This window comes from Elaeis guineensis, chromosome 16 (assembly GCF_000442705.2).
Source record: "Elaeis guineensis isolate ETL-2024a chromosome 16, EG11, whole genome shotgun sequence".
Taxonomy (NCBI): Eukaryota; Viridiplantae; Streptophyta; class Magnoliopsida; order Arecales; family Arecaceae; genus Elaeis; species Elaeis guineensis.
Window position 1 is genome coordinate 30,345,442 of NC_026008.2, and position 72,089 is coordinate 30,417,530.

Sequence of the window (72,089 nt, forward strand, 5' to 3'; positions counted from 1 at the left end):
CTAAATAGGAAAAATTTTAGGCTAGCTACACACCAATATATTATTTATTTCAGTTGATGGACAAATATACAACAAGCCGACAATGATATGAGTTCTATACCACTTCAAAAATTTTATTTTGTAGAAATTACAATGATATCTATTTAACAGGTACCAACTAACATAACCATAGCAAATATCGTAGATGAAAATTTATATATCAATTAGTTATTCATTTTTTTTATGGATATAATAGGATATATTACAACTATCAAAACTCTAGAACAGACAAATGTGAGACAAAAACTAATCCAAAAAAAAAAAACTTGAAAATAGAAGTCTTGGAGTAACAAATATGAACTTAAACTCTCTTAGCACCACATTCTGCACAAGTGCTTTTTTTTTTTTTGATATATTTAAGTATTGTAAAACTACCATCTATTGATAAGAATGTAGTATGCAAAAAATACCCATCATACTGTAGGGAAAATTTGCCAAAGAATTCAATGAAAATATTATTAGGACAATAGATCAGAGGTGATAATTTATTTTGACAGACATGATCGTCGAAACATATAAAGGTATGTTCTATTTTCTAAAGAATATTTTCTCTCTTAAAATTTGAATAATGATACTCGAATATTAACAACATTTTATATATGCAGATAAAATTTGTTTATCCAATTTTTTTGCATCTAAATATTTTATGGATATGCAGATTCCTAAATACAGGAATATTATAGCAAGTTAAGAAATACACTATATTATTTCATGTGCTAGAAATACTAAAATTTGTATATAATATGATTTATGGATTCATAGCTAGATGTATAAGTACAACAAAACAATAGCCATAATTACGTTATTCTCGGAACAAAAAGAAGCTGCAGCTACCGATCCTGCATATGAAGTTGTCACGAATAGAAAAATAATCAAAAAATTATTGGAGTTAGATCTGCAAAGCTTTTCTGTATGGTAAAAATTGAAATCAGCTACTGGAGAGCAAATTGATACATATTCTTCCTATGACACTTTTCTTTTTCTTTACATGGGTTGAAATTTACATGTAGAGTAAAATTGAAAGAGATTGATACCTCTGGTATGAAGCGTATTATAATTGTAGATCTATGATCAAAATATATGGTGATAATTTTTGATGCAACCAATACAATAAAAATGACCAACCTCCAGTGCTATGGTAGAACAGTAATATCTTTTCTATTATATTAATAACTTGTAAAAATTTAGATAATTTATTCCTTTCCTGAATAGGTGTATGTTCTTGATATCTAATTTTAAAGATACAAGCTGAATGCAATAGTTGAAGATGACACTGATGATACCACTTTAATTATACTTGAAAAAAATAGCTGCTCAACAATTAGTTGGCATATCGATGTTAAATCTTACTACCAATCTGAGATCAAATAGATTTTTTCTTTCAAATATTATTGAAAAAAATTCTTGATAATTTCTATACTTTTTAGATTATGTTTGGTCTATAGAATATTGGCACTGGTAGCCATGATTTTTGAGTAACAAAATTTTTTTAGGAAGACAACCTTCAAGAAGAAAGCTTGCATGAAGCTTTTGGTGTTGGATTTTCTTCATTGCAAATTCTAGAAGAAGTAATGATTACTACTTCTGAAAAATATATGTGCTTGAAAATTTTTCAGCAAACTACTCTAAAGTCATCTCCTATTACGATTAGGTATTGAACTTTCACATTGGATATTTGATAATATTTTTACTGTTCTATAAAAAAAATATATATATTTTTTAAAATTTTATAAAGAGTCGACTACACCGCCACCAAAGAAAAAACTTCATCCGAGATAATTTAACATGGACTAATTTTGTTTTACTATGGTATACCAATATTTTCTCGAAATACTAATGTAATATTTACTTTTCAATTTTCAGCATAAATGATGAAAAATATCTAAGAAAAACTGACTTCTATTTAAGTTTTTTTAATGAAAATATATATTATATGTTCTTTAATTGAAAAAAATTGAAAACATTTGATTTTTTATCTCCATATGTTAATCGAGCCCACCGCATAACGCAGATACCTTGCTACTATTTATTATAAAAATAAAACCATCAGATTTTTTTGAAATAATACCACCTTTGTTTGATAAACTCTTATTATATTAAATATGAAATTTGTGTAGACATGGAATATACCGTTGTTTTCTTTCTAATGTTACATATAATTTAGTCAATATGTCTATTTTTATTGTGGTAAGGATTGGGGAGAGAAGAATGATAGAATTTGATTTTCAATCCATTTACATTGATGATTTTATTTGTAATTGATATCTCATGTAGACTACAAGATACTGATCAGTTGGTCCTTTCAATCCTAACCTTCCAAATATATTTCATGAACAATAGAAAATATGCATACCAAAGCAAAGTCTATCTAATTGGTGGTAAACTCTAATTTAAATATATTGCATTTATTTTGACCTTGATTAAGTTTTTGTCATTTTCAAATTTGGCTCAAAATTAATCTCGAATTCCAAGCCATTGAAGGAGGGGTTTGGTTTGTATCTTTCGCACAAAAGTATGATTCATCTTTTTTTTTTTTTATGATGTGCATCAATGGATCACACAGTAGTAGCTACAGGATCTACACAGGCAGATGAAAGAGAGAGTTCAGCATGTTTTAAGATCTATAGGAGACACAATTCAATGATTGACATCGTAAAAAAAATAAAATAAAATAATCATGAAAGAAACAACCTCAACCCTTCAAGAAGAACCCCAAAGAAGTGCGAAAAAATCACTAGAAAGCTGATTAATAAGCAGCATAGGAACAAGAGAAGCAAGAAGGTGCACATCCGTGGGCAAGAGGAAGATCCTTAAGTTTTCACTTTAAAAAGAAGCACAATACCTCAAGCCCTCGGGCAAGATCCTATTTCATAAAATCCGGTCAAATGAGGTCCACACGGACCCCAATCTGACAAAATTTGGCTCTGGCCTTCAAGACTCCGACTCGAACGGACCCGACGGAGAACCAGATCCGAACCCCTTTCTTGGTTCTTGAATCCCCTCCGCCGTCGGTGCGCCCGCGGCGTCTTCTGGTGGATTTAGCAAGAAAGAAATCCATGGAGAAGTAATAATAAGCGAGAGAAGGAAGAAGAAGAAGCGAAGAGAGAAGAAGAGGGACGATAACGATAGGGGGAAGATGTTCTTCCACATAACGCTGGAGCGGAACATGCAGCTCCAGCCCCGCCACTTCGGTCCTCACCTCCGCGACAAGCTCGTTGCCAAGCTCATGAAGGACGTTGAGGGCACCTGCAGGTCTCTCGCTCTCAACCGTGACCCTAGCCCTAACCTAACCCTAACCCTAAGCGTAAGAGTGTCCTGTGTCACAGCGGCCGGCATGGCTTCGTGGTGGCGATCACCAACGTGGAGGACATCGGTAAGGGTCTCATCCGGGAGGGCACGGGCTTCGTCACCTTCCCCGTCAAGTACCAGTGCGTCGTCTTCCGCCCCTTCAAGGGCGAGATCCTCGAAGCCGTCGTCACCATGGTCAATAAGGTAGAGCCCCTTCTCCTAGAACTATGTTTTATATTTTCTTTTTCAGAACTTGGATATTTTTTTTGTTTGTTTGATCTTTTTGAATGGGTTTTGCTTGCGTCCTTGCAGATGGGATTCTTCGCGGAGGCTGGGCCGGTGCAGATCTTCGTTTCGAATCATGTGAGTAAAAGTCTTTAACAAGTTAACTGAATGCAAAATAGAAAGGTTGAATTAAACTGTATGAGTAAAAGTCTCATGGCGTTTTGCTGTTCTGACTATCTTTGTCTCCTTTTCTCTCTCTCTCTCTTTTTTTTTTTTTTTTCATATATTTTAGTTGATCCCGGATGATATGGAGTTCCAGTCTGGGGACATGCCAAACTACACGACATCCGATGGATCGGTATGCTCTGTTTTTGGTTCTAGATGGTTTTTCTGATTTCACATTTGCAAGTGAAATTAGTTATTTATTAATTTTTTCACTTTGTTGACGGAATTTGTGAGATTTATGTTTATCATTCCAAAAGAAGATGTCTAATGTGTTCGTTGTTGAAAACCAGCTCATATGGTTAATATTGGCTATCTTTCCCTGCCATCCTTCAGATATGCTGTCTAGGTGATGGTTTTGGGGCAAATTATAAAGTAATGTGCAACTAATGAAGTATGCATTGGGGCTTATATGAAAGTATGGCATACATACATATGCCAAAATAAACTAACTTCTTATGGAATATTAATATTTACCAATTTCTCTGAGTGATATATGAGTGGTTAATTGCTTATAGAAAGCAAATTTTAAGCCTTGGTTATGTCTAGTTGAGCATTGCAATCATGATCTTTATTCAACGTATGATATGAATGATCAGTTTGAGAACACAGTCCAAATTTTTCATAAGAGTAGGAGGCAAGAAGATCACAAATTCTCTTTCCAAATGCAGAGGATTTACAACTGAGGTCCTATTTGGATATTTCCTTCAGGAATATCCTGTAGGAATCGGGCCGGTTGGCCCACCCAACTTGCATCTTCTAAAGGCCTACCAAAGTCTCAGCCTAAATGTTAGCCTGTGAGCCTATTGGCTTGTAGGAAGAAAAGAAAGATCCATGAGGTTTTTTTTCATTCCCACAAGATTCAGGTTGGGATTGTTGGGTTGACATATGCATGCTAAAATGGGATGCCCAATCCATGAATCCAGCTGGAAATTGAGCCCAGTTCTGCTGGATTGCCCAAATAGGCCCTGAAAGGTGGGGAAAACCTTCTAATTTCCATATGAGGGAAGCTCATGCCCCATGTACACCTTATTGAAGTATCATCCTACACAAGTGTCCTACAAATAACCACCACTCCTATAACATCAATGAAAAGAACTGCCATGCATTGCTCTTTCATGTTTTTCTCCAGAAAATGTTTATCAACTCCCCTCAGTCAGATGCTAATGGTCTGCATATACTAATTTATTCTATAAATATATTTGGCTTGGGGTGCATTGGCAAAGAAGCACAACCCTATTTTCTCATTTCCTTCAAAATTTCAATGCATCTGATTATTTTATAAAGGCTGAAATTCATTTTCAAAAAGAGCACCCTATTTTTGAAATATGTGTGATATATAACATATCATTCATTTTACATGAAACAAGACAATTCTATTTGATTTTATCTGGATAATTGGGTCCATTCAAAAACTGACGGATCAACATTTTATCCTGGATCACAAGGTGTTGGTTCCTTGGGATCCTTGGGATTGATGTCCAAAAATACACACAGTGAGTTTTATGTAAAAGAACAAAGATGATGAAGTTTTAAAAATGCTGTGTAATTGAATAAAATGATTCTTTCGTTAGATGAGTTGAATGCAAGAGGTTTTTTCTTGTCTTGGTTTGTACCAAGTCAGTATGAGCACCCCCAATGGGTTGGAAAAGCACCTGTTAGATCTTTTTCTAATATTCTAATTAAAAAGGAATATTAAGTATTGCTATTATCATTATCGTCATTGTTATTGTTATATTTTGTTTTGACACAAGAAAGGGCACATGTCAGAGTGACCAGCCTTCTGCTGCTGGTGCTTAAATAATTTGTTCTCGGAGCTTCTATTCAATCTGAACTGCCATGTGGTTTCTGTTTTGCATGCTAGAGCATTAAACCAATCACATTATCTCATATAGAAGTAATGCATGCACGAGGCATGAGTCCTCGAGTTTACTGTCAGTTGCCAGTTGCAGGGAGTTTGAGTGCAGTAATTGATTTCAACAGGCCTTAAAATTAGTTTCATACCATCATTTCTGTATTTTCAGTTAGAAATTCTGCCTGATCTGTAATAGAGGTTGTAGATTATTACAAGTAATAGAGAATTAGATGAGGTGATATTTTAAGTTAAATTGCCATATCATGCAACTGTTATAAGTGGAGTGGCCTAGTAGAGTGCTAAACAAGGAGAAAAGAGAGGTGTGGGAAGTATCTGTATGCCTTTCTCCATCTGTATGCCTCTACTTCTCTCTCTCTCTCTCTCTCACACACACACACACACACAGTTGTGCATTATTTTCTTCTTAAAAAGGGTTTTCATGTGATGTTTCCTGAGCTTTTTAACATTGAAATGAAAAGCGTTTCTCATTGTTACACTTCTTCTCTTCTCCTTCTTCTTTTCATCTTATCCAGTGATTTCTTGTTTGAATATTTGCTCTAAATAAACTATGTTGTGCTTTCTTTTATGGTTTTCTGCATGAATATCACCTAATTTCCTCATCTAATCTGTCCCATACCAATTTCTGTGTGAGCAACAAAATATTAGCCTAGATCTAATGAGTTCTGCTCCTGAATAATAAGTCTTATCATGCTGGATATTTGAAGAGGACCCAGTTCTTTTTTTCATAAAGATCATTTGATCTTTCCAAAACACATGTAGATCCTAATAGATGAAAACTTTGCCTTAGATCCTTTAAATTGTTCCATTCATTCACTTCCAGTAAATCATGAGATTCATCAACAGCAACAATTCTGGATATATCAAAGCATGTAACTACATGTACCCTCATTATCATGATTTTGACAACTACATTTACCTGCAGGAATAGTTTGTATCAAGTTTTTAAGTAGTAACCTATATTGGCCAGTATGGGGCACACCATATTGATCTGGATGGCACAAGGAGACAATAGCTTTTGTGTCGACTTTAATAGTGTTCCTTGTTGGCATAGGGGTATATTTTGCTGTATTGACCTGCACTAGTAAGGTACTGGTATGAGGTGTGGTATTGGGGTTTCAAACCCCTCTTAGGCAGCATAAGAATATTTGGGTCTTCAATTTTTATTTTGTGCTTATGTATGTGCTTTCCTTGCATTTTGCTCTAAGCCACTGGCAAATCCCATAATTTGCCATCTATGCAGTTAATACAAAGTGAAGATATCAGTCCTCTAGGCAATCACGAAAAGTCAAAACTGTTTCCAGAACTGCAAATAGGTTTTTTAACTTCCATCCATGTTATCTTCTCCTCTCCTTGTTTTGTCCCATTATTGAAAATGAAAGCTTCTGTTACCCAATGTTCTGAAATCTTCCTTGCTTGTGGCCATGCTCTTAGTTGCCCAAATAGGTTATGTGACAGAGGACTGCCCTAAAAAAATTCGAAGCAGACTTCTGTTAGACATAAATATGGAAATTAGGAAATTTTATTTTTGTGTTGACTTTAGGATTAGAATTTTATAAGGACTCTAGTATTTATATCTATGTGAACTCTTATTAGAGTTTTGGGCTGTCTTTACAAACCCATTACTGTGTTAATTGACAAAACAATTTGCATTATTGAGATTTGAGATTAGAGGGTATTGAGTGGCCCTCTCCCTTTGCCTTCTTCTTTTCTTCTCTTTTCTCATCCTTTTCTTCTCCTTTGTTTTTCTTTTGTTCTGCATCAATTTAGTATCAGAGCATCATATTCTCCTCGCCCCAGGCTTGTCCTGTATCATTATTATTATTATCATTATTATTGATAAAGCGGAGTACTCATACAAGTCTAGTATGAATACAACCAAGAGATCAAAAAGCAAAATATCATGGAAGGGCATTAGAGCCAACCCCATCTCAGTCTATAAAACATCTCTTGAACACTCCGCAACAAAGGAGGCGAGCTAGTCAGTGGCGGTGTTTGCCTCATGATAGATATGCCTGACGTCCACAGAAGTACACCCTCTCAACAATCTCTTGATATTGCAAAGGAGCAAGCACATGGTAGTGTCCCTCGTCTGTCCTTGAATCCAGCCCACCATCATGATTGAATCCCCCTCCATGATAAGATGATCAGCTCCCAGAATCAGCCTCATGTACACGATACCTGCATAGGCTACTTGCAGCTCAGCTCCTATGATAGTGGTATCAGATATATGACTATCGCCCGCAGCCACCATCCCCAAATTTGGTCTGTGAATCACAAATCCAGCACTGCCATTGCTACCACTCACACTACCATCGCAGTTGACCTTAAAAAAAACTCGGGGGTGGGGCCTTTCAAGTAATGAAAACCACATGAGTCATTGTATAAGCAGAGAGAGAGTCCTAGGTGTGCAAGTCCAACAAGGCTGTAGCAGACGAGGATAGGTGAACAATCTCGGTGGCCTGCATGGTTTTTCTTTTCAATTTTGGACCATCAAGCTACCATCTGACCATCTATCTAATAGAAGAAAACAACTATGTTTTTCTTACACAAAATTATAACAAGGTCATGAGATTGTAATTGTTATAGCACTCCTTAATCTTGTTTCTTCAATGATACGCATTTTGAGTTATTCTCAAGAGTGTCAATTTTGATTAATGGGGGAGATGGTGAAATTGGTGAGTTAGATGGGGCATTGCGGAAGTTAAATTTTCAGATCATCCCACTTTTCTTAGTGGAGGGACAACTATGGTGGCTGATCAAAAGAGCGAAGGGCAGCATGGGAGTTACTTGTATGTTCCCTTCCTTTTCTTCTCAAGCCTGGCTAATTGTACGAGGAGGTGGTAGTTTGGTGTATTTGTGGTTCTATTAAGGAGGGGTTGTGTGCACTTATTTTTTGAAGATTGCAATGAAAAGGACAATCTTCTTTTTCTTCGGGATACACCAGTCCTACCTGTCTTCTTTCTGCCATTTGTGTTCTCCTTTCTTTTCTTATTTCATGACATCTTGTGTGAATATTAGTTGAGAAACATATTGTTTATTTACTTTTTTCTGCTGCTTTATTTGATTTGGAGCACTGGTATCTCCTAATTTTGTTCTCTATTTAGTCATGTGTTGATTTATGCATAAACAAAACAATATTAGGTTTAGATTTATATATTCCTCGACCTAATGCAGAAGCTTTTGCTTGCTGGAACTTCTGGAAGGCAACAGGTTTTGGCATAGAGATTTTCTTTCAAAGGGCCCTAGAAATCCTAGTTGATTAGACCTTTAGATTATAGCTAATTCATCAAGTCTTGGAAAATTTCCCCATTATTTCTTGCCAACGTAGTTTTGAATGCATTGTCATCAACATATGTGAACAGGTGAAGCATTAAAACATTTCAATACATTTTTTGCATTATTATTTAGCCAAGGATTCAAATCTCAAGTATTGGTGCTGTATCAGCGGCCGGTTGGTCCGACATGATTTTCAATATGGGGCTTGTATACCTCGATACAATTGAGCAAAAAGAGTGCACCAAGAAGTAAGGTTGTCCCGATGTGGCATGATGCGTGGCATGGTGCAATATGTTGTGTGCTAGGGTCCCTATACCCTAGATGGTGCTTACGGTCTTTTGATTCATGAATCTATCTGGTGCCAATTGCATTTACCTCTTTTGTCATCCTTTTGAAGTCCATATAGCAGTTCCATGTCAAACCAGTGCCTTGTTGATCAATCCAGCTGCCTTCTGCTCGAGAAAGAAAAAAATTCCAGATTGCACATAATCTTGCTATACCTATCCATATACTAATTTGGTTGCCAATCAACCATTTAGTGTTCATGGTTGACTAAAGGACCTTTCTGCCAGTAAAGACACTCCTGTTTCTTCTTAAACGATGGATGAATATACCCCACATTACTTTTTAGTCAAAGCATTCATATTTAGAAGGTTTCTTTGTTTCTTTTTACAATCCTATTATTTTGATTAGGAGAATAGAATCTGTTTTTGATGTTGTAGGCAGTCTTCATCAAGGATTCAGCTCCCAATGGAACATCCCGCGGGACACCAGGATGGGGTACCATCTCATATGTTGGGATGAGGCCGTCTCGCTAGCATCCCAGCATCTCGATCGAGACGTTTTGGGACATCCTCTATTCCAAGTGTTGGGACAGGATGGGACGGCGGCACATTCCGGTCCATTGGAAGACCGAGACAGCTCCGTCTCATGGGATTTAAAACTTTGGTCTTCACATTGCATTCTTCATTTCAATTTGAGACTAGCATGGTCTGACGTTCGTGAAGGAAAAAAGGGTAGCAGATTACTTTGATTTCAATTAATCTGTGACTGATTTTTCATAAGATAAGCTTCATGGAGAAATTTTGTTGAAAACTAGCTTTGATCGAACAGTGGTCAACACATACAAAGGCTTGAATACACAACTTAAGAGTCTTAGATCTGCTTTAAATTTTGAAATTCCTTGAAGAAGAGCGAACTCCATATTTCAGTCACAGATTGACATATGGCTGTGGGCCTGTGGCTGCCCCAACATATAATTGTACTTCAAAATGACCTGGGTTCAGTGGGTAAATTCATTGGTGGGGCTTGCATACCAATGACCTGGGTATGAGTCCTGTCTGCACTGTATTATTCAATACCACCGGTGGGGGACAAAAGCCCCTTCCTATTGTCTAAATGGAGAAAAGAAAGAAAAACATACTCTACATCTTGTTACTTGAGTTGCAGCGTAAGGTAGCTCATCAAGGATTGCTAGTGTTTTTCAAAAGCCATGTATATTTTGAAAAAAAGTCAAACTTCTATTCTAATTATGATATTGAACTTCTATCCTGCTTTTCAGGACAATAGGGTTGAGACATCTAAAACATTAAGATGTGGAGCCCAAAATCAGTCTCAACGTTAGTATAGGAATCGTGGATTAATTTTTTGTAATAATTACATGCCTCTGGAAAGGCCTTGGCATGAAATGAAAATTGAATCGTAGATCATGTTACCATCCCTAAAGACTTACAGGAACAGATGTAAAAAGAAAATGATTCCATAATCCAAAAGCTACAGATGGAGACTGATATTTCTAAGGATGAAATACAAATATACTTTAAAGTCCTCTCTTCTTCCTATGCTGCTGCTTTTTTTCTGCATAATCAACTATCTTACCACATTAATCACATGTTGAGTGATTGCTTTTTTTTTTTTTTCCTTTTATTGATAATCCTGGAAAGTATGTCCTTGTGAGTGGGACGTCTCAAACTTTTGAATTTGTTACCACCATATGAATTGCTAAGGTTCTCCTTACATTTTACCAATTTTTTGCTTTTATTTTTAGAATAGATGATCTTCATGTCTTTTTAATCTTGCTGGCCATGGACCTCTTCTACCGTTGCAATATATCATTAAGCTCTTAGTATTTTTTATTATATACCATTGATTCACAGCATTTGCTGAAAAATATAAATGGGCATAATTTATTTTGCACATTTGAAACCCAGAAACAGGATTTGCTTCATGTAAATAAGATTTGACCTATGGCAGTTGGTTAGCAACATAGTATGAAGCCTCATGATCAAATCAAGGTTTAATCACAAAATAAAAATTGCTAAATTTTGCTGATATTTCGTTTGGGTTTCACCGAAACATTGCTTTTACAAATATTTCTAATGCATGTTTTGTTATTTCATAAACCACTTCGTAAGTTTCTTTATGTTGAATGGCTTTCTGGGTCCTCTCGGGGAAAGAAAAGATCCATGCAAATCAAAACTTGTCTGAACTTTTTATATCTGACTATGCTAATTTTTGATGTTTTGCAGGTCAAAATTCAAAAAGACAGTGAGGTGCGGCTGAAGATTATTGGGACACGTGTTGATGCAACAGAAATTGTATGTTTTCTCTGCCTTTTAATTTTCTGCTGCAAATTTTTACTGCTGAGTATTGAGACTAGTTTGCAAGTAAATTTCTTTTAAGGACATCCTTATGAGATTATCTTTTACTGGCTGTCACTTTATTTTCTATCCTTAGTTTATTTTGTTACTTCATAATGCTTTGTAATTTGTATAATTGCTGATGCAATTACTTAGGGTGTTCTTGATTCACTATAAGTGGCTGAAAGTGAGAAGAAGTTGGATCATAGAAGTGATTTCAAATGTCTGATTCAGTGGATGTGGTCACTGAAGTGCTAATTTATGCAACGAAGTACGGAAATGACTTCGGCTGGGTAGTCTGAAGTCACTTTTGGTACCTTATATCCTTGACTTCAGACCACAAATGGAGGACCAAACATGCCTTTGTCGAATTCCGTCACTCTTTTGAATTCATGTTTGGTGTAGACGTGTGTTATCGTTCATGTTATCCAATTCGATCATTTTAGATATCTGGTTTTATGTGGATTTGCTTTCTCAATGAATACACAAATATCTTTTGTTGATTTTCCAGAATTCATGTAAGAAACAACATGTAATGCATTCATATTTTGATTCTTTACACGCATCAACTTTTTGTATTACTCTTAATCCTTGATTTATAAATTATTTTTTCTTCTTGGCTTTGCAGTTCTGCATCGGTACCATAAGGGATGATTTCTTGGGTGTGATCAATGATCCAGGTGCAGCTTCTTAGTTACATCATTGGGTGAAACGCGATGTTAAAAAGATGGGTGGGTGCATGTGAACTTTTGCCTTCAAGTGCAATGAAATTTTGAATTTTCAGGCGCTATTAAGATATTTGTTAGAACTTTTCACTTTCATGTGCATGATTTTCCTTGTGGTGTTGCATTAATATTAAGGGCATGTTTGGATATCCAGGCCCAAAATCCAATGGCATTCACGGATTTGGACTAGTGTAATCGGAAGAAAAGAAGTCTGGATTGGATTTATATTCCCATATCTAGGAGTGTTTATAGCGGATTGGTCTGAATCTCAAAGGGAGAAAAAAAAGATCTCAGCCTGTATAAAAGATATAGATTTAGTTGAGCTTTTAATGTAATTTTTTTTTTATGATTGTACCGGTTCAATCCATGAATAAAGTTGCAAATGGGTCGGATCGATCCGGGACTCGACGCAGCCCAATCCGTTTAGATCCAACCCAACCTATTTTAAAGGACCCGTGGGGTTGGGTTTTAAAATTTGATCCGTTTAATATTTCGGATTGGGCTTGAATTTATTAGATCCAATCCGGTCCAAATTCAATATTAAATCTAACATGTAAACTATACATAGAATAAATAAAGTGAAATTAGAATTTCAAATATTTTTATAGTGTTGTTATTTTTCATATAATTTTATTCAATTTGAATATGAGATTTTGAGAAATTATTTATAAATTAATAGATAGGATAAAGTAATGTTAATTTTTTTTCGTCATAAATTTCGCATATGTTGATTTATTATACGAATAAGGTCCGATCAGAATTTGGGTCGAATTGGATCTAAAATTTTTGAATTGAGATCGGATTATATATGGATCTGACTTGATCCAAATGATTCAATTGAGCAAATTTTTGATTATGGATCTAATTCAATCCAATCCGATTTTCAGTTGGGTTGGATCTGGATCCAACATTAAAATTCGATCAAAGGACTGAGTCGGATTGGGATCACTCATGATTCGATTCGATGTGATCCATTTGCACTCCTATTCACAAATTTCGTAGGATTTTGGTCCAACCATCCAAACAGATTTTAAAATTGATTTATCCAGTGGCATTTAGCCAAATCAAGCTGGGTGTCCCTTGCTTATGGCTCTAAAAAATGGGAAAAAATAGCAATACAACTTGTTTTGGTTGGCCTGCTTTGACCTAATTTTAGGGGATAAGCAAAGGGTTTAAAGGATATTTAGGACTTATTTGGTTCGTGAGAAGAATTTTTCTTTGCAGGAAGTTACTTTCTGAGAAATAATTTTTCAAAACGTTACTTTTTGAAAATAAAATTTTGGTATGTTTGATTGACCATAGGAAGGTGACTTATTATAAAGCAGCTTGTGTTTGGATGAGCAACTATTTTGCTAGAAAAATCGTATAAAATACCTATTATACCTTTAGTAGATATAAAATCATATATTTTTACTCATAAAGTTTATATAAATATTAATATTATATTTATATTAATATAAATATAATATTAATATATTATAATATAACATTAAACCATAATAATTTATTGTGTTAATATAATACTAATATATTAATATTATATTAATATAATATAAATATTTTAATATAATAAATTTATTAATATAGATATAAATATAATATAATATTAATATTAATATTATATTAATATTAATAAAAATATTATATTAATATAAATATTAAAATAATATTGAAATATAATAAATATTAATATTATATTTATATAAATATTAAGATAATATTAATATAATGTTATATTACTATTCAGTATTTCATCATATTGATATTTTATTAAATTTTAGTTATGGATCTTAAAGAGATATTTTAGGAAAAATAAAAGGTACTATTATTTTTCATATCACAGAAAGTGTCAAAATCCATCTTCTTATGAATTTCTATTTCTTATGAAATATAGAAAGTATTTTTTTTTTTTTTTAACTCTAACTAAACAAGAAATTTTTTTTTACTTTTCAAAAAATATCTTTTTCTCTCCTCACTTTTCATCAATCAAACGAGTCTTTAGATTTTGGACCACCAAAATCTGCTACCAACCATCCCAGCTGTCTGTTTTGGCAGCCAATCTTGGTTTGATTTCCCATCCTTGGGGGCTGTTTCGCTGATAAGTTTTACTAAAAATGAATGAGTATTACGAAGAAGGCTATTTGGTTGTCTTGCATGGCATCTGTTTTGTCAAATCTAACAAGGCAAAACCTGAAAACGGCAAGAATGCCCCTAGTTTTCGTAAAACCTATTTTACAAAGAATCATGTTTTATAATTATCTTTTGTATTAGTAGTCAAACGTTCCCTTAAGAAGCATGGGTGACTTCAAAAATTATTTAATACTAACTTAGAACCCTATATGATGCACAATATATAATTATTTTTTAAAATAATATTTTTATAAATTAAAAATTCAACATAATATAAAGGACATTATAGATGGTATCAAATATTCTTAATAAAAATATAAAATCATATTATTTAAATAATATAATAGTAAAAAGTAATATAATTATTTTTATTTTTTACTACTTGAGAAATCATTTCTCGAATCAATATTTTCAGCATCAATTATTTCAGAATCATCATCATTAAGCAGAGTACGATCATCTATTTGCATCCTACGTACATTTATTTTCTTTATAGTCATATCAATAACAGAAATTTCATTCTCACCTATTTCAATATGCAAAAAAAAATTAGTTATCAATTATTAAAATAAAATATATAAATATAATTATTCATATATAAAAGAATAAAAATACATCACTTGCAATAGATTTTTCTCTATTTCTCTTGCCTTTTGATTCGTTGCATATATCATTCGAAATTATTTTAAGAATAGTGTAGCTTAGTCTTTTCTTTTTAAGATTATAGTTATTAACAAATAATGTAAATCTGGTATAATCCTTTGCAAAAAATTGTAATCTATATTTAAAGAGCAAGAAAGAATAGAATCAAATTAAAATTTATTATAACTAATAAATAAAAAATTATAATGAACATGAGTAAGAGATATGATATTAAATATCTAATATATAAATTTTTTATAATCTAAAGTATATATTTATGTTTTATCAGTAAATTCATAGTACTAAATATGAAACAAATCTTAGTATTAGATATTTAAGCTCTATATTACATCGATCACACCAAAATTTAATCTCAGTGTATCTCATTTTTTTTGACAAACTTGACAAGCTGTATAGCATCATCCATATCTTATTTCGATATCATTAATTAAATCTAAATCTTATAATTAAAATAATATTTGATTTATTTGTCTTATGAAGATCCGATTTGAGATAGATTGAAGGGAAAAATCCAACGCTAGTGACGATGAAGAGGAAGGAGATGGTGGAAGGTGGCAGCTATGAGAGTGGGAAGGAGATGGGCGTTCGTGAAGGCTTGAAAAGGTTCGAGAGACTTATAAGTCTACATAAAATAATATTGCATTTTATCAAGTGAATGTGTTGTCGAATGGTCCAAAACCAAAAATCTTTATAATTTAGGATCTTCACTAAGAAATCATTTTTATAACAAAACACAAGTTATGACTAAATTCATCTTTTTGAATTCAATTTATATTTTTCTTCTTAAATATCATATTAAATATTATAATAATTTGCAATCCTTCGATAGTAGAACATTTTCAGCACTCATTATGACATCATATCCTATTTTTCTAAATTCTATTTTTGTAAATAATATTTTTTTGAATTCAAAAATCATATTTTAAGTTAATTCTCCAATCCTATTCCAACATTACCAATTAATTTACTGTAAAACATGATTAAAAAAAGATAAAGTTTCAGAAAAAAAGAAGATCAAGAATCCCATCATACTTATAAAATTACAGCAAAATTACTTTGAAAAAATTGAGTATTATATATTGAATTAGATATTTTAGATTATTATAATAATTTACAATCCTTCGTAGAACATTTTAAGCACTTATTATGGCACCACATCTCATTTTCTTGAATTTTATTTTTTATAAATAATATTTTTTTTTGAATTCAAAAGTCATATGTTTCTTATATATATATATATATAAACAGTTGTCGATATATAATAAAAAATTGAATTGGCCAATCATTTTTCATGGGAGGTCTAGGAGTTAATATATAATTAAAATTTCAAAGATACCTTCAAATAATTTTTTTTTCTGGTCTATCACTACACTGGCATCACGTTTCCCAAAAAAAATTTGTTTGACTTTTCTATCTCTTGAGCCCAATTCTTGCTTCCTCATCTTCTTCTTCTGGGATCCATGGATGCCACCGGCTCTCATGCTCCACTTTACCGCCGCGGCCTTCGTTCTTGACGTCATCCAATGCCTCCTTTCCTTCTAAAATGGCCTCAATTGATCCATCTACTGCATTTGATCTGACCTCCTCAAACCGTCCTCGTTCTCTGCTTTCGTGATAGGTGCTTCTGAGTCTCAATCACGTGGGAGGCGAGAAATGAACGAAGCCGAACAGAGAAGCTTAATCAATGATGTTTTCTCAATGGAGGTCCATCCACGACGCAGGCGAAACGACAGCGTCTGGGATGGAGAGGGCCACTGTGAATACTATTTGAGAGCAGGCGAGCAGAGAGGCTTAAGTGGTGTTTGAGAGTGGACGAAAAGAGATGTTTAAGCAAAGCACGCGAATAGGGGAGGTTAGGCATCCACGTGGCTCCCTCCCCTTTCTTTAAAAACCCGTGTCAAACGGAGGCCTCACTATTCATATGCCTCCGATTTAATATATATATATATATATATATATATATATATATATATATATATATATATATATATATATATATATTAGATTGTTGGGTTTTCAGTGATTCCAATCATACGTAATAAAAATTATAGTTGCAATTGGAACTATGGCAATGGAACTGCAATAAGAAAAGTTGCTTTGGTGGTATGGTAGACCAAAGCAAAGGCATTTATAGCTGTTTGGTAGTATTACATTTAAAGAGATGTGATAATCTTGCAAATAACTTGATTAGGTTATCCTCTTGGAAATAATGAATTATGTTTTTTAAATTACATTGACTGATAAATGACAAGTTATTATTTTTTAATTTTATATAATATACAATAATTAATTCATTATTTAAATATAGTGATTATATATTATATATCTATAGTAATTATATTATTATTACATTATAATAATCATGATCATCATAGTAATAAATATTAGTACCATTATACTATATTGTATTTATATATAATAGTATTTCTTAGATTATTATATTATATTATAATATGACACAATACAATTCATAATATTGTAATGCAACATACTATAGTTATAATATTATTTACAAAGCATGCTACATCATAGCACTCAAATATAGTTAAATATTTGAATTAGTATAATATGTTACTGATTTTTCAAAAAATTGATTGATATTTATTTTATGTTAAATCTTTGAAAAGATTTAATGATTTAAGTATCAATTATAGGAAATCTAAATGGAAGACACGTATCAATGAACGTATTAATTACACAATCATGCTGATATACATCATATCATGCATAAATTAAAAATCTAGTTTATTGGATATGGTCTATATATTTTTAAATGTGTAGGTTTGGATGATAAAATTATAGTAAACATTGTATCATGCTATTAGAAAAGTTTCTTGCTGCATCCACTTGATATTTAAGTTAGAGATTACCAGAATACATGAATTTTGGTTTTAGACATTTTTTGTAGTGTTTGTCGTCTTCATCATCGGTTTTGATTTTTAGTTTGGATGGTTAATTATTTAACTCTTGTGGTGAGTATTGTATAATAATAGCATTCCTATAAAAACTGTTATATCATTATCATGATAACTATTTTTTAGTGTTGTGATCATAATTATGATATTACTTATATTGTTAAAAATATATCATATATCAATGTAATGATAATTATATGACATATAATCTTATGTAATAAATATGTATTTATAATATATATTATTACAAAGTTAGGTCATATGTATTATGTTAATACAAGAGTATTAAAGTTGCAATGCAAGTTGAATGCGTGAGATGGCCAGAGAAGCACGTATGGGGAGGACAGGAATTGCAACCTAAGTTGTTGTTGGAATTGCGGGCATTTTTTAACCATAATACTAAGGATTTTGCTACACTGCTTTAGAAATATTTTAGTATTTTTATTTTTTATTTATTTTAAATCATTAGATTAAATATGAATCATTCAGATTTAAAATAGATAAATATTTCTGTGCATGGCTGGCGCAGTAATTATTGCGAAAGTTAAAGTTCATTTATGCAGCAATTTTTTTTTTTCCAAAACGGTTATCCGTTTGGGGGCGAGTGTTGCACCGGAGGTCGGGAGGGAAGAAGACCATAGAGAAGCTGTGGCCGGCGGCTGGGAGGGGAGAAGATCGTGGGCCGCCGTCGGCATGCAGGAGCGCATAGAGAAGAAACTATAGGCCAGGGTGGGGGGGAGGTTGGCGGCAGCACAAACACAGGGGGAGAAGGGGCTGCGGCAGAAAAGAAGAAAGGAGGAGGGGGCGGCGTAATCACTGAAGAAGGGTGGGGGGTGATGGCACGAGCAGGGGGGGAGACCGTCGAGGGAGAGGGGTGGCACGTGAGCCGATGGCAAAGGAGCCGTAGGTGGCCAGAGGGGCATGGGGGGTGACTGTAGATGGGGCGTGGGGGCGGATGACCCACGAGTGGCCGGAGGCAGATGAGCTGCGGGCGCCAGTGGGGTTGGCCACAGGCGGAGGACCCACGGGCACGCGGAGTTCGGGCCTACATGCAAGGGGGCATCATGGGGGGAGGGGGGGTTCGGGATTTGCGAACGGAGGGAGGAGGACCAATGATGTTGGGGCAAGAAGGTGATTACGGCGCAGAGAAGCAGAGAAGAAAGAAACAAAAAAGAAAGTTTCTACGGTGCCCTTTATAATAAAATATTATAAAAAAAATACGGTAGCATTTACCTAATACTAAATACATTTTTGGGATTTTTTTTTTTCCAAATCCATATACAAGTTCTAATTGAGTTGCAAGAATCAAACAACTACAAAAGATTTCTTGCAACTCCAGTTGCCGCAATTAGGTTTTTAACCTGTCCAGAAACCGGAAAAAAGATGACTTTAATATAAGCTCCATCAGTTGTTGATTTCCCTGTAAGTTTTATTTAATGGCAGTCTAATAGTAAAGTTCATTGATAGCTAATTGCCTCCCGCATAGAGGAGTGTTTAGGATTGCAGACAAGCCAGTGGACCCTCTAGGCTGCTTAGGCTTGGGTTGTCATGTGAAATCGTATTGAAGCTTGAATTTTGATAGCATGGTCAAGCTTGCTCTTTTCCTTATCGAGCAAGCCTATTAGTGAGCCAGGTTCAAACTCTTTGTTTTTATATCCCAATCCTTAACGCTTGATTGTTTTATGAGACTAGGTTTAAACAAGAGGCCTGAGCATGGTATGTTTCTTAATGGAATGAGCTCAAATGAGCCAGTTATTAACTCCAGTTGTTCGTAAGTAGCGTGTTTCACCTATAGCCCCAACAACAAGCGAAATCCGCTGATTTGATCGTGAACCATGCACTCGACTCTATTGCGATGAATTCTAGCAAATTTATGCAACACTCGTATAGGTTTGATCCATATTTTGTGATAGTCATATGCACTAACATCTAAGTTTTGCCTTTTTGTATGTATTGAATAGAAAACAAGAAACAACCTATAATTTTTCTTTTATGGATTACCATGCATAAAGTTGAAAATGAATAGGATATCGGTATATTCATATTTGTATCTATATTTTTTAACAAATATAAATACAAATATGAGTATTAAATATATACAAAAATTAATGTATGAGAAGAGTAGTCTCTTTTGACTCACAATCAATAGAACTAAGGGTGCCTTCTTTTCTTATTATCACCACAGACCCTCTAGTCAAGAGAGAGCCTATGTACAACCTCTCAAACAAAGAGAAGTCTATATATAGGAAGGTATATCATAGTTGCAGATTTGGGACCTGTAAGGGCCACCCAATGTTACGACCAAGAGCTCATAGTTTGATATGCAAGGTATTATCCGCTCTAGCCCATGAGCTTCACGATTTTGCTTTTCTAGATTCCAATTCAAAAAGTGTCTCATGTGAAAACGATGATCCTTTCCTATATAAGTTAGAGCCTTAACTCACAAGTCTTATACAGGATGATCCCTTCCTATATAAGTTAGGATGATGTCCCCCCCCTCAAGGAAAAGTCTGATCAAAGGCTTGTGGCTGGGATGGATCGCTCCACTTTTACGTATATGAGGTATTATTTGTTTCGATCTCTGGTTGTTATGGTATGGGGCCTCAGTTTTGTCCTTCAAAAAATATCTCATGAGAGAGAGAATGTCTGAGCCCATATAAGCTAAAGTTCTTAACTCAAATGTGAGACTAATGATGTTCTCTCTCTTGTACCATAATAATATATATATTTGTTCCAAATAGATACAAATATGCATGAGATATTAAGCATATCCATACTTATAAGTAGAAACGGATGCATATGTATGCATGTACGCGCAGAGAGAGAGAGAGAGAGAGAGAGAGAGAGAGAGAGAGAGCAAGGAGGTTGGGAATTGGGTCAAGATTTTGTATCCAATAGTGGCCCAACTCATCCACATATTGGTCCAATCTGTTTAACTTAGGGGCAGTTACTGAGTGGATCATCGGTTGTCCTGGATATGCATCATTCCCTGGTTCCAGTGGGCCTTCTAGATCCAACACATACCTGACTTGCTTTGTACCTAACCAATGCCTGAGGTATCAGAACCATGAATTGGATATTATTCCAAAACCAAGCATGCTCAAACCATTCGGTCATATGTGCATCTTGCAAGGCAAACATAGACCCAACCTTTTATCCAAATGAATCCTCTTAAATACAGCACAGTCAGTCAAAGATTCAGGAACAGCACCCTCTAGGAATTGGCACGAAGACACCTAGAGAATGGGTTGGATTCTGGGTTAATCCAAAGCAGGTGGTCGCACCAAATTGTTGATCTGAGAGAGAGAGAGAGAGACATGGGAGAAAGGTGAAAGGGCAGCAGATCTCAGGAACCAAGTCATCCGTTGGAAGGAAAACATGTGAATCCAAGTGCTCGTGAAAGCTAAAAATGTTTGTGAGGTGGATCTTAAAATCTTTTCAAAGCTGTCTCCCCTACTCTCAGGTCTCAAGTACGTACATACACATGCTCTCTCTCTCTCTCTCTCTCTCTCTCTCTCTCTCTGCATTACAAGTATCACATGCCGAAGGAATTAGTTAGCTACAGGGCCAAGATAACATAATAGCCTTGTCCCTTAAAAATACCCTTTGCTCACGTGCACGTAAGTTGGTTGATGACAAGGCATTCGCATGAGGTGTTCTCATGCATGCACGAGAGCCTACCACCGTGCTCCGGGTTAACCTAACAGTTTCTTGGTTACCCAGTTAGCAACCAACCTAGTTTTGCTCATTTGAGTCAGGTCAGGACCCAAAGGGTTGGTGCAGGCCATCTGGTACTTTGGAACAGGGGTAATTATAAGTGTCAGCTCGGTTCATTGCGAATACACTGTTGCTCAGCATGATTCGTGTGTATGGTCTGACAAAATATATTCAAGCATGGTCGGTCCATTTAAGATTAATTAGCCTCCAGGCTCATGCAGTTTAAAAGAAAGATGATAATAAAAGAATCTTACAGCAGAGAAGGGAGAGAACATCAAGAAAAGAAAAAATTCTTCGTGCACCGATCACCTACGACGGTGCAACAAAGATAACGTGGACTGCATCGTGGCAGCCGATTGGCCCACGTAGCACGGAGAAAATATACCTTTTAGCCGTCAACTCGGCCATATGATATCGTATTTGATAAAATAAGATGTACCGGGGGTGAACGTCATAGAAAGTTAATACATATCATTTCATTTTTTGCACAAAGAATTTATCGAAGATCAAGTTAGAAATGACCTTTCCTTTCTTTTTATTTCGTTTTACATTTGATTCTGATTATACATTACTAAAAAAGAAGGGAGTGTAGTTGTGTAGGGCTTCTTCTTATTTGTGACTTGGAAGTTGCACAAATTCTTATTTGCTAACAAACAAGATGCACAAGTAGGGTTCATTCAAAATTAGATAAACCAAATATTAGCTCAATTGGTCACCTACAAATTGGTTATACTAAATTATCAACAACAAACTTGTTTGCTCAAAAGGAAAAAGGAAATTTAGAAGTTGATAGTAATGAGATTATTTTCTTGGGAAAAGTTACATGATAATTCTTTATTTTCTACGAGACGTATGCTCTTTCTTAATTAGAAAATTTTCATATTATGACATAAATAAAATTATTCCTTTGGGTAAATGCCACTATCATTTTCTGGTTGATAATTTTTTATACCTATTCCTAAAATATTTCAAACAATATTTACCTAGTGAAATAAAAATTTTAAAGATATATTCTCGCATTAGATAGATAATGACACAATTGCTTGCTGCTGCAAAATGATATTAACTGTTTCCAAAAGACAATCATTTGCTTTTCATAAGAACTTATTTTATAAACGTAGTGATTAGATCATTTCATTAAAACATTTAGTCAATTTCTTAAGAAAATTAGTTTTGTTGATTAATGGTACTCCTCTTTTCTCTCAAGTAGATCTTATGGGATCTTGTATTGAACATAACACATGCAATTGTGGCTCGGCATTTTCCTCTCAATGGTTTTTAATCTTACCTATAAAGCTCAATGCAACCAACAAGCCCATAAACATATTCGCACATCCATTAGCATGAGTCTAGCATGCACACTAGATAGACTCAAACTATGCTAACCAATTGTGCTAAAAATTATTGGCGTATTCTTCGTCCTCTTTAACTAGAAAAAGGATTCGACCCAAAGTTGGAAAACACAACTTTACTAATACAAAAACAGATGTTGCATACAAGTTTATCATTAATTAATGAAACCAAACAAGGTTGAAAAATCTTGCTATGAGATTTTTTTTTTTAGGGGTTTGTTTAGATAATCCTGTGTGGTCGAACAGAATTTACGATAACACAAGCCAAGCAATGCCCATATTCATAACTCAAACTCCATAGAGAAAAGAAATGCCTTCATCAGGTCTTTTTTTTCTCCATCTTATAGGAATGAATTAGAAGAGATTTAGGGGGCATTTGGTTTGTAACTGAAATCAGAATGCAAATGAAAATCGGAATGGTTTGAAATTGAAATCGAAATGACCAAATCCTCTAAAGCATTTGGTTCGTGATCGGAATCGAAATCGAAATTAGAATGAAAAATTGAATCTATAGAGAAGAGTAGGGATTAAGTTCTATATGAATTGATCCATTCCCATTCTACCTCGAAATCGGAATCGGAATGGAACTCCTTCCAACCAAACGGTTGGAATGGGAGTCACCCATTCTGATTTCGATTCCAGCTTCCACTTCCTCCAACCAAACATCCCTTTAGTTAATATCGATTGGGCTAAGCCTTATATTATATAATGTTAAGATATAATCTCTGCACGTAGTTTAAAAGATATATGCTGAATGCGCTCAATCTAATTTTCATCCTATAGGAATATCCACACATATTTTTATTATTTTTGATGAAAAATCTAAATTCCGTGTATCAAAGGAATTGCTCCTTCCTTTTTGATTAATTAGAACTTGAGAGATTGAATCTTACAATCGTGACCGCTCGTATCATATGAAGCCTATATTGTATGGCCCTATGTGGTGTCATGTTGTCACATGTGCTTTGGAGTGCAACAAGATCAGCTGTTTGTCTAAATCCAAAATAGATGGTTCAGTTCCGACCACGCAAAAAACAATTTTTTTTTTTAAAAAAAAACCTCACATTATCTAGCCTCTTGTGCAAGTGTTGTTTCTCAAAGTAAAATTCCTACATAGAGATGCCTAACGGTCACATGCCTTCAAAGAAGGCCAATCCCCAACCGTGACGGCATTTAAACCGAACCCCCCTTCTCCCACTTCTTATCCCGCGCCCTCCTCCCCACTCTCCCCCCCACCTCACTCTCTCCTCCACTCCACTCTCCTCCCCCCACCCCCAAACCCCACGATGGACAACGCTAGAAAATTCCCCCCTCTTCGGCCATGGAAGAAAGGCCCCACCAGAGGGAAGGGCGGCCCCCAGAACGCCTCCTGCGAGTACCGGGGGGTGCGGCAGCGGACGTGGGGCAAGTGGGTGGCCGAGATCAGGGAGCCCAAGAAGCGCACCAGGCTCTGGCTCGGCTCCTTCGCCACCGCCGAGGAGGCCGCCATGGCCTACGACGAGGCCGCCCGCCGCCTCTATGGCCCGGATGCCTACCTCAACCTCCCCCACCTCCGTTCCACCACCCTCAACTCTTCCACCACCATCGGCGGCAAGTCCCCACACCGCTTCAAATGGTTCCCTTCCAACAACTTCACCTCCATGATCCCCTCCTGCGGCCTTCTTAACCTCAACGCTCAACACAACGTCCATGCCATCCACCAAAAGCTCCAGGAGTTCAAGAACTCCAGACCACCTCCTTCCTCTTCCTTGTCTTCCTCCTCCTCTTCTTCATGTCCTGGTTCTTTTCGGAGTTTGGAGCCACCGCCCACGGTGGAAACGCACTTGGAGAGCTCCATTAACGTGGCAGTGGAAGGAGCGAGTTCCATGGCGATTGAGAAGGCGCCGGTCGGTGGAGCCGAGAAGCCTCAGATTGATCTCAAGGAGTTCCTTCAGCAACTGGGTGTGATCAAAGAAGAGGAGAGTAAACCGGAGGGCGATGAGGGTGCCGAGAGCTCGGTCGTGGCCGAGCCTACGCAAGACAGCGGTGGGGTGGCTTCGGAGATGGTTGGTTTCGGGGAGGGTGACTTTAACTGGGACACTTTGGTGGAGATGAGAGCTTTGGAGGATCACTCGGTGGTTGGGGATGGTGGGTTGCAGGTCGACGATTTGCATGAAGAGCTAAGCTTGCCGATCTCTCTATGGGATCTCTGAAACATTTGTCAGGTTAATTTGGTGATAATAAACTTGAGCTAGATTTGGTAGAAGCAATGTTAGATGCTTCTATGTTTTCTTCCCTCTTTCGGTTAGATTCCTGGAACTAAGAATCTTGTTTGGCATTTAGGAGGATACTGGTTGATCTTGTGTTACCTTTTAGCCTTTTGAGACCGTAATACATTTTTTTGCTTAGGCTATAGGCAAAATGTCTGCCATATATCTCCTTCTGGAGTGGTGATAGCTGAAAGTTTTGCTATGGGAACACTGTCCAATCTCCAATCTAATTTTAGTTTAGATCATGTCTGGCTGGGATAACTCAAATGGGTCATGGATCCGATCCGACCCGACCGGATTAGCAAATGAGGTGGTGTAGGTCTAAAATCATGCCTTGCAAATAAAATAGGTTGGGTCGAACTAATGCTTGCCTGGTCTCAGCCCAGTGGCAGTACTGCTTATATTGTTGCATGTTTTCATTTTTTCTTTTTTTTTCTTGGCAACGAGGAGATGCGGCCATTCAAAAGGCACGTATGATGGGACAAGCTAGGGGAGGATTTTTGGTTGAAGCAAAGAGATAGGGTACGGACTCAATATTTTACACAACATGCGAGTTGCGCTAGTTTAGTAACCAAGTTTAATTTTTCCCTTTTTTTTTTTAAAAATTTTGTAATGGAGGTTCAAGGATATCTTCATTATATTTTGTGCTAGTAATATGCATATGGTATTATCGATATAGGAGATCAACAGCTATATTACTGGAAGAGATGAAAATGCATTTGGAAAAGTTGTACCAAATGACAGAAAAAATTATAAAGCCAGTCACGGTAAATGCTTTAGTCATTGTTGGCTATAATTACAATCCGAGTTATGCTCTTCCCAAACAATTGCAGCGAAAATGATTGTATGTTCTCATTTGGCAAGTACCATACAAGGAGCTTACATGAAAAGTTTTCCTTATTTAGAAGATATGCAAGCTATTAAGGAACTACCACATATACGTGATATTATTTAAGTCTGCGTTAGAATCAAAAAGAGAGTTTTTTGAATGAGAATCAAAAAGGGATGTTTATTTTCAATTAGAACACTTTTGATTCCCTTGACTCTGTTATTGTGCTTTAGAGGCATACCGTACTCGGCAAATTCCTTTTTTTGACGAACTCAATATATGTTTTCATAGAGTTTGATTCTGGCCTCTTTATGGACATGTTGAGACATAAAAGTTAGGGTGAGATTTTACATAAAAGTTAGGGTGGGATTTTAGATAACATTAACTAGTCATTAACAATAAATCTACCTTCTTTTCCTACCTCAAATCAGAACAAACATGAAGTTTCTGATTTTGCATAAGCAATACTATTTGAGTTACAAGTAAAACTAACATAGCAAAGGGTTTCAATTAAGCAATGTAATAACCGGTACCACTTTGAAGCTGGGGTAAGAGGAACTAGAACGAGGCGATGAACCACTGTTTAATACGCTGTTTTGATGCTTAACTTTGTTCGCACCCAAGGATGCTATTGGGTTGAGGTCTGCTAAACCCAGATCCTGACCTCTTGGAGTTCTGCATATAAATTTTGTTTGACACCTGGTTGTTCAAAGGTTCAGACTTGGTCTTGGTTCAAAAAACTGGAAATATCATAAATTTCATTGGATTTTCAGGTCGGGTTGGGACCTTTGGGTACATTAAGACAATCGCCTTCCTGTGTATTGGATTTGGATTGGTGTGAATGAGGTCCGAGTTATCGTCCAGTATAAATGGGCGATAAGAAAAACCCACATCTTCTGCATTTTCCTTCAAAAAATAATCTGCAATGTTAAAAAAATGTACAGAATAGAATTTATGGTGCAGGAGACAATTCAGGAAAAAAAGGTTATCATTTACATAATATACGCAAATGTACATAATTACATTTTTCACTATTCAAACATAAAAAAGGAACTTGCTAACATATCAATTTTCATAGAGCAGAACCTTTCCACATGAGATGGTCACCAGCCAACCTTGGTGAGGAAAGAAATCTATCGGTCCGTCCAAAGCACACAGATCTTTCAGCTATATCAAAGATATGATATGAATATTTATTTGCAGTACTACATCTACTCTTGCAAATCTTTGCATCTTCAATTTGAACCAAATTGCTTATTCCACTCCTCAAGCTCTTCCCACTTGCTCTTCTGTAAGCTTGGTCTGATGACAACCATTGCCTTCCGAAAATCATCATATCTTAATGGCCGTACCTGAAAAAGGAGGGTCAACTTCTACCCTTCTTAGGTATAATATGAGTGCAATATTAACAACATAAGTATTTAACTATTTTCCTTTCTAAAGAGAATTTAAATAGAATTATCATATGCCAGACTTCCTTCAAAATTGCAAAGCTAATATGATGGAAAAAGGTTCATGAAATTATTCTTCTAAAGCAATACAACACATTCAATTTCAAATGCTTCTTTTCATTTCCTCAAAATGGAAATGCGCCATCGCATGGCTGCCACAAACCATTAAGAAGACAACAGCAGCCAAACTACAGGTAGCTCAGTTTTATTCTAGTTTACAATTTATCCGAGGCATCATCACTACAGGCAGATAAGCATTGGCCGCTTGTGAATGCACATGATGCTTTTGATTCTAGTTTATGAATTCTTCAGATTAGGTCTACGCTAGATTTTGACTCTCCAACAGAGAGAGAGAGAAAGCAAGTCAATGCACGTGTCTTAATCAAAGCTACCTGATTCATTGGTTTGCTTGGCTCATGTTTGGATTTGTAACTCGAAATTTTCTACCTATCAATGAATTTGACTTGCTGAAAGTAAGATTATAAATATGTTACTATTAGAAAGTCCATAAGCTTTGATTAGATATGGTGGTTAGTAAAATTATATGTTGGCAAATCCAAATGAGAATATATATCCCATGAACATAGATTAAAGTTTTATGATATATGTCAAGGCTTTTAATTTTGAGACTTTAGTTTTATATATCAGTCAGTTTTATATATGACTCACATGGTCTAGGCTTTTAAATCATCAAGTTCTTTAAGGAGTCTATTTTTTATACTCTTCCCACAATGTATAAGAATTTAACCGAACCATCCTCTCCTTTCCAACAAACTGGATAGCTGGACTTTTGAACCCTTAGATTTGAGATTCCATGGACTAGAAACTGGAAAGTGCTCCTTAAGTATATGGTTTATGATGATCATATTACAAAGCGGTACATTTCATGCTGGTTTGCAATACATATGGGTCACACCCAAATAAGAAATTCTTGTCTTAGCTATCAGTTTTAACTACCACAAAGGAGAGGAGCAAAACCGGAACTGAAAAGAGAGAATGATCCCCTAACAGTTGTAGAGTCGAAGAAATGCTGAGAGAGAGCAGAAGAGCAAAACTGGAAGTGAAAAGACAGAATGATCCCCTAACAGTTGTAGAGCCGAAGGAATGCAGAGGGAGATAGTACAGATATTGATTGCCACCTGATTCGCTTCTATTTTAAGAATGTTTTGTGGACCAAGTTCTCTGATTGGCATCATTGCAGCTTCTTCGCACAAGGCTTGCAAATCACTTCCTGAATAACCTAAGCAGAAACAATTACATATGCAAGCATTAGATTGATGCTGCAAACTTCATACAGATATTGTATAGTAACATCAAAGATTTTCTACCTTCAGTCTCCTGGACAAGTCTTTCCAGATCACCACCTGTACAACAACAAACAGTTCTGATGAATCTAGTGCAACACTGCTTAAAGAAGTTTCTTAACAGAGGCCACAAGGATTTGAATCAAGTATACAAACCCATATTTGAATTCGAAACTAAGGCATCAATGTTGCATGGAATTCAATATATATTTCACTGTCACATTTAGTAATGATAATCATAAGCTTGTGAACAGGTTGGAATTATATGTTACCACAAAAAAACAGGTAGGATATCCATTTATCTATGGTCAGCTTTCTAAATACTGCCCAACATTTACCTATATCCATGATCATATCCATAGACCTAGTTGGATATCTAACCATTGCACTTCAGGTTTATATGGTCACCTGTCTTTCCAGATCTCCACATCCAAGTTCGTATTGTAGGATAGCATAGATATAATTACTTGAACAACAAAGGAAAATGGGGAAAAAAGGTTCAGCATTGTTCCAATTTCCAGACGGCAGTTCAGTTTCAAAATTCTGGTTCAAGTGAGGAGTCAGCAGAACAAACAAATTTCCCAAAATCCATTAAGCGCTGCTCTAGTACATACAGTAAATGCAGGTCCATCTGTTCTTCCCCCTAAAAAGACATTAATCATGCAACACTCGGAAGAAATTTCTAGACGGACCATCTATAAAATCTTCTTAAACATGTCACTAAATGCCAAAGAGAAACTCTTTTTCAAAAAGAAGTGTTATGATTATGGTAACCATTCTTTATTCATCCCTTGGTCACAAGAATTTGGATTAAGCTACTAACCGGTAAATAGCTCGAATACAAATTTGGAAAGGCTTGATCATTATGGTCATAGTTTCTTGACCATCAAACAACAATAACATGAGAAGCTAATCTTTGAAACACTTACGGTGGGACAACGAATTTTCTTCAGATGGCAATGACATTTAATATAAAAGGTGTAAATCAAAACAAGTGCACTTACCAGGCAATGAAAATTCTTGACCTTTAAGCTGATTTTTCAGAAGGAGCCTCCTAACATTTCCATCTGGTAACGGGATATAAATTCTTTTCACCTGGTTCAAGGTTTCATGAAATGTAAAATATAATCAACAACATTTACTAACAAATCGATGCCAGATCCACTGATGTCTGAGAAAAGAAACAAGAACGGTGTTAATGCAGCTCATAAATCCCCAGACTGATGTGGTGCTTCCTATTACCCTATTTCGAACTAACATTATACAGGCTGCCAGAAAGGCAAAAGAAAATTCAACATATATTAAGTAATTTACTTGAGTGATATTTCTGAGTCAGTAAACGAACCTGGAGGAACAATTTTATTGATAGCCAAAAAAAAAAAAATTACATATACAATTGGATAGAGCACAAAACAAAAGGCAAACCTTAATGCACTACATCAAAGAAACAAGATAACCCTTTAGATTTAAAGATATAAGAATGTAAGATTTAGACATGCAAAATTCCTTCTATACTCTAGTGCATACATTTCTAGTATTTACTTTTTTTTTTTAAAGATTACATGACTTTGTGCATGATATTGCCAAGAATAATTTGTGAAAAGATATAATAATTTGTAAAATTGAACTATGCTGGGTCTTCATGTACATCATACATAATATGGTGTCTTTCTCACCGGTCACTACCTTATTTTTTAGCTATTTATTTATATTACATCCTGTTGAGAGAGCTGGTACTTCTTAAACTTCACACTTAATGCTTAAGTCACACTTAATGCTTGAGTTTGACTGTATTGAATCCAGGTTGATGACCTTCGAAAATTGCAAAAGCAGCAAAGCCTTATTTTAGGTGACTTAATGTAGAAGAGCCCCGCCATTGGACTTAAATTGCTGCAACTCACTGAATATCATCATACTCTGACTAGCAAAAGCTTATAAACTATTGTCAAAGTGCTAGGACATGGTGATGAACTAGTGTCAAGTTCCAAAAATACCAAAGTATGAAGTTAGTTTTCACTAGGAATTCATATGTAAGGTTGTGTTTGACTTGCTGCTATAAATATCAACAGTCAAATACAATGGGTGCTAACAATGTGCTTTCAGTCATAGCTTCCTTTCTTTGCCAGCTATAATGGCTTCCAAAACCTACAAATTGTACTGAGGTTTCATCCAAACCTTCTCCTCCTCTCCTTATAGTGCTCAAGCACTTTGAAGTCACATATAACAGTATACACAAAGTAACTCATCCATTCAACAATCCTATAGCCACCTAATTTTACATGACCACTTAGCTTGGATAATTTAAGTTCCATTGCTCCAATTATCATTTGTCATCACAAAGCGTACTCAAATATTTCCTTATAGCGCATCAACTTTTTGACCTTAGTTTCCATTTTTTCCATTCTTGCCCTCCTTTGGCTGGATTCCTGTTCATGAACAGTGACTGCTGCATGAAAAAAGAATAACATCCTTCAGTTATGCAAGACCCACCTGTGGCCATAGTACCCTACACTTTTTTGATCACATATAACAACACACATTGGCAACATTCAAGTGTTGACAACTTGACATAGAGTTATGACCAACAAAAAAAAAAAAAAGAAAAGGTGGCCACCATCTTATGGTCACCATATGCAAATGGCAACCATCCAAATAAATCAGTTAAAACTATTTGCAGCTGTGACCAACTTAAGGGCGGGGAGGGGAAGGAACTTGAGTCTCAGTTCTCTCTTAATTACCATAGAAGTGAAGTTCCCTAAAATATTCCTCTGGATCATTGATATCTTATACCTTTTCAGACATCTGAGGCTAGCAACAATAACACCTAATGTGAATGGTGAAGGGTTAAGGTTATCCAATCGCAATCATTCCTATGTTGCAATTCAGTCTTCCTTGTACATCACTAAATACAATTTTTACTTCTTGGTCACACATCTTTCTTATGACAAACTCCTGGCATATTATTACCATAGCAACCTAGTTAATTCAATACATGGATAATATTTATTTCTTATTTATGGTGTGATATATATGTATATATCCATGTCTATATGTATATTCATGCATCCCTACTATGTCTTGCAGTTCTGATGCCATTTGAGAGACAAGGGTAAATGATAATAATTTTATCAAACTTATTGACACTGTACCAGCACAGGGTCCAGTACCAACACTGCGAACCACGGTTGACAATCTTGTAAAATGCGACCTAGTCATGATAGTTTTGTTTCGATTTGTTTGTCCTAAAATAAGGGGGGAAAGAATCTTAAGATGGCCTAGTTGTTGGAGTTGATTTGCAGGATAGCATTAGGTTTTTGGATTCATATAGCCTTTAGTTAAAATTTGAGATAAGAAATAAAGTATGTCATAATTGTGGCAACATATTTGAATTAAACTAATAACAGAAAAATCAGATGATAAAAGACTGTCATAAATGTATAGGACTAGGTTATTAATCAAAGTTATTTCTATACTGCTTCTTGTATTTCAACTATTTTTACCAATAAGAAATGGTTTCTTTTAATTTTCTAAGTCTTATTTTAACTTCGGGCTTTTCAATTCCTAAACTTAAAATAAAAATACAATCATACAAAATTAATTTTTTTAAGAATCTAGTGCATATTGTACAAAAAAATCAGCCCTTCGGTGGACACAAACTTCTATATATTGGAAGTATTGGTTCTGGAGGTTTCATGCCATTCCTGGAGTCACTTGGGACATGGTTGGTGTTGCTTATACTTTAAAAGGTTCTTCTTATGGAAGAAAAGCTACAATCTAGGTTTCTTAGCTTTTCCTAAAAGCACTTACTTGCTTTTTCTTCTTGCAGAAGAACTTCTCAGATAACAAAATCAAACACTTTCTTTGGAAAGTACTTTTTTACTTTACAAGTTACAATAGTACTTTTCTTAAGCAACACCAAGCACATCCTTGATATGTTACCTCCAAACAGAATATCGTAAGTATGCAAAATGTGAAACTCACCAATCTCCGTAGAACAGCATCATCCAATTCTTGTGGCTTATTAGTTGCACCTGGAACAACATTTAATATGAAATAACATTTTACCAGTGGCAAAACCAAACAAAAACATTTACCTCAAGTGCAAAAAGGTGTTATCTTGACAAGCTATAGAGCAGCTCAAGAAAAAGAACCAGACTTACATAAGCACCAAATTTTCATAAGACATCACTACCAATGTTGTCACATGTTATGTATGCATGTACCTCTTTGGGGTTCTTCTATCAAAATAATAAGTTGCTTTCTGAAAACATCAAGGTTTGTAGATTTAAATGCTTAGGTATTACGGCTAGCACAGTGACATTCTGATGAGATACATCAGCAGGCTTAGAATAATTATCGATCATGCTTAGGTTATCTTATACATTATGGAGGCTAGCAGTAATAACCACTCATGGTGAGAAATCTCCTTGATTAGCAAGGCATCATGCCTTAAAAGACCAAAAAGTGGTGAAATTTACCTCAAAGAATTTTAAAATACAACGATAAACTTTTATTATATATTCATTTGCTAAACTTATTATGGTTTTTGATAAGGGATGCCATTTCAGCACCGGGCCCCATATTGGTGCTACCCTACCTTGCTGGTACACCCGGCCAAGTTCGGCATACTAAATATTGGTACGCTCTCCGTACCACATACCAATACTGAACTGGTATGGTACAATATGCCATGTGCCACCCAGTTCAGTACTATATGGCGTACCTTGGTTTTGACCTAAGACTCTCACCTCTAGTATACGTCAAAGTAGAAGTAAGACAAATTACTAGGAGAGCTTATGTTCTCTCTTTCTAGCACACTGATGGATCGACACATGGCATTTTAGTTTAAGCCATGGATGAATCAACACATGGCATCATAATATGTGTTTGTAGGTGGGTGGGTAAGGAGGGGAGGGGTTTTTTTGTATGAGCAAGAGGGGGCATATTGCAATTTATTATTACCTTGCTTGGAGAGAATGTTGCGTATATGAAAACAAGGATATGTGGTGGTTTAATTTTATGCCACATGCAATGGAAGTTGTATATGAGAAAGTGAAACATTCCACATGTTATTAAACCTTGTGCAAGAAGTGACATATTGAAACAAAAGGTTTAGTATCATTGTTTACTTTATGACACATGGCCAAGGAATTTCAACCACATGGCATCAGAGAATTTTACCTCACATGGCAAGATGACTTTGACATGTATGGAATTTGGTTTCCTTATGGATTGACAGGCTTGAATAAATGTTGTAACCCACATGTAACAGAGCCCGTTCAGAAAAACGCAAATATGAGACGAACAATATTTTATGGTTTCGTAAAGGAAAGTTTATTATCAAACCCATCGACCTACCCAAACCAGGCAGTTCGATCCATATTGAACCAAACCAATGACAAATAGGAATGGTTCAATGGATCAGATCAGTTCAGTTATAAAACCCCTCCCCCACCTCCTCATTCGCTTATAAAGCCACCCCCCAATTCACTTATTAAACCACCCCCGCTTCATTTATTAATACCTCCCCTCCCTAGCCCCCCTCATCATGGCTCGAGTCACCCCTCCCGCTCGCAAGTCACCATGCTTCGAGAAAGTGCCTCCCCCCTCCTCTCTCTCTCTCTCTCTCTCTCTCTCTTAGGATTAGGGTTACAATTTAGCCCTAGGCCCTCCTCCTTCCTCCTCTCTCTCTCCCTATCCCTCTCCTGCGCTCTTCCTCTCTACTTTTCTCCCTCTCCTCCTTCCCTCTCTCTATTTTCAATACATCCAAAACAGCATGATATGGACCCGTACCTTATCGAACCAGTCACTGGCCAGTACAACCTCCAATACCAGTTTAGCAAACCCCGAATCCCATATTATATCTCCTCAATAATGTGCCTTCTAAGTAATGAATCAAACTTGAACTTCTTTTAGCCTCTATCAATAACAACTCCAAGCAGCTTAGGATTGGTTTTAATGCTTGATCTATAATGTTTGCAAACACAACTAGCATCTAGAAAGACTAATTATAGCATTCCTAAATAACCCCAATCTATCCATAAAATGCATTATTTAGGTAAACTAGGATTACTTAACCATAAAATGTTATTAGTAGGGTATTGACGGAAATCTTACCTTAGCCAAATTTAGAGGTGCGTAGTTCAAAGGGGTGGGATCATCGAAGGAATTGGGAAGCAACGAGGGTCTAAACAGCAAGGGACTGGGCAATGCACAAGTGCTAGGGCATGGATAAGGGTGTGATGTAGGATAGTCAAGGGAAGGGGATCTAGAAAAGTTTGTGATAGGATTGAAACCCATGAAGTGCTGGAATTTCAATAACAGATTTGACTTTTAAATAAATTTGAACTATAAAAGTTGAATTTGACTACAAAATTGATGATGGATGTGGACCATGTGGCAATGAACCTAGAGATTATGAAACTATTTACTATGGTTTAACTAGTGGGCAGAAATCTAAATAAGGAACAAAAATATTTAAAGGGTTATTGAATGATGGATCTTGAGTAGTGAGGTTTATAGATGGACTGTAGGATACTAGGATATTCAGGTATTAACAGAAACAATTAGTAAGCAATACAAGGAAAAAAAGAATGGGAAAAATTGATGCAAAAGAAAGAAACAAAAAGTAAAGCAAAACACAGATATTACTAAAAGAAAGAAAGGAAATACAAAGGATAATACCAGACTTGCTCTAGGACCTAGGACCACATCTAGCGTTTGAAGGTCCCACACCTCCTTTGCAGAATCATACCATAAGAGTAAAGAAAACCAAAGACTCTATTATTTCATTCATAATCTGCATAGTCTGATTACATCAAACCCTAAGAGTCCCTTTCCATAACAAACAGAAGCCCTAATTCAACTCTATTTTAAAATCCCAAAATTGTCTCTAATAAGGCATGGTTACTGTAGCAAGAACAGAGTTGTAAACAGTATTGTGCTACAGCAATTAGGTTCCTAGATAAGCATTGAGATCTTTACAACCTCAGCCCTAGAATCCAAAATAGCCCTAAAACTGAAATATCCAGAAAGTAAAAGAAAAAGACAGAAAAATGATAACCAAATTAAATTTAATAAGATCTCTAAGCTGCAGCCTTATGATGCGACATGGCACAAACATGGACCTCCAGGATGTGTTGATATAGGAAGAAGATATTTGTGCATGTATATACACTTGTATTATTACACATGTATATCTATGCAAAATAAAAGAAAGCTGTTCCGACTCAACAAGTGAAGAAAAAAACCACCTTTATTTAAGAGGATAAACATCAGTATTAGAGCATGTAGGAAGCTTACCGATAACAATTACTAAATCATTGTGATTTGACATCACCCCATCAAACTGGACTAGGAATTCTGACTTCAATCTTCGACTTGCATCATTCTCATTAGCTAACCTTGTAGACATGATGCTATCGATCTGCAGAACAACAAAAAATCATTTTCAGCATAGGTAATAATTGCATAAATACCATCCAACTAGATAAATCAAATAACTTAATTCAAACATGACATGAATATGAATAATACTGAATACACTTCCCATGATAAATTTGAAGCAAAGAAAATAAAATCCAGCTCTTCATATAATTAAAGTTATAGCTTCTCTAGAGTGATTGAAGCACTGTTTTCTATCTTCCACTATAGGTGAAAATTTATGTTCTTTTACAGTAAATATAATACTCTAAATATAGAGTGAAGTGATAGAAATTCAAAGTTTCCCTACCAATTATCCACAAAGTCATCTTTGATATGTTCTAGTTATTCAATCTTTTAACTACAAGCACAAAAATTTCCATTCCATTTTTTCAAGATCATATGATCCAGGATCCAAATCGAATGATTTGGAACAAAATGATCCTAATGATACAAATTTCATCCTTTGATTGGGATGAGAGAGTATTATAAAATCTAGATGCATGACATAGATCAAATAATCCCTGGATCATAAAATGCCGCTTGATCATGCTACTCATATATTAGATCATACGGAAACTCCACCTTTTTTAGATTCATTTAACTTTCGGAAATTTAGAATAACTTGTTATCACCGATAACTGGTAGCACATAAGATTAATAATTCCATCAGGGGTTTTAACTTCCAACAATAAAGAGTAAAGAGATTAAAAAAGTAGTGATTAATATACTGTGTCATTGTACACACAACATTCCTAAAATTTTAACAGAATAGAGAAGGAAATGAAAAAAGAAGAGAAAAGAGTGACTGACTTCATCCATGAAGATTACAGATGGTTGTCTAGCAACAGCAACCATGAAAAGAGTCCGAACGAGCTTTTCAGCTTCTCCCACCTATTGCATTGAAAGTAAAGAATATTTCATATATAAACTGAAAGCAGAAAGAGACAAACCACCATCTAGCAATATATGTAGCTCTATACTAAGAATTACCCATTTCGATGTTAAAGATGAGGCGGAAATACTAAAAAAGGTTGCCTCTGATTCTGATGCAACAGCTTTGGCAAGCATTGTTTTCCCATTACCAGGAGGTCCAAAAAGGAGCAAGCCTGGGCGAAATGACAAATTTTAAATCCAAATATTAGGATCATACGATATTGCAATTTTGAAATAAAGACAAATGCATTTCAGAAAATATACCTCTAGCTGGCTTCCTAAGGCCAGTAAATAAGTCTCTTCTCTTAGTTGGTAGGATTACCATTTCCATAAGAGCTTGCTTTGCCTTTTCAAGGCCAGCTGCACACGAAATAAGACAGGTATCACACACTGAACAGCTTTGCATAAAAAGGAATATGATCTTGTAAGTTCTTACCAACATCATCCCACTTAACAGCAGGACTCCTGTCTACTATGACTGTGTTTATCATATCAACTAGTCGGGCATCATAACCACTCAAAGCATCATGAGCAGGTTTTGCAGCTCCATTAACATTTCTCTGATTCCCTGTTGCTAGACTATTCTTTAAACGGGACAAGTCCCGTGGTATAGGTTTCTTTGCACCAGACGTTGTCGATGAGACTGTTCTCACTAGAGTATGGCTTGGGGCAGCCTACATAGAAATAAACGCACATGTAGTATGGACTATGGAGGAAAATCAACCAACTTGCTACTGATCAAGTAAGAGCTATTAAAAACAAAGACACCCAAAATGGCATAGAGCTGCCACAGTAAAAGTGTGTCAGGATGGAACTACTATCACGGCTTCAAGTGCCAACTGTGCTGGCTGACACTACCATGCTAGGCCAACATCACGACCATCCATGCCTGGTGGTACATACCACATATTAAATCCACTTTCTAATAATTTAAGCACAGAATGGCACATGTGCCGGCATTGCACTTGTCATGCTGGCAGGTGACTGCACAGGTACAGGAATCAATAAGCAAATCCTTGATGACCACAAGCAATGATAGTTGCTAAATGACCATAAGTTTCTGAACTAAATTCAAAATGCAACAACACAAATGGCTGTAGCTAGGGACATAATCAAACTCACAAAATTAACAATTGAAGAATGTATGCAATGTCAAAAACACAAAAACTCATAATTCATAAAAGATATGCTAGACACACATCTGAAACATATGGCCAAGCAGTTGGAAGCCATTAGGAAACCATTTCCTATCAGCACTTGAAATTTTGTTGCATCTCCAAATCAACTGTACAAGTTATAACCAAGCAAGCATGGTTGATCAAGTCTAAGGAGCGTTTTCAGTGTAACAAACATCATAGAAGAAAGAACATAAAAACAAACCTCAAATAATAGTAAGGCTGCTAAAAAAGCTGACCCATAAAGAAGTTGCTAGAAATCGCTTCAAATTAAAGGTAAGGATCAAAATATCAATATCAATAATGATGCAATCAACATGAAGGACTATAATAACACAAAAACAGTTCCGTTAGAAAAGAATGTCTCTGATAGTTCTCGGTAAACTGCACCACAGGGACAGATGACAGGAATGCTCCAAGCATGAAGAAATAGGTTGTCATGCATATGGTGTGAAGGGAGTGACTAACAATTTACTTGTCTGATCTAACATAATGTCTGGACCTACTCAATCATGTGAAATGTTGTGTAAACAATTTATCTGGCAGCGAAGAAATTATTCTTTGTTGGATAAGCAAGGAACAACATGGGGAAGTTTTGAAAAGATCGTATGAGGCAAAAAAAAGTTAGCCTCCTCAAAAAAGATTACCAAAGACAAAAAAAAAACAAAAAAACAAACAAAAAATCATACATTCAACCATTGTAAGGAACTTGTAACCACAAACTCTAGTAATAAAATTCCAAATTGTCATCTTTGCACCAAGAAAAAGTCCATGCATTAGTCAACGATATAGTTCAGTATGCAATTTGTCAGTGCATAGCACTTTCTGAAGTCATCAAAATGCATCTGAATTCTTTTGACCTCCTTATAGTTGATTAAAATCAGATTACATGAAGATAGACTACAATCATCCAGCACTAAAATTTAGACAAGTGAATATATGCTATAACAGACAAGCAAGAGAAAGCCTTTCAAGCAATATCTACAAAATCAATACCCAAAGTCGAATCAGTATACCAGTTCAGTGTGATACATTGATATGGTACTTTACACTATCCATACCGGGACGTGGTCCCAAAAGTTTTTTTGCACTCCCAGCCATAGTATCACCCAGTCCATACTTGGCAGCATGGGGCAATTCTGCCCAGTTTGGACCCTTATAGACTAGTTCGGCTCCTATACCAAACTAAACCTCAGTATTGTACCAATACCTTATCAACATGGTACAGTACGGTAGTTACAAGGCAGTTTGGGGTGGTATGCTCTCAAGATGCAAATCATTTACTTAGGAACTTGCTTGAGAATTGTCACTCAAATTTGAAGAATGTGCAAAACTTAGTTGGCTTATGCAAAGATTTTAAACCTAGCATGAACTAGGAACCTATAATGGGTAAGATTCATGTTGGTGAGTCTAAAAATACTAGGTTTAGGTCCCCCTCTTTGCAAAATTGCAAAGCCCCAATAGATTTCCATCAATGCCACAACTGAATAGAATGTAAGAGCTGGATAATGGCAGGAGGAATCGAGGTCTGCAAGTATGACCTAATCTCACAATCTTATTGTAAGCATCTTTTTGACAATCATGGCAACATGATTAACATGTGGTATAAGAGACACAGCTTGTTCATGATTATGCATGGGGATGAAGAAAATTATATTCAGATTGCAAGATTCTGAACTGAATTAAGTAAAGATTATTTAGTTATCTTCCAATAAACTAAAATTTAATCTTTGTGATTGTCAAACCCTTATTCTGTTGAATCCATAACTGCATGGAATAATGGGGTTTTCTCTTGATAGGGAATGAAGCAATGTTTCCATCAAATATTATTCTTCTATCACCAAAAATTGATTGCTAAATTAGTATTTCCACTAATAAAAAATGAAAAGGGACCATACCAGCAATCGTACAATCACTAAAAACCAGCCATTACCTATGTCTAAACCAGAAGCACCACTCCAACCACCCAATCTTGATCAAGATGGGAAGAAGATGATTATAGGATATAAGAAGGTCAGGTTCTGGATTTGACAAGCCCCAAATGAGACTTAAAGTTGAAGAGAAAGAAGAAGCACAAGGACAAGAAAGATAGGAGTAAAAGAACTACCCCATTAGATTGTTGTTAATTAAGATACAAAGCAAACATAGGTTGCCCAACACAGCGAGCCCTTACCACAAAGATAAATCACCTTGAAAAAGGGATCAATAATCTACACAAAACAGGAATTAGTCACCAACCACAGCTGCCCTGAACTCTTTCAACCACCCAGGCAGTAACATATTCTCACAAGAGAGCTCCTACCAGAAGATCTTAACAAACCAATAGGATCTTCAGCCATCCAAATACACCCCGAGGAGCTCAATTATACCTACAAACCATGATTCCTCTTGTTGCTAATCGTGGATTCGATGGGGAGTTCTTTAGGATTTTGTAATTGTGAGAATTTGGAAAATCTAACCTGATGTTTATAGACTCCTTTCGAATCCTATCCATGATGGTGTGCTTCTTTATACTAGTCTTAAAAAATCTACAAAACCAACAAAACTTATCAGCATTAGTGAGACCATCTTCCTCATGGACCTAATCTTAATTTAACATATGACTGGGAGGTAAAACCCAGATTTTATAGAATATGGGATGTTGCTAGACCACACAAGTTCCATCATCAAACTGTTAATAACTCTCCAGTAACAGGAAATCATACAGTGAACTAACAACGTCAGTAAATTTATATTAAATTCAATATGCAAAGACAAAAAACACCCAAAATGGCAAAATTGGAGTAGTTTAAAAATTTTGTTACGTCGGCAAAGAATTTTGCATCAGATATGCAAAAGAAAAGAAATGCAGCTCTATAAATTGTTAGTTTAATTGATTATAAAATTACCCAGAGCACGCCTTAAAGACAATCTATCCTAAGTCTTTTTAAGTCATACAAAAAGCTGCATTGAGCATATAATGAAACAATCAATAACTGGGATATCTTATATAAAAATTTGAAAGACGGCCAAAGGAAAAAAAATATACACGTAATACACTTACAGTTTAATCGGATTAATTCATACCTTGTTTGTTGCCATGCCTGTCAACCACAACAATGAAGCACATAGTTCAGTTCTTTTTCTTCTTCTTCAATTTTTTTTTTTTTTTAAAGCAAAAAGAAAACCCAGTTACAACACAGAAACCAAACCACATCTAAATTTTATGATAAATTTCTTTAAAAAACGAATGGAAAAATATACCTGTTCTCTGACCTAGCACCAGCAGTCTCTCTGCAACTTTCTCCTGCCATTTTGAGATCTTTTGCTGATAAACCTTCACCTGATTATTCTCACTGCCAACGAAGCCAATAAGGAACCCTTTTCCCTTGATTGCTCTTAGCCTGCAACAAATATAGATATATTGCTGCCAGAAAATCACCTGGATGAGAGAGCAGTAGGGACTCTTGCAGCCTTCGCTTCGAGCATCACCCGCTGCGCATTCCTATAGTGGGCGACGGCATCCTCAGTAAGGCCCCACTCCTCGGCCCGCACCGCCTTGTCGATCTCCTCCTTCGCCAACTCAAAGTAACCCTTCAGCTTCAGCACAACCCTCTCGCTGACGACCGAAGGCCCCGCGTCCGAGCCTTCCATTGTCCGATCAAACGCAGCGGCAGGAGATGGAGAGGGATCAGAAGAAGCGGAGGGGCGCGCGTCGGAGAAGAACTTGGAGAAGGAATCGACGAGGCCCTTGAGATAGCTCATTCATGGGAGGAATCGAAGGAGAATAAGAGAGAGATAGATGGGGGTTAAAGAGGGGCAAACACGAGGGTTTCTTGAAGGGAGGGTGGATTCTTGATGCTTGATCGATCACCTGTGAAGAATTGGAGGGCGAGGAGATGTTACCGAAGAAATCGTGTTATAAATTCTACCAAATGAGGAGATTAAGAATGGCGAAGGGAAGGAGGTTGGGAATTTTTGGATTCCAAAAGAATAGAATTGCTTCTGAAACGAAAGAAGATCGTTTTCCACCGGTTAACCGAGAAGGGAAATGAACAAAGACTCGAAGACACGAAACTGGAAGACAACCGGAAGAGGAGTCCACTGTTGGCGAAGCGACGGGAGCAACCAAGCCCACGCGATCAAGGTTCGATAAATTACTTAGATGTTTTATTTTGTTTTTATCAAAAATAATTTATTTTGTTTAAAATTGGCCTGTTTAGAGAGAGAGAGAGAGAGAAAATAATTCAAAATAACAAAAAATTATAATGATGTTCATGAAATTCAAACTAAATCTGGCTCACTAAATTAGAATATATCTCTCAAAAGTACCGCAACAACAAAATAAATACATCAATTTAAGTTTTCTTATACTTAAAGCAACTAACTATTACACATACATGGCCGACACATATTTCTTGTCCTACCCTTTTATTAGGCTCACGATAACTTGTATGCTTCGCTTATACTATGTCTCATTCTTTGCCGATTCCATTATTACTTGTTCTACACTAGTAATATAATTAGTTGCCGGTGTCATACCATGTAGGATCCTTGAATTATGCTCTCTTTGGCTCTTGGTGCTATGCTAACTCCTATGTCTAAGCTTCACTTCCTTTTGATTAGTTTTTCTGAGATGCATCTGTGACCCCTAGCCCTTTTTGACTCATAAATACCTTATCTTTAGCAACAATTGCTCCTTTATGAAAGGCAACTCTTTCTCTTGCTCTATAGATATTCATTCAATTATTTATCTAATCATTGCTCCTTCTACTTGCATACTTATAATTTTTCTTTCAACTCCTGTCCCAACTCCAGAATCCACATTGATTTGCCACTACAAGTAATTATCTCTCTACCCAAAACTCACTATATACCCCTTGATTATGATCATGTCAATTTATCTAGGGCATGCAATGAAATGAGCAAAAGGACATCCGAAAGAGCCTTCAAGCTAATGTACCTACAAGTGAATCAATCTATAAAAAAATTTGGAATGAGAAATGTATGAGCAAGAATAAGGTCTATCAAAGACCACCCCCAATTGCCACCAAAAATCTACGATTTTGTCCTTCAGGTGAGGAAAATGATAGTGGAGGTGAGCATTTGGAAAATCATCTCTAGGTTTGCTAAGCGTTGACTTGAAAGAGCTTTCCAAGTGGCAAATAGAATGAGATTATGGGGAGCCAAAGGCTTAAGAATAATTGAACCGATCAATCAATAAGAAAAGATCATCTTTATAGATAAGGAGCTACGGCTAACTGGTAAAGGACCGATCACACCAAGACATTGCACATAACATCCATAGGATACAATTTGTGTTAGTCAAGAATAGCTTAGGACTAAATATTTGCCCACTAAGAATGACTATTAAGCTGGGACGCAGCTCTCTTTTATTCTCTGTTTGGTATGAAGGATGGATTGAAGATATGATGGATGAGAAGAAGAAAGATGATGAAAGAGAGGATGAATGATGGATGGAAGATATGTTGATCCATCCATCCTCTCATATGTGTGGTAAAACATAAATGGATAGATGAAAATGATTTACTTCTCTATTTGGTATAGAAGGAATGAAAAGGATGATGGATGATATTTGTAAGATATTTTTACTAAATTATTTTTTAATAAAAAATATTATTATTATCAATTTATAATACTTATGTATATTAAAAAATAAAATAATATATAAACTTAATATTTATAATTTATAATAGGACAGACTTGGATAAGATTGATTGGATTTAGACTCAAATTTGATTAGATCAAAATTGGACAATAAAAATTCTACATCAATAATTCAAATTATTGAATATGATCTACTATCTTAAAACTACTTATATACAAAAAATCATATGATTTGAAGATCTTTAGTCTGTGCATCAAGTGATTAAAAAATATATCTAATTTAATTTTATTTAGACTGATCATTTTTTGACTATTTAATTGTGATGGCCCGGCCCGATAACAAATTTCAGCCCACCAAAGCTCAAAACAAAACAAAAAAAAAAAGGAAAGAAAATAGAGGAGAAGAACTCCTGAAGGGAGTCTTCTTCCTCCGTTCACCGGCTCCTAATCAGAGTCGGAAACAAGTTCCCTCCGGCCCTATTTAAGGAGAAGATTCCTCCTCTCTCCTCTCATCGAGAAATTCTGGGGTAAAACGGTGGCAATCGTCGGAAATTTCTCACGAAGACCCGTCACTGTGCCGTCCAATTTCTCGCCGGAAAAGCTTTGCCGGCGATGGAGATAAGCCTCCTCCCCTTCCTCTCTTCTCCCCCTTTCTTCCCGTGCCGATGTGCATGCTTGCTGGCGATCGGAGTCGCCGAATTTTATTGCGGAAGTAACTTTCATTTTTGACCATTTTCCCTTTGATTACCGGCGTCGGTGGTCACCGCCGACCACCGATTTGGCTCTCTTCTTATCGACGAGTCACCCCCCTCCTGCCGACGGCCGCCCCATGCCGGCTGCGCCGCCGGCCGGCCAGCCAATGAGGGGACCTCACGGTCCCCTGTTTCGGCCCAAAGGAAACCCACGGGAGAAAAAGAAAAGAAGAAGAAGAAGGAAAAGAAAAAGAAAAAAAGAAAAGAAGAGAAGAAAAAAAAAAGAGAGAGAAAAGAAAAGAAAAGAAAAGAAAAGAAAAAGAAGAAAAGAAGGAAAATAATAATAATAATAATAATTAAATATATATATATACTTTTATATATATATAAATAAATGAATAAATAAAAAAATAAAAAAATAAAAAAAAATGAGAGAGAGAGTTTCTCTCTCTCCTCTCTCTTTTTTCAGTCTGAACCCTTATTTTCTCTCTCCAGAATTAAACTTTCTCTCTCTACTTTCTCTCTCTAGAATTTTCTCTCTCTAGATTATTTCTCTCTCTTGATGGATTTCTCTCTCTCTAAAGTTATTCCTCTAGGATTAGCGTGGTGGAAGGCTTCATTTGATGATTTTGATCAAGTTTAGAGAAGAGTTTGATTTTAAGTGAGGTTTTGATTTGGGACTTGTTTAGATTTAATTTTGAATTAAAATTAATGTAAAAATATAATTTTGGATAATAGGCATGGAAGAATCTCCTAGAAGTTAGTCGATCTGTTCATTCAAGTGCTCCGTGAAAAGTAAGTAATGAACCATCTTCTCGAGATATTTCATATTTATTCTGAAAATAAATAATTATTCTCTGAAATTATGCATGATTTATGAAATTATGTTTTGAAAGAAAAGTACTTTTGAAATATTATGATACGTCGATTATGCACCTGTTCAGTGAAAAAATTTATGATATAAAGTGTCTGATACAGAATCGGATTTATGCTCTCAGCCTAACTATGTTTCAGTGGGCCCCGCCAATGGGGATTATACATTGGTACTCAGTGGACCCTGCCAGTGGAGGTTGTGTGCTGGTGTTTGTGGACCCTGCCAGTGGAGGTTGTGCGCTGGTATTCTGTAGACCCCACCAATGGGGGTTAAACGTTGGTCAGAGTCGAGGCTGTTGAGTTACGAGTGTTTTGAATCGAATCAGATTTATGATTATATTATATGTGAATATTTGAAAATATTAGATTTGCATTAAATCAGCATGAAATATATTTTTATGTTTATTTGCAATATTATTCTTGAAAATTAGATAATATCTGAAATATCTAGTTGAGATATTTGTTACTTACTGGGCTGTCTAGCTCATTACCTTTCTTTCTATTTTTCAGATTCAGATAATTAATTTCGAGCGTGGGAAGAAATATTGGGACAGAGCTTTTAGAGGCGAGATTTAGCATTATCAACTTCATTGAACTTAGATATATTGTTTTATCTTTAGCAAAAAATTTTATTGGATGTAAGATATTTATTTTAATTACTTGAATTAAAGTTGAATAATAATTTATTTAAATTTATTCCGCTGTGATGTATTGATATCGTGATGAGATGCCTTGCATGCTTATGGAGAGAGTTCTTCATAAGTATGCGGTGGTTGCCATGACCTCCTGCTCGTGATCTTAGGCTGGGGGCGTGACAATTAATATGGTATCAGAGCATAAGTGGATAAATTATGACACATAGAATTAGACATAGTATGAGTGTAGGTGGGTAAACATTAGAAATATTGGGATGATAAAGTATGAGCATCATAATAAACCCATCCTAACAAATAGATAAATGAATCTAATAAGGTTTTTGAATTTTGAAAGTATGAATAAGAAGAAATATTTTTGAATTTTGATTAATTGGGATGTCATCATATGATTCATAGAAGTATGTTTTTTCTATCTTATGATGGGTTGGAATTAAGAGTGGTTAATATTTTGAAATAAATAAAAAAATAAATGAATGATGATGAACGAAGTTCTTATGCAAGAATAGAGACATTGACCTTCTTCTATTCACAAGAGATAGATTTGACTTGAGTCATGAGATATTGAACATTATTTTACAGAAAATGAGATCATAATTTTAAAATTTTGAAATATTGAAAATTTTTGAGATGTTGATCTTGATAAATAAGAAAATGAATGGTTTTATTTCAGATCGAAATTAATGTATTGACTTTTTTTTTATGAAATGATTTAAGAATGAATTTATATCAAGAATTAGAATATTGAAATATTTGTGGATGAGATTCAAGTAAGAAACTATGAAGACTCAGGCAAGAAAAATTTCGAGGATAAAATTTCTTTTAGAGTGGAAGAATATGATGGCCCGGCCCGATAACAAATCTCAGCCCACCAAAGCCCAAAATAAAACAAAAAAAAAAGGAAGGAAAACAGAGGAGAAGAACTCCCGAAGGGAGTCTTCTTCCTCTGTTCACCGGCTCCTAATTGGAGTCAGAAACAAGTTCCCTCCGGTCCTATTTAAGGAGGAGATTCCTCCTCTCTCCTCTCATCGAGAAATTTCGGGGCAAAATGGCGGCAATCGTCGGAAATTTCTCACGGAGACCCGTCACTGTGCCATCCAATTTCTCACCGAAAAAGCTTCGCCGGCGATGGAGATAAGCCTCCTCCCCTTCCTCTCTTCTTCCCCTTCCTTCCCGTGCCGATGTGCATGCTCGCCGGCGACTGGAGTCGTCGAATTTTGTTGCAGAAGTAACTTTCATTTTTGACCGTTTTCCCTTTGATTATCGGCGCCGGTGGTCACCGCCGACCACCGGTTTGGCTCTCTTCTTATCGGCGAGTCACCCTCCTCCTACCGACGGCCGCCCCATGCCGGCTGCGCCGCCGGCCGGCCAGCCAATGAGGGGACCTCACGGTCCCCTGTTTCGGCCCAAAGGAAACCCACGAGAGAAAAAGAAAAGAAGAAGAAGAAGAAGGAAAAGAAAAAGAAAAAAAGAAAAGAAGAAAAAAAAAGAGAGAAAAGAAAAGAAAAGAAAAGAAAAGAAAAAGAAGAAAAAGAAGAAAAAAAAAGAGAAAAGAAAAGAAAAAAAATAATAATAATAATAAAATATATATATATATACACTTATATATATATATATAAATAAATGAATAAATAAATAAATAAAAATAAAAAAAAATGAGAGAGCGAGTTTCTCTCTCTCCTCTCTCTTCTTTCAGTCTGAACCCTTATTTTCTCTCTCCAAAATTGGATTTTCTCTCTCTAGATTATTTCTCTCTCTTGATGGATTTCTCTCTCTCTAAAGTTATTCCTCTAGGATTAGCATGGTGGAAGGCTTCATTTGATGATTTTGATCGAGTTTAGGAAAGAATTTGATTTTAAGTGAGGTTTTGATTTGGAACTTGTTTAGATTTAATTTTGAATTAAAATTAATGTAAAAATATAATTTTGGATAATAGGCACGGAAGAATCTCCTAGAAGTTAGTCGATCTGTTCATTCAAGTACTCCGTGAAAGGTAAGTAATAAACCATCTTCTCGAGATATTTCATATTTATTCTGAAAATAAATAATTATTCTATGAAATTATGCATGATTTATAAAATTATGTTTTGAAAGAAAAGTACTTTTGAAATATTATGGTAGGTCGATTATGCACATGTTCAGTGAAAAAATTTATGATATAAAGTGTTTGATACAGAATCGAATTTATGCTCTCAGCCTAACTATGTTTCAGTGGGCCCCGCCAATGGAGATTATACGTTGGTACTCAATGGACCCTGTCAGTGAGGGTTGTGCGCTGGTGTTTGTGGACCCTGCCAATGGGGGTTGTGCACTAATATTCTGTGGACCCCGCCAATGGGGGTTAAACGTTGGTCATAGTCGAGGCTGTTGAGTTACGAGTGTTTTGAATCGAATCGGATTTATGATTATATTATATGTGAATATTTGAAAATATTGGATTTGCATTAAATCAGTATGAAATATATTTTTATGTTTATTTATAATATTATTCTTGGAAATTAGATAATATCTGAAATATCTAGTTGAGATATTTGTTACTTACTGGGCTGTCTAGCTCATTACCTTTCTTTCTATTTTTCAGATTCAGATAATTAATTTCGAGCGTGGAAAGAAATATTGGGACAGAACTTTTAGAGGCGAGATTTAGCATTATCAACTTCATTGAACTTAGATCTATTATTTTATTGTTAGTAAAATTTTTGTTGGATGTAAGATATTTATTTTAATTACTTGAATTAAAGTTAAATAATAATTTATTTGAATTTATTCCGCTGTGATGTATTGATATCATGATGAGATGCCTTGCATGCTTATAGAGAGAGTTCTTTATAAGTATGCGGCGGTTGCCACGACCTCCTGCTCGTGATCTTGGGCTGGGGGCGTGACATTAATATATAGGCTTGGGGCTTCCAAATCATATAATCTTTTACATATAATTAGTTTTAAAATAGTAAATCATATTCAATGAGTTGGATCATCGATGTAGGACCCCTATTATAGAGTTTTGACTTGATCAAATCTGAATCCAAATATAATCGATCATATTTTAGTCTGACTCATTTATAATTATATAAAAAATTATATAAATATTTAGTTTTAACTTAATTTAATTAAATAAATAATTTTATAAATTAATTATATATGAATTAATTTAGTTATATATTAATTATATAAATAATAAAATAATTTATAATTTAATTTAAATAGTTAATTAATTTATACAAATAGATAACTAAAAATAGTAAATATATAAATAAAAAATAGAAGAAATTATAATTATTTATTTATCATAATAAAAATTATGTATTAAACTTAAAATAATTAGTAATAAAATTTGATAGTATAAGATTAATAATATAAATAAAATAAAAATATATATAAATAAAATAAATTAAAAAATTAAAAATATATTATAATTATGTCAAAAAATTAATGAGGGATAATATTGTTAATACAAAAAATCTATCCTTCACATGCTCCATTCATCCTTCTCTACATCCTTCCAATTTAGGAGGTAAATTGATGGACTCAGATGGATAGGCAATTTCTTTTTTCACCCATCCTCCTTAAAATTTTTTGAACCAAATAAGGGATGAAGATCATCTCCCTTTTAACCCCATCTATCCTCCCTCTCATGGCCCCAATCAAAGATAGGGTTAAGGAGTTAGCTCTTATGATAATATGAATGTGGTTGGTGAGATTGACTATGATGTAATGGTTAAAGACCTTGTCTTCACCATAACATTTCAGATTTTTGACATCGATTCTTTTATAGCCTTCTCTTAGATCATTTTTGGATCCACTCTATTAACCCACACCCTCTTCAATCTTCCCTATACCAATGCATAAAATTTAAAAATAATTGTTAAACGCTAGCTATAGGGGCAAAGCAAGAAATAACTACATTTGCTGAAGCATTCGAAGACTATGCTCTAATAATAGACATCCAATACACCCTATCGATATTCAACATCATAACTTCCAATTTGTAGAATCTAAGATAGGAGATAACTTGCAGTGTCCTCAAATTCTGAACCAATACTGGAACTTGTTATATTTGAGCTAACCATATTGCAGAATCTATTAGTATGTAACCTTCAGAGCTATCACAAAATATACCTAAATGCCTCATCTTTCTGTTGGCAAACAGCTTGAACCCTGGCCTTGCACATATCCATTCACTCCAAAAAAAATAATTAATCTAAACCAAATGATTACCACTTTGAGTCAAAAATTGGAACTAAAGATCAAGGCAATGTCTGGAAGTAAGAAATTAGAGGAAGAAGTAAAGAAGAATTGAAAGTTAGGGGTTAGGTTATAGGCCATCCCTCTTAGACCTATAGATATTGACCATAAGAGAACAATAGAAAAGGCAAGATATGTTCAATGGCAAAGTAACCTAACCAAGAGAAGAAAAGATCAATATATCCAAGCCTTTCTATGAGATATTAATTTCAATCTAAGAATGTGAAAAAAAAGATGCCTATTGAATATGACGAATTAAAGAGATGATGGCTAGGCTATTTGTCAACGAAGAAGAAGTTGACACAAAGCATAATCCAAAAGAAAATGAAGAACCTTCAGTATCACATATTTATTGAACCTCTTTCTTCATAACTTCCTGATGTATTGGACTTGTAGCCATAAAATGATGTCTTCTAAGGTTGATGTTACTATATTTGTTGGGTATTCAGTTGGAACTGAATGAATGGCGCCCATATGCGGGCTCGATTCACTGAGTTTAAATTCCAAACTAATCCAATGAAGTTTGAATTTAAAACTAACCGATAAAATAAGATAAGAGATGCCTTTATCCTTATCTCTTTGTGGAGGAATTTGCTCTATATAAAGGGACTGATCCCTAGGATAAATTGTATCACAGAAAATAAAAATCCCACATAGAGCGGTAAAGAGAAAAAATTCCTACACCTCTATTGTTATCTTTGAGATCTGGAGGTTTTTGTATTGTGGGATATATATTTGGTTCATTTGTAACCTTACCTACCACGAGTATGAAGATCTAAAACTATTACTACGAAAGAAAAGATGTGTGAATCAACTGACTTCGAGCCGGGACCGATCATACAAGTCACAATGTATCTTTGCCAAAAAAGATCGGATATATTTTTTCGCTGCCCAACAATGATTAAATGTGATTATTCAATAATTTTTGAGGATGCTCCTTAAGATTTAATTATTGCTTCTACTAAACCTCTTCAGTAGTCCATTCTCAGCAATTTGATCCTCTTCTCTCCCTCCTATAAATTCTCAATGATCCATTAACCCTCTACTTGATCAATCCAAATAAAGAAGAAATGAGCCTATCCTATTCTTCTACCTACCATCCCTCTCTATCATTAGTTTAAATCCTCTCTCTAATTCTATCCCTTTTCTCTATCTTTTTATGTCATCTATATGTCTAAAGAAACATACATTAGAAAATAGAACCTCTTCTAATGCTAGCCATACATCACCATGATCCTCCCTTCTCCCTTTCTAGCTATTAAGATCTTGCTACTTCAAATTAATCATGGTCACTAGATTTAAAGAGCTCTCACCCTCATCTTTAAAGCCCTCTTCTCCACTCCTACAAATCCTAACCATTGAATTCTAAAGAAACACAAGAAGCATAAGTTGTCTAGATCTTAACCCATAAACCAAGCTACCTCACAATCCTTTCTGCAATCCCAAGCCAGTAAATATTAGCCATTCAGCAACTTATGACAACTCTTACATATAAAACTATGATATCCTCTGATCAATCTCAAATCTTAAACCACTCATCTTCTTGTATAATATTACCTTATTCTCTCCAAAATTTGAGGTAGAAAGTAGGAAGAAAAAAGAAACTCTAGAAGAGACTACCAAAATTTTCTCCCATAAATTCTATTCTTAATCCTTACTCCATGCTTTCTTCTACCTTCATCTAGCCTCCATAATCTTTAACCCATATATCTTCTTAATCTCTTGTTTTGGAAAAAATTTCTTATGTGGGCTTATATTAATTGATTTATTTATTTTATAAAAAAAAGATTGATGGATAGTCCATTGAGTTGTTAGCCTAATTTATTTGTAATCCTGTGAGATTGGACTATAGCATCTTTTCTATAAAAATCTAGTTGGGCTATTAAGTGTAGGCTTGGATTTTATTGAAGCTCATGATGGGAGGGCTCAGTAAGACATCTATTTATATGCATGCTAGATTCCCTCTCTAACCTAAACTGAGTTATTTTTCTCATTAAGAGCCGCCATTGAGATTCTAGGTTATAGAGAGAAAGATCAAGCAGTCACACGGCCAACAACAGTCTCGCATCAACTATAGCTCAAACAAGTACATGTATCTGTCTCTTTTTCATAATACTTGATATTCTATTTAATATATACGATCCCGTATTCCTTGATTGTTCGCAAAATTATGGTCACATATGGTATCAGAGCCGATATACATATATTTTTTTAGAACCCATGATTTATGTAATCTATCTCTACGCATTATTGGATCAAATTGAAGTATTATTTTAAGGTTACAACACATATTGAACTGGAGATATTAGCAGACATTCCATCAAATACTGTTGAGTGAGTAAATAAAAAACTATGCATTTATAGGTAGCGGTTGCTATGGCTAAATCCTATTTGCTCATAGTGGTAATGACGGCGATGGCTGACTCTCTGCCTGTGACGGTGCTCTACCGCCACTGGATCTGCCATGGCAAAATCCTCACTGTCATATGCTCCGAGCAGCACCACCCTCACTCTTTCTGCTGGTGCCTTCTCTTGATTTCATATTTTTTTATATATTAAAATTTAAATACCTATATTTTATTTTTGTGTGATTGAAAACTCTTGATTATATGTATTTTATAATAGACATTTTGAGTTGTAGTAATTATTGTTGTTCTGTTTATACAACTATTAGTAATCATTAGAAGTACATGTTGTAAAGTGCTTTATTTTGTTTGATCACATGCATATATGTTGTTTAATATACATGATAATAAATTGGGCAATATTATTTATTTTTCTTAATTGAGGAACATTAATTACAAATTATTGAGGTTTTCATCACCAAAGTGGTTTAACCATCAAAATTTATATTGCCATTGAGTTCCTCCTGTTGATGAAAAATTTTCCAAATTAATGTGCATAATCATCTGCCCAAAGGGGGTTACTATATATATTAATTTGAAAGTTTCATGAAGTATAATGGTTGAGAGAAATGATCTAAAAAATATGTCTGCCCAAAGGAGATAGATTTTAAAGATTATTTATTTTGGTAGAGATATATGGCTTGGAGGATCTATCTGCCCAAAGGGGATGGATTTTTCAATGGTTACATATTCTCTTCATTTTATTCAACTTCATGTGTAGAGTCTAATTATATATTATATTCTCTGTCCAAAGGGGAGTTTATAATAACACAATTGGTTCTCTTGTGAAATCACTTACTATAAGCAACTGTTTGTTTATTGCCCATGATTGATCTTGTTGCATTATGTGTAAACAGACTCTTTTGCTGTGAACAACAACAATGTCACAATTGAAGTCCTGATTGATTCGAATTATAAGAGGTGGAGGCAAGACATTAAGTTTGCTTTGGGTATAGTAGATATGGTTTTGGCTCTGTGTGAGTATGAACCATCGAAACCCACTAAATAGAGTACTAATGATGAGAAAAACCACCATGCCAGATGAAAAAATCCAACTACCTAAGTCTCATAGCAATGAAAAGATCGATAGCGAAGCACCTTCTTAGTGGTTTACCAGAAACCAATAGCGCCAAAAAGTTTCTTATTACTGTGGGAGAGAGATATCAGATATCAGACAAGGTAGAGGCGGATAGTTGATGAGTGAGCTGAGTAGCATGAAATATGATAGGACCAAGGGTGTCAGAGAATTCATATTAAAAATGGTGCATATTCAGTCTAAACTCAAGGCCCATAATATTCTTCTCGATGATTTTGTTGTTCATCATGCCCTTCATTCTCTGTCGTTTGACTTCAGCAAACCAAGACAGCCTATAATACTCACAATCAGTCTTGGAATGTGAATAATCTGGTTTCAAAATATGTGACTGAGGAAGAGAAATTGATAAAGGAGAAGAGTGAATTAGCCTATTTTATTTTCCGTGGCAAGCCATTTTTCGTTAAAGAAAAAGGAAGTTTTAAGACTTCAAACTATCATGCTCTTAAGAAAGATCAGCAATTCAAGAAGAAGGGTGAGGGTTAGAAACATGTTAATGAATCAAAGGATAAGGATTTCAGATGTTTTCATTGCAAGAAAAAGGGTCACAGAAGAACTGACTATTATAAGTTTAAGGCCTGGATAGAAAAGAAAAATAAGGAACAAGGTAAGTCTTTTGCTTATATTTGTTTTGAATTGAATTTAGTTGATGTTCCTTTAGATTCATGGTGGCTTGATAGTGGTGCTACTGTCCATGTTGCAACTACTTTACAAGGGTTAAGAAACCTGAGGAAGCAAAGTCAGAGGGAGTCAAAGCTTAAAGTTGGAAGTGACATCAGAGTTAAAGTCCAATGTGTGGGAATAGTTCTTTTGCAATTAAACTCTAGTTTTTAGCTTATTTTGAATAATACCTTTTATGTATCTTCTTTTAGAAGAAATTTAGTTTCTCTTTCTTTGCTCGACAAAGCTGGATATTGTTTTAGTTTTGGAAATAAAAAGGTTGACTTGATTTATAACTTCAAAATTATTGGTAGTAGTAATTTATCTGATGGGCTATATAAATTATTTTTATCTCCTAATGGTTTTAATTCTTCTTTCAATATTGAAAAAAATGTGACTAAAAGATCTTTGATCAAGGAAAAATCTTAGTTGTTATGGCATAAGCATTTGGGGCATATCTCTAAAAAATGAGTTAAGAGATTAGTTAAAGCAGAAATTCTACCTTATTTTGGTTTAGATGATTTGGGAATCTGTGTTGATTGTGTGTGAGAGAAATTAATAAAGATCAAAAAGAAAGGAACCACTTGTACTCAGAATCTATTGGAAATAATACATACACATGTCAATAGGTCTTACTCGACTTCTTTGTGTGGAAATAGATATTTTATTATCTTTATTGATAATTTTTTTTTATATTGTTATGTTTATTTGATTAAAGAAAAGGCTGATGCTTTTGATATGTTCAAAGTATTTCGAGCTGAGGTTAAAAAGTATTTAGAAAAAGTGATCAAGATTATGAGATCTGATCTTGGTGATGAGTATTATGAGAAATACACTAAAACTAGACAACAATTAAGATCTTTTGCTAAATATTTACAGGAGTGCAGGATTATCACCTAATACACAATGCCCGAGAGCCCTGAACATAATGGGGTTACAGAAGGCACAATCATACACTTATGAAAATGAAAAGGAGTATGATGACCAAATCTAACTTACCTGAGATTTATGGGGTGAAGCCATTAAAACAATAGCTTATATCTTGAATCGTGTGCCCAGTAAATCAGTGCCTAAAACATCTTTTGAATTATGAACAGGCAGAAAACTTAGTGTGAATCATTTCTGCATATGGGGGTGTCCTGTTGAGGTAAAAATTTATGATTCTTCTCAAAAAAAGATAAAATCTAGGACCACTCACTGCTATTTTATTAGGTACTCTAGTTACTTGAAAGGATATAGATTTTATTGTTCTACTCATGGCACTAGAGTTGTTGAATCTCAGACAGCTAAATTTTTACTGAAGAAAGTTGTTCTCAGTCCTTTGAAAGGAATGAGCCAAATAATCTTATTTCTATACTCATGTTTGTTTTGAATGACAACTTTATGAAGCAAGTGATAGACAGAAAAGTCAGTAGAAAATAAAACCTAGCAACTTGCTAATTACTAATAGAGTCCCTATTGTAAATGAGATTCCTCCAATAAATGAGCCAATTACAAAAATATCCTTGAGAATATCTCCAAGGGAAAGGAGATCAGTGATTTTCAATGATTATTATGTCTATCTTGGAGAAGAAAAATATAATATTGGTCATGCTGTAGATGCAGCAACTTATAATGAAGCCTTTAGTAGTCATCTAGCAGATAAATGGTTAGAGGCAATGAAAGATGAGATAAAGTTCATGTTAAATAATGAAGTTTGGGACCTTGTTGATCTACCTGATGGGTGCAAACCAATTGGCTATAAATGGATACTCAAAACTAAGAAATATAGCAATGGAAATATAGAGAGATTCAAGACTAGATTGGTTGCTAAGGCCTACACACAGAGAGAAGGTATTGACTTTACAGAGACCTTCTCACCAATTTCTATAAAAGATTTTTTTAGAGTAATCATAACATTGGTGGCTCATTTTGATTTAGAGCTTCATCAAATAGATATTAAAACAATTTTCCTAAATAGAGATTTTAGTGAGGAAGGTTATATGATGTAGCTTGAGAGATTTAAAGAAAGTGGCAAGGAGCATATAGTATGCAGATTAAGGAGGTCCATCTATGATTTTGAAATGAACAAGTTTGATCAGTGCATCTACATGAAGGTTCAGTGAGAGCAAATTTATTATTTTGGTACTTTATATAGATGATATTTTAATTACGAGTAGCAACATATACCTTCTTCATAACACTAAATATTTTTTTCTGTGAAATTTGATACGAAAAATCTCGGGGAAGCCTTTTTTATTTTGGGCATCCAGATTTGTTGAGATAAATCTTAGAATGTCCTAGGGCTTTCTCAAAAGACTTATATAGATCGTATGCTTAAAAGATTCAATATACAAACCTGTAAGCCCAGTGAAGTTCCTGCTGTGAAAAGGGATAAATTGAGCAACAAGTAGTGTCCAAAAAATGATTTTGAAAAGGAGGCAATGAAGAATGTGCCGTATGCTAGTGTAGTTGATACTTGATGTATGTGTTAGATGCATGTATTCCTAGAAACCAATATGGCTGACATATTGTGATAAATCTAGGATATAATTTTATACTTAATATATAGATTTGATCAATAAAAAGATAAATTTATTTTTTATTCAAGTATGATGTATCCTTGAATTATTTATAAAATTAGTTTTCAATATATATTCTCAAAGAGTTGAAAATTAGAGATATATATTTAATTCCTAAATACTCTTGATCATAGAATTATTATGAGGATGGTGATTGATCCGGATAGACCAGCATACAGATCACTTTTTTTGGAATAAATGGATATCTAGTCTACAGTATAGAGACACTGGACGACGAGTGTGCATAGTTGTTAGAGAATAACTAGTACTAAGCATATCCATACGAGAGATCACTTGAATTTCTATTCGATCTTCAGTGATCATCTCGATACTATAGTTGTGTAACTGATCTTTTGACCTGAGATGGCACTGCTGCTCCCAATGTAGCTGCTGAAGTTTGATTGACATATAAACATGGATCTCAATGAGCTTTTGTAGTAGATATTGACTACAGTTGGTCCACTATAGGAGCAGAGTATGCATCAAGATAGGATCTATCGATCTTGATAGAAAGGAGTAGTCCTATGAGATTTGAGAGGTTAAATCTGAGAATCTGTGATCACAGTAGTGTGATTAATGAAAAAGAATTTCTATAGAAATCACATTTGGACTTGAGCTGATCGAATCTATCATATGACTGATGTTGAGGTTTGACGATTTATCTATGACCTGCCATCAAGTCGGAACTCATGATAGAGGGACAAAATCATACGTCAACTATACCTAGAGATTTATTTCGATTCTACTGGGTTGCCACTATATACTGCTAGGTGTCACTGATGGATTGTGAGAGCTCACTAAGGTTGTTCAAGATCAACAATCCTTGATGAGTTAAAGTAAAATTGTTCTGACCTATTGAAAAAAATTTCAATGATATTTTGATAGAGATCATTGTATATCTCACTACCAGATAGAATTAAATCTATAGGATCACATAATAAAAAAATTAGGTCTGAAATTAGTAATTGAGCTTATGAAGTGTTAATTGAGTTTAGAAAAATCTGATTGGGTTCAAGATAATCTTGCTAGCACATGGTTAGATCTAATTTTCTCTTTACATTTGGATTTCTTATTTGATAAAATAATTCAAATATAATTACTTGCTAATAACCTAAATAAATTAGATTCATTGAACTTCAATTATTGGGTGTCTAAGATTTTGGATCATATGAATTAAGGGTGCAAGACCCTAATTAATTTCTTTGATAGTTATTCTTAGGCACCACCTTGATTTGATCAAGTTGGGCGTGTCCCATGATTAGAGGGCTTATGGATCTCATATGGGGCATCCATTGGATATACTTTGGGATGTGTTTATGTAGGTGCAAGGGCTCCAAGAGTTGGCACCTAAAAGGATTCCTAATGGAAGTTGAACAACTTAAGTTATTAAGAAATCCAATGCAAGTAGGATTCTTATTATGTGATTGAATAGGATTCAATCTTTATGCCTATTTAAAGGGACCTCCCCTAAGGTCCCTAGATAATCCAAACCAGCACCCCATGCCTCTCTTAGAACCCCCCACGCCCTTTCTTCCTCTCTTCCTCTCTTCTCCTTGGGATGTCCCACACGTCCTCCCTTATTGGGCGTCCCAGTTCTCCTCCATGCCAAGGCTGTTGGGCGACTTCTTTGCTATTGGTTCCTAGTGTTTGGTAGCAGCACAAAGCAAGAGAAAAAGATAAGAGTTGAAGAGAAGAAGAAGATCAAGAAAAGAGATCAAGAGTTGATCGCGATCCAGATTTTGTTCAGATTCAGCAGGCTGAATTTTCTTAAAGAAAAAAATTTAACTTAAAGAGGACTGTTCTAGACTGATCCTGAATGGATATCCATAGAGGTCAGATATTTATACAGCTAAAAAAAATCTCTTCTCTTTCAGATCCAGATTTGAAGAAAAAAATTGTGAAACAGGTATGCGATTTGATCACAATCTGAATTTCAGCATATGTATAATTTCAGCATATGTATAATTTCAGCATATGAACTAGATCTTTATGGTTGTATATTTTTATGCATGCATGATTCAGATTAAAAATATTTTAATCTTATATTTTGCTATGATATTTAAAAAATAAAATTTTAAAATATACATGCATGTCTGAGACCTCAAATTTCAACAGTGGTATTAGAGCCACAAGTTTCATATTGCTAAAATTGTTATATATATTTTGAAAAAAAATTTAAAATCTAATTTTTTCTTAATATATGAGATGTATAGATGAATCTTTGAATTTAAAATTTAATTTTAAATTTAATTTTAAATTTAATTTTAGAACTTATAGTTGATATGTGAAAGAATGCATAGATCTAAATTTTGATCTAGAACGATTTCTAGTTCATATTCACATGATATGTAGATGCATGTATAAACCTAAAATTTTATATGATCTTATTCATGATCCATGTATGAGATATATGATTGCATATTTAGATCATAAAATTACTTTTAATATGATATGTGATTAGTATATGAGATATATGATATCATATTGTAGATCTGAATTTTATTTAGATCTAAATTTTATATGCATATATATGATATATGTTTGTATGTTAAATCTAAAAATTATTTTTATGATTTAAAATTTAGTTTTATACAAAAAATTTAGATCTAAAATTTGATTTTAGAATTTAAAATTTATATTTATGTATGACAATTTTGATCATAAAAAAATCAAAATTAGGTCATATAATAGGATTGCATCTAAGATTTTTGATTTGAGTGATTTGATTAAGTAATTGATCGAATCGAGTCAAGTGTTGATTAGAATTAGATCAATTAAGTTAAATGATCATACAATTATTGTTGATCGAACTGATTGAGTCTCGTATGTAAAATCAATTAACCTAAAGACCTAATTTAGCTCAATGATTTGAGCCTGATTCGTTTGAGTTCATTTGTTTGGACCAATTGACTTATTGATGTCTAAGATAAGTAATTGAGACGTGATTATTTAATTGATTCCATTCACTTACCTGGCTAATTTATTGGTGTCTAAGAAAAGTAATAGGGGGACTCCCACCGATCTCCACTTACCGGATCAATTTGGAAGATTGGGTCTTGAATAAGATTGCTTAGCAGTTTAGTTTAGTCCATGCTAATTAGATCGATCATATGATGACTGATTAGATGAGATCTAAATTTAAATCTCTTCATAAATATTAAGTCCATAGGTCTTCCACCATTGTAGATGTGCGGGCATGCTACTGGCGTTGATTGTTCTCAGCTAGTCACAGTGGTTCAGTTGCATCAAAAATATGCAACCACTCTATTAGCAAAGAATTGCTCTACGGTAAGGATGGGGTTGGACCGAATCACTGTTAGGTGAGAGACTCAATGATGGCCTTGCACCTGCTTGTAAATGGTAGGTCGGACTTAACTAAAAAGTGTGGGCAATCATTGTTAGGTGAGCCCATATGACTTAGAGACCAAGCTACTGCAACATCTTAGAGAAGCATCTGGACAAAGAGTTGTCTACGTATCAGTGTGCATATTATCAATAACTATTAGATAAGGTGCATGTCATCGATGGGACTGCAGCACCCACTAAGAATCTTTTATCGCGTTAGAATTTTTGTTTCCTTCTCAGAGAGTGGAGGGATTTGAAAAATTAATGAGAGTCATCGTTTGCATCTTAAAATCCCTAAAAGTAAATTTAACATTACGTACAAAAGTTTAACTTGAATCTCTACTCTCACAGTTAAACCATGTCAGCCTCAAACCCTCTAGTCCGCATCTTTGAAACCAATCATTTGACTGGTACAAATTACAAAGACTGACTCAAAAATCTCAATATTGTCTTGACCTCAAAAAAATTAGATCATGTACTCGATCAAAAATCCATAGCGTTGCCAAACTGTCCTACTGCTGAGCAAAAGATTGCTTTTGAAAAGTGGACGGATGAAGACAGTCAAATTAAGTGCTATATACTGACTTCTATATTAACAAGTTGCAAAGCCAGCATGAGCATATGCCTACTGCCAGGGCTATAATCACTCATCTGTAAGAGTTGTATGGTGAGCAGAGCTGTACAGCGTGCTTCGTCGTGTCCAAAAGACTCTTCAACTTGAAGATGTGCGAAGGATAGTCGGTCCATGAGCACTATATGATAGTGATTAAGGATATTGAGAAGCTTGAAAAGCTCAGGCTAGAAATACAAAAGAAATTACAGATGGATCTGATCCTTCAATCCTTTATAAGTTTATATAGTCAATTTATTATGAATTTTCATATGAACAAGCTTGATTGCACTATACCCAAATTGATCAACATGTTGGTCACTACGGAAGGAACCTTGAAGAGTTCAAGAGGTACTGTTCTCGCTGTGGAGTGAACTTCTTTCAAGAGAGAATTTACTGGGAAGACAAAAATAAAATCTGCTAAGAAACAAAAAAAGGAGAGTAGGCCAAAGAAGAAAGTTCCTAAGAAGGCTGAAGCAAAGAAAAAATATTTTCACTGTCTTGCTGAAGGCCACTGGAGGAGGAACTGTCCGCTCTATCTGGAGAGCCTAAAGATCAAAAAGAGAGATAAACCTTTCGAAGGTATACTCGTAATTGAATCTAACCTTTCGGTTTCTTCGACTTCTAGTTGGGTATTGGGCTCTAGCTTGAGTGCTCATATATATACCTCAATGCAGGGTCTAATAAAAAGTAGGAGGTTGAGAAAATGTGACATGATCTTTTAGATCGGCAACAGAGCAAAAGTTGCTACAGAGATTGTTGGTACTTATCTTCTTCGATTACCATCTGATTTTAGATTAGATTTAAAGGACTGTTATTATATTTCTATAGCTAGTCGAAATTTGATTTTTGTGTCTATGCTAGCATAGAAAGGTTTTAAAATTAGTTCAATAAAGATTTTTATTTTATTTATTTATGAAATAAATTGATTGCACAAGATCTTTTAATTGACAGTTTTTATCACTTGCATATTAATGTGAATGTGAACTTAAATGAGTAAATAGTGAGTGCTGTAGGCCAAAAGAGATCCAGAGATAATATTAACCAGAAGTACTTATAGCACCATAGACTAGACCATATTGGAGAGGATAGGATAAATAAACTGAAAAAAGATGAAATCCTTGGCTCTCTTAATCCAGAGTCATATCCAGCTTGTGAATCTTGTCTTCAAAAAAAAATGACCAAGTTATCTTTTGTAGGACATGGGAAAAGGGCCACTGAGTTACTTACCCTGGTACACACTGATGTGTGTGGACCATTTGATGTGCAGGTTAGAGGTGGTTATGCCTACTTCATTATCTTTATTGATGATCTATCTAGGTATGGGTATGTGTATCTGATGAAACATAAATCTGAAGTCTTTGAAAAGTTCAAGAAATTCAGATATGAAGTAGAAAAGCAAACAGGCAGACCCATTAAGATTCTTCAATCTGATCGAGGAGGTGAATTTTTGGTCAAAAATTTTTAAAATATCTTAAAGACAATAGTATAGTCTCTCAATGGATGCCTCACGGAACACCTCAGCTCAATGGAGTATCTGAAAGGAGAAGTAGGATCCTATTAGATATGGTCAGGTCCATGATGAGCTTCATTGATCTATCCTTATATCTTTAGGGACATGCTTTGTTAACCGCCATTCACTTGTTGAATCAAATTCCATCAAAGTCTATTCCTACCACATCGTATGAGATATGGTACGGTAAGAAGCCGAATCTAGATTATCTTAAGACTTGGAGATGTTCGACCTATGTCAAGAGACAGATGGTGGATAAGTTAAAGGATAGATCTATTATAGCTCATTTTATCGGGTATCCAAAAGAATCTATGGGATACTACTACTACTTTTCACAAGATCACAATGTGATTGTGAGTCAAAATATCATAGTTTTAAAAAAATAATTTATCCAAGATGGTGGTAGTGGGAGATTAGTTGAGCTCGAAGAGAAGATCTCTGAAGAGCAAAGAGCTATAGATCCTCAGAAATCTGTTATCCATGAGTCAGTAGTCGACGTTCTTCTACCACCTCATAATCTAGCAGGATCTTCCGACCTCCTGAAAGGTACATAGATATGCTTACGGAGGAAATAAAGGAAATATTTCTTATAGGAGATAGGGGTTGTTGGTGCAGAATTCTACCGAAGTCAGAGTCGCTGGAGTCGAGATGACCGTGGCCGCCGCCGGAACCTGTAAGGAAAGTCTAAATCAAAATTGGGGGTGCTTCGGCAAGACCCTCCGACGCTCAAGTCAGTACTCTGCTTCAACAGAAATGGAGTGCTCGAGTGAGAATTTTAGCAGAGTTTCGAGATAGAGTTTAGAGCTTAGAGAAGAACGTATCTGGGAGTTCTATTTTATAGATGAAGAGCATAACTAATTGACAACGATGTCTATAACCGCCTGTAGTGGGCTGTTCAGAGTCGCACGGAGTTTGTTACGGAGAGTAGTGGCATCAGGGGTCGTTCAGGGCCTCGTGGAGTTTGTTACGGAAAGTGGAGTGGTGTCCGTTGTTGTGACTCACCAGAGAGTGGTGGAGCCACGCGAAATCCATTGCAGAGAGTGGAGTAGGGTAGTGGCCGTTGTCGTGACTTGCCGGAGAGTTCGGATCTGTCGGTTGGAGCTCGGCTGGGATGTCTGATGGAGTGGAATGGCTCTCTATCCCATCAATCTAGGAGAAGTCCGAATATTTTTGAGGTTGCTGATGAGTCTACTGTTGTCGGATGCCTCAGGCGCTGATGCTACAGGTGAGAGTCATCTGCTGTAGAAGCTCGGATGGAGACTTTCTGTTGGTGAAGTCTGACAAGAGTTCGATTGCTAGGGAAGTCCATCTGAGATTTGCCTGATGTGGAAGCTCGTCTGAAGATTATTCGTTTGAGAAGTCCGATTTCATGAAGAATCTGGTGGAGGGTCGATCGACGGTGGACCTCGGATGGTGTTGGAGAGGTTCGACAGACACCGGAGGCGATCGACCGTTGTAGAAATCCAACTGCTGGAGTCCGTCCGTTGTAGAAGCTCGTCCGATATCCATCCGCTATGAAAGTTCGGACGGAGTCTGGTTCTTGTAGAAGGCTGAAAGGAGATCGCTTATTGTAGAAGCTCGATCGAAGATCGATTGTCATGGGAGCTCGGAGTAGTGACCTGACCGATGGATCCTATCCCATCGTAGAAGCTCGTCTGGGATCCGTCCACTATAGGAGCTTGGCTGAAGTCTACCTGTAATAGAAGTTCGAAAGAAATATGTTTACAGTAGAGGCTCGAATGGAATTGACTTACAGTAAATATCCAAGGTAGATCGTCCGCTGTAGGAGTTCGAAGTAGACCACTCGTAGTAAAAGTTCGGTTCTTGCAGGAGCTCGGTTGGAATCCTGAAGGCGATCGACCGCCGTAGAAACTTGGATGAAGTCTGATTACTGTAGAAATCTCGTTGTCGGAAAAACTCGGATATTGACGAAGTCCGAAAGAAGTTAGGAAAATAGTTGATCGCTGTAGAAGGTCGGCTGATAGTGAGGCCCAGAGAGCTTTTGGAGCGGCCCAGTAGATGGATGGAGAAGTTCATTGTCGAAGAAGTCCGGATGGTATTATGGAAGCTCGGACGGTCGAGAGGGTTCAGAGAGACGCTACACAAAATCGGAAGCCGAAAAAATCCTGGAAGGATCGGTCTTCTACAAACTTCGGTTGGAGGGTATTTTATACCCAACACCAGTCCCCCTACTTTCGAGTTCGGATTTTGAATGAAGAAAGTACAGAAAAATTCTCACGACTGAAGTTGCCCCTCTCGATTTTCACACTCGATGGTTGTCAGATATTTTGACATTCGACACGCTGGTACTGGAGCATCTTCTGAAATTTTTTTTTTTTGAAATTCTCGCTGGAGCGCTGCCCCAGGTATGGTGCAATAATAATTTTACCAACTGTCGGCCACCTCCAGCCGCTTGCCACAGTGAATGGGCCACGCGGCGGTTATAGACTATCCAGAGGAGTCCTGCAGTCATTATTGCACCAGACCCCGTCGCCTATTTAAACCCGCCTCCCTCCTTCGGGGATCTCACTTTGCACGGGAGTTCCTTCGGTCCCTCCTTCGTTGTCGATATGGATGCGGATGCGGCTTGGATGTCAGCCAAGAGTCTCAAAGCCCACAAGAGGGAAGGCGCTGCAGCTTCCAGGTTAAAGAAGAAGGCGAGGGTAGAAGAGACAGATCCGACCGTATTTCGCCTTGATCGTCCAGAGCCCGTGCTTGTGGCACATCCTCGAGCGCGAGTACTTCTCGATCCTACGGAGGGGGGAAGCCAAAGGGGGACTGGAAGAAGAAGTCAGAAAGAAGGAGAAACTCGATCTCAGGAAGAAGGTCATGCCTGCCGTCATTGTGAGGCAGCGGAAGCCATGGCGTAAAAAGGACAGCATCTACATGTACTTCAAAGATAATGCTAGAGTAATTGTTAATCCAAAGGGGGGTTGGAAGAAGAAGTCAGGTACTTAAAGCAATCCTCGACGATGGCTGAAATCGAGAGTTCGAAGTCTGATGGTACCGAGCTTCCTTGGAACTCTTTCGCCTTGTATTCTTTTCCTTTCTTGTTGTTTCTCTCTTTGGCCTTCAAGGCTTTGTAATGTACACTTCACTAATGAAATGAAAAGAAAATTTTTCATTACCTTGTCCATTCTTGTATTAAATTATTGTTTGCTGAACTTCTTTTATTTTCCGTCTTGTTTGGCGTCGGTGTTGTTCGTGATTCCTCGTCTATTCTTGCTTTGAGTCGTTGTTTACCGAACTTCTTTTATCTTTTGTCTTGTTCGATGCCGACGTTGTTTGAAGGTTTCCAATCGTCGTCGCGTTGATTTGTCTTTTTTGTTCATGACCATAGGTCTTTTCGAGGCCATTTGAGTTTGATGCTTCCTCTTGGTGCTCGAGCTTGGAGATCTGAACTTCTCGTTACTTTGAGGAAGTCAATTTCTCCTCGGCCTGTGCCGAGTTCCCTTTTAGTAGCTGAGGGTTTTTTGATAAGAGTATCCTTCCTTGTTGAGACGAGGTCCCTCGGGTCTTCGATGTAGTTTGTTTTTCATTTATCGCTGGTGTAGTAAGTCTCTTTCCCTTTTCATCTCCTCTTTTTTTTTTTGTGTTCGAGTGAGAGTTTTCCCTCTGCTCTTAACGGGATCGTGAGAGCGTAGAGGAGCTATTGAGAAGGCTTTTCTCTTCGTTCGATCTTGATCGACTGGGTCTTTGTTTGCGTCAGGACGAAGTTCTCCTCTCATTCCCGACAGTCAATTTTAGCTCATGTTAGGATGAGGTTCTCCTCCTATTCCTGACAGGGTTGTAGGGGCATGTAAGGGCCGCTGCAAGGGCCTCTCCCCCCATCTGGTCTTTAAGTAACCGGGCTTTCGACTTTGCTCATGTTAGGATGAGGTTCTCCCCCTATTCCTAATAAGGCTGTGGGGGCATATAAGGGCCATTGCGAGGGCCTCTCCCCCTATCCGGTCTTTAAGTAACTGGACCTTCGACTTTGCTCATGTTAGAACGAGGTTCTCCTCCTGTTCCTAACAAGACTATGGGGGCACATAAGGGCCATTGCGAGGGCCTCTCCCCTAATCCGATCTTTAAGTAATCGGGCCTTCGACTTTACTCATGTTAGGATGAGGTTCTCCTCCTGTTCCGAACAAGGCTATGGGAGCACATAAGGGCCGTTGCGAGGGCCTCTCCCCCCATCCGGTCTTTAAATAATCAGACCTTCGACTTTGCTCATGTTAGGATGAGGTTCTCCTTCTGTTCCTAACAAGGCTGTGGGGGCACATAAGGGTCGTTCCGAGGGCCTCTCCCCCCATCCGATCTTTAAGTAATTGGGCCTTCGACTTTGCTTATGTTAGGATGAGATTCTCCTCCTGTTCCCAACAAGGCTGTGGAGGCACATAAGGGCCATTGCGAGGGCCTCTCCCCCCATCCGATCTTAAGTAACCGGACCTTCGACTTTGCTCATGTTAGGATGAGGTTCTCCTCCTGTTCCCAACACACTTAATTTCGACTGAATGAGGGAGTTACTTCCTGTCGTTATAAGCTCATGCTAAAAGGATAAATATACAAATATAAAATTTTTATTGAAGGCAAAGTTATTGGTAATACATCCATAGATTTTTCGAATTCCATGGTCGTGGAAGCTCCACTCCTCCAAGCTCTTTTAGATAGTATGTTCCGAGCCGAACTACCTCCTTAACTTCATACGGACCTTCCCAGTTCGGGGCAAGTTTTTCTTGATTTTGAGGTTGTAAAACAGCGGCTCGCCGAAGTACCAAGTCTCCCACTCTGAAAGCTTTGCTTTTGACCCAAAAATTGTAGTAGCGAGCTACTTTCTACTTGTAAGCTGCCATCCGAACTTGAGCTGTCTCCCGCTTTTCTTCTAACAAGTTGAGGTTGGCCTTGAGATCCTATGGGTTGCACTGCTCGTCGAATGCCACGACTCACACCGATGGGAGCTTGAGTTCAATCAGAATCACGGCCTCTGTCTCGAAGGTCAAGGCAAAGGGGGTCTCCCCCGTGGGCAATCTCTGGGTAGTTCGGTATGCCCACAGCATATGATAAAGCTCATCTGCCCAAGTTTCCTTTGCTTTTTCAAGTCTCACCTTGATTCCTTGCAACAGAGTCCTATTAGGCACCTCGACCTCGCCGTTTGCCTACGGATGGACTACCGAAGTGAAGTTATGGGAGATATTTAGGTTCTCACAAAATTCAGCAAATCCTACTTCAGTAAATTGCCGCCCATTATCAGTAATGAGGGTTCTGGGTAAGCCGAACCTATAGACAATTGACTTCCAGATGAAGTCTTGCACTTTAACTTCTGTGATTTTTGCCAAAAGCTTAGCTTCGACCCACTTGGTGAAATAGTCTATTGCCATCAGGAGGAACTTCCGCTACCCGGATGCCATGGGAAAAAATCCAAAGATATCCATCCCCCATTGCGCAAACGGCCATGGGGCACTCAATGGTGTAAGCTCAGAGGCAGGTTGCCTCTGGATATTTGCATATCTCTAACACCGATAACACCTTCTGACATATTTCACAGAGTCGTGGTACATGGTAGGCCAGTAATAGCCTTGTCGGAGCAGTTTGTGGGATAAAGATCTGGCCCCCAGGTGACTTCCACAGACTCCCTCATGTACCTCCCTCAAGGCGAAGTTGGCTTCAGAAGGTCGGAGGTATTTCAGGAGGGGCAAAGAGTACGACCTCTTGTATAGCTTGCCTTCGTAAAGGATATATCGGGAGGTCTGGTTCCTAAGCTTTCGAGCTTCTTTTGCATCAGGAGGAAGAACTCCGTCCTTGAGGTATGCAACCAGTGGGTCGATCCAACTGGGTTCATGGCTGATCTCCATCACAAGCTATGATTCTTCCGTACTTGGGCACTTCAGAACTTTGAAGAAGACTTTCCTAGGCAGTTCGGCCGGGGCCAGTGTAGCCAACTTGGAGAGAAGGTCGGTCCTGATATTTTCTGCTCTTGGGATCTGCCTGATATTAAAGCTGTCGAAGGTAGGGATGATCTCCCTTACCTTTTTTAGATACTTGGCCATACTGTCCTCCCGAGCTTCATAATTTTTGCTGACCTATCCCACTACTAATTGGGAGTCACTGTAGGCTTGAAGCCGATCTACTTCTAACTCTTTGGCGATCCTTAGTCCCGCAATCAGAGCTTCGTATTCTGCTCCGTTATTTGTCACAGAAAATTTGAAGCACAGCGCATACTCCGCGATAATTCCATCTGGATTGACCAAGACCAGGCCCGCGCATGCGCCTGACATGTTGGAAGAACCGTCCACGTAGAGGGCCCAAAAACCATCAGAGAGATCTGTTCTTTCTTCAGGGGAGTTCGGCTGGAGCCCTGGGTTGTCGGCTTCATCTCGTCCAAGTTCGGCCTCTTCCGGGATAGTGCATTCCACCACGAAGTCTGCTAATATCTGAGTTCTTATTGCCGACCGAGGTCGATAGTCGATGTCGAACTCCGTGAGCTCGACTGCCCACTTCGCTATCCTCCCAGAGGCATCCGCTCGATGCAAAACCGTCTTGATCGGCTGGTCGGTGAGCAGTATTATGGTGTGTCCCTGAAAGTAAGGTCGGAGCCTCCGAGCTGCAACCAACAAGGCGTAAGTTAGTTTCTCTAACTTAGTATACCTGGTTTCAGCGCTCTCAATACTCGGCTTATGTAGTAGATCGGCTGTTGAATTTTTGCTTCTTCCTTAATCAGAACTGCTGCAAGGGCCACAGGGGAGACTGTCAGGTACAGGAACAACTCCTCTCTAGGCTCGGGCTTTGCCAATAGTGGAGATGAGCCGAGGTAGTTCTTCAACTCTTCGAATGCTTGCTGGCATCCAGAGGTCCAACAAAAGTTCTTCGACTGCTTGAGAGTCTGAAAGAAAGGCAGGCACCGCTCGGCCGATCTTGAGACAAGTGATTTAGGGCCGCTACTCTTCCAGTAAGGTGCTGAACTTCCTTTATTGACTTCGGGGCGGTCATTTCTTGGATGGTACGAATTTTTTTCGGATTTGCTTCGATCTCGCACCCCGATACCATAAAGCCCAAAAATTTTTCTGCGCACTTGGCTGGGTTCAGCTTCATCTTGTATTTTCAGAGGGCGCTGAAGGTCTCCTCAAGGTCGGCGATGTGGTTCATCAAAAATTTATTTTTTACGAGCATATCGTCCACATAGACCTCCATGTTGCGACCGATCTGCTCTCTGAAGATCTTGTTTACCAACTGTTGATAGATTGCCCCTGTATTTTTAAGACCAAAAGGTATGATCCTGTAACAATAAAGGCCACGGTTAGTAATAAAAGCAATTTTTTCTTCATCCTCTGGTGCCATCCGAATTTGATTATAGTCGAAGAATGCATCCATGAAAATGAGAAGCTCGTGGCCCAAGGCTGCATCCACCAATTGGTCGATTCTGGACAGAGGGTAACTATCCTTCAGACAGGCTTTATTCAGCTTTTTGAAGTCTATGCACATCTTTCATTTATCATTCGCCTTCTTAACCAGGACCACATTGGAAACCCAGCTCGGATAGTTGACCTCTCTGTTGAATCCGGCTTTCAGGAGTTTATCAACATCCTTAGCTATTGTCATCTGCCTTTCCGGCGCATGACTTCAAACTTTTTCCTTCGTTGGCCGGTATTCGGGATCAACAGCCAGACGGTGTTCCATAACTTCAGCATCGATCCCTGGCATGTCCGTCGAAGTCCAAGCGAAAATGTCCGCATTCTTTTGTAAAAAGTTGATAAGCTGTGTCCGCACCTCTTCCCCCAAGTTGGAGCCGATCTTCACCACGTGCTCTTCATTCCCATCGTTCAAAGGAATTGAGACAAGATCTTCAATTGGCTCACCCCTTTCTTCAGTAAGATCGTCGTGAGTGTCCAATCCATCAACCGGACAGGGGTCGGACTATCTCTTTCTCTGAAGGGCTATGTTGTAGCAATATCTTGTTAGGGCTTGATCTCCTCTGACTTCTCCGACCCCCTGGCTAGTAGAAAATTTTAACTTCAAATGGTAGGTCGATACTACAGCTCGAAGGGTGTTGAGGCCAGATCGGTCGAGGATTGCGTTGTAGGCAAATGGTGTCCTCACTACTAGGAAATCCACCAGCACTCTAGATTATTTTGGATACCGACCTGCAACTACAGTCAAGGTTACTACTCCTTCCACTGGCACTGCATCGCCAGTAAACTCTACCAACGGAGAGCTAATCGGCCCTAACCGACCGTCAGGGATGGACATTTTTGAGAATGCATCGTAAAATAAAATATCGGCCGAGCTTCCACTATCAACAAGAATACGACATACATCATAATCAACAATATTTAAAGAAACTACAACCGCATCATTATGGAAGAATTGGACCTCCCGAGCATTTTCTTCAGTAAAGATTATAGATCCTTTAGTTCTTTACCGCTTCAGCGGTCCGATCGATCCACCGGCCGCTCCCTTCCGAGGCCATCCAGAGATGGTGTTGATGATCATTTGATAGAAAGGAGGGTCAGTACAGATGTCCTTACAATAATCAGGGAGAGCGTAGCGGAGCTCTTCGATCAGTCGGTTCATCTCCTGGAGCCTTCGATCCAGGAGGTCCTCTCGACTGCAAGTCCCTAGGGTCTTCCGGTAGAGTGGAGGTAGGGATCCTCCGGGAGTGAAATCGTGATCAGACTGAGGGCTCTCCACCCTCGGATTCCCCTTTCCGGGGAAGACAGGACGACTGGCCCAGGTGGCCCGTCCTACTATCGGATCTTGGAACTCCGACGATGCTCTTCCAACCGCAGTGATGCCTGCGGCTGTTGCTGCTGCTGCTGCATGGCCTGTACTGCTTCGGTGAGGCCTCTGACCTGCTGAACCAGCAGGTCGGACTGCTTCATATCGATCACCATTGTCGGAGGAGGAGGAGGAGCCCAAGAAACTGGAGGTGAGGTCGGAGCCTGAGATCTGGCTATGGAGGCCGTGGATCGCCTGATGGATGCCTTTCGGAGAGGCATCAGGTAGAGATCTAATAGGAGAAGGAGAAGAGGATGTCGGAGAAGATGACCGAAGATAGTCTCGTTGAGCACTCCTTCAAGAACAAGGGTACTGCAAAGACACAGGGACCCTTCCTCTAGTGCCAATTCTGTTGGTGCAGAATTTCATCGAAGTCGGAGTCGCTGGAGTCGAGATGATCGCGGCCGCCACCGAAACCTGCAAGAAAAGTTAAATCAAAGTTGGGGGTGCTCCGGCAAGATCCTCTGACGCTCAAGTCAGTACTCTGCTTCCATAGAAATAGAGTGCTCGAGTGAGAATTTTAGCAGAGTTTCGAGATAGAGTTTAGAGCTTAAAGAAAAACATATCTGGGGATCTCTTTTTATAGACGGAGAGCGTAACTGATTGACAGCGACGTCTGTAACCGTCTGGTAGTATGCTGTTCAG

General features: G+C 36.7%; 3 protein-coding genes across 6 annotated transcripts; 2 read left to right on the forward strand and 1 right to left on the reverse strand.

The window, feature by feature from the left end:
* The first annotated feature begins 2,890 nt into the window (after window positions 1-2,890).
* On the forward strand, window positions 2,891-12,355 carry LOC105059347 (DNA-directed RNA polymerase II subunit RPB7). Of its 4 annotated transcripts, XR_002166196.3 has the most exons (7): window positions 2,895-3,291; window positions 3,366-3,531; window positions 3,640-3,690; window positions 3,845-3,910; window positions 9,649-9,942; window positions 11,455-11,523; window positions 12,194-12,355. XR_002166196.3 is itself a non-coding variant. In XM_010942613.4 (6 exons), the coding sequence occupies exons 1-6, from the start codon at window positions 3,176-3,178 to the stop codon at window positions 12,257-12,259; spliced, it is 534 nt and encodes a 177-aa protein (XP_010940915.1). In that variant the 5' UTR covers window positions 2,895-3,175; the 3' UTR covers window positions 12,260-12,355. The 4 variants fall into 4 exon arrangements, 1 of the variants encoding a protein (XP_010940915.1); XR_012137492.1 differs by having other exon boundaries at window positions 2,891-3,291; window positions 9,653-11,523; XR_012137491.1 differs by having other exon boundaries at window positions 9,649-11,523.
* Window positions 12,356-24,353: 11,998 nt separating this feature from the next.
* Window positions 24,354-25,354, forward strand: LOC105059382 (dehydration-responsive element-binding protein 2E-like). The gene has a single exon (XM_010942660.2). The coding sequence runs from the start codon at window positions 24,354-24,356 to the stop codon at window positions 25,257-25,259; it is 906 nt and encodes a 301-aa protein (XP_010940962.1). The 3' UTR covers window positions 25,260-25,354.
* A 1,761-nt stretch (window positions 25,355-27,115) lies between these two features.
* Window positions 27,116-42,368, reverse strand: LOC105059346 (uncharacterized). Its single transcript, XM_010942611.4, has 13 exons — window positions 41,855-42,368; window positions 41,677-41,768; window positions 41,500-41,516; window positions 37,695-37,932; window positions 37,523-37,618; window positions 37,316-37,431; window positions 37,136-37,216; window positions 36,203-36,326; window positions 32,882-32,931; window positions 29,905-29,995; window positions 28,925-28,960; window positions 28,736-28,836; window positions 27,116-27,497 (listed from the first exon to the last, which is right to left on the reverse strand). The coding sequence occupies exons 1-13, from the start codon at window positions 42,175-42,177 to the stop codon at window positions 27,381-27,383; spliced, it is 1,482 nt and encodes a 493-aa protein (XP_010940913.1). The 5' UTR covers window positions 42,178-42,368; the 3' UTR covers window positions 27,116-27,380.
* Window positions 42,369-72,089: the final 29,721 nt, after the last annotated feature.

Bases quoted from the DNA above. Each gene is read 5' to 3' on its own strand.
- LOC105059347 (XM_010942613.4), top strand. From the start codon at position 3,176: ATGTTCTTCCACATAACGCTGGAGCGGAACATGCAGCTCCAGCCCCGC. The intron at 3,292-3,365 runs GTCTCTCGCTCT...CCTGTGTCACAG, and splicing joins GACGTTGAGGGCACCTGCAG to CGGCCGGCATGGCTTCGTGG. The intron at 3,691-3,844 runs GTGAGTAAAAGT...CATATATTTTAG, and splicing joins AGATCTTCGTTTCGAATCAT to TTGATCCCGGATGATATGGA.
- LOC105059382 (XM_010942660.2), top strand. From the start codon at position 24,354: ATGGACAACGCTAGAAAATTCCCCCCTCTTCGGCCATGGAAGAAAGGC.
- LOC105059346 (XM_010942611.4), bottom strand. From the start codon at position 42,177: ATGAGCTATCTCAAGGGCCTCGTCGATTCCTTCTCCAAGTTCTTCTCC. The intron at 37,432-37,522 runs GTATATTTTCTG...CATTTCGCCCAG, and splicing joins CCTTAGGAAGCCAGCTAGAG to GCTTGCTCCTTTTTGGACCT. The intron at 28,961-29,904 runs GTAAGTGCACTT...GTTGTTGTACAG, and splicing joins TCAAGAATTTTCATTGCCTG to GTGGTGATCTGGAAAGACTT.